Raw genomic sequence first — 60948 nt, 5'->3', positions numbered from 1 at the left:
GAGATATATTACTTAGATGCCATATTGCTGACATTGTGTCCATTTTCGTTTTAACTATATATATTCAAACTGTATATAATATTCCTTACTCAGTGTCAGACTGTTGTCGTAATTGACATAAGGAAGAATGTAAGATAAGTTATGCCATGTTTGTTTTAAGTTTAAAAGTTATAAAACGTCTTGTTAATAACATTTACAAATACCAAACATTTTATTAACTGATAGGTTGTTATCAAAATAACTTCAAAGCTATGATTTGTACAAGATTAAAAAAAGAATGATTATAATGTACATTGTACAAACCACGAACATTTTATGTGTTAAAACATGCAAATATGGTTAATTTGACTGTCATTAAAACCTCAATTTGTAATACGGCCGATGTATTTGTATTATATCAATTAACACATTCAAAGCTTTGAAAGCTTAGATAGGAATCAAGCAAATTATTCTAATCAGATTAGTTAATCTGATCTTTTAAAGTAATGAAACACGCAATATCCTTCATGAACCTAGAACCAGCTTAAGCAGAAGTTTATTGACGGAGTCTATTATCCAAGACCAGAAAATATGACATCATATTCGTTTAAATATATTGATAGTGCAGAAGTATTGATAAAAAGACAGGTATCAATTTAACGTGCAAAATAGCGTATTTTGAAAACGAGGCAGCCATGACATTGATACAAACATAATCATGCGAGCATCATTTTAGTTATCAAAATGATAACGATGGGCGTTTCATATCTACACTACTTGAAGTGTTTTATCAATTATACACTATCTGATCTAGGTGCAGAATAATTTAATTTCGTTTTCTATTACAAATTTACAATCACACATATGTCAGACCAGATTTATTACACATTTAGAAACAATCTAAATGAACACAATGCCATTTTATCGTATCAAATAATTATTCAATTCAGTTCTGTTACAATATATTTACCGTTAAGTCTATGTTAGTGGTATGAATAAAGCTACACTTTCCACTAGCTGCCATGAACATATTTAGAAAGATAAGGATAGAAGGACAAAGTTTTCAAATCAAGCTAGACAGTCATGCATTGCAAAACGTATGCCCAAGCCTGCAATCGTTTTGTTTGATTGCATTCTGATTTTAGGGTTTGGCCATACCCTGAAATCAGAATCTATTTTATAGATTTAATCAAATGTGTTGCAGCCTTAAACATCCTCCGACTAGATTACTTTTTCGAATCGACTGTACAGTTCCATTTCTTGATAGTAGGTTTCCGCTTAAGCCGGTGCTAGCGAGCATGATGGGTGTTGCACTTTCATTAACATTGCCGTTTATGTTTAATTTCATTTAATTAGAGCAGCAGTGTCCCGCGATGATGCTTCAACTGGATTGTAATTTTGACTTTCATGCACATATCAAGTTTATATTACACAACTACTTTAAATGCCAACCTTCTTTCCAACTATTTGGACACAAAATCTGTTACTACATTTTACCAGTTGGAAGCACATTCAGCAGTATTCATAATAAATACTGAAACTTACGTTTTAAAAGTATTGTTTCCAATGCAACGGTTTGTTGATGAATGAAGTTTGGAGTTGATGCGTCCTCGTTATATAATGATACGCATCTTAACGCCAAATAATAATTGTATCCAATGTTTGAGATATAAGATTTCATTCTTAAACTTAATCAAGTATAATACTCTATATCTTTAAAGCATGCACAAAACCTGTGTTGTTTTCTTTTTCAGCCCGCCGCTATGAAATATGACGGTATGAAGTAGTAATTGTGATGTTCAAGCAATGTGTTGAATAGGAACATCGAGCTGCTATCGGGGGGAATATCTTTGGTCATGTTAGGACATTAAATACAAAAAAGCTACATACTCTATTTAACAAATATGTTTTTTTTTTATTTTCTATTATATGCGATCATGCACTTTAGTATGGAGAGTATGACCGGTTAATGAAAAACGACAATTATAGCTAAATTTTATTTCGGTATATACAAAAGATTTATTACAATAAACAGGTTAAAATGATATGTTTTTGAACACCAAAATTCAGTCTCTTTTTAGTTTGTTTTTATTACTTTGTCGGTAATTGCATCCATCTGAGAAAGAAAACGTTCCATGCCTGATATCTTCTTTAAATTATAGACTGAAGGGAAATTGTGAAGATTTCTTTCATTTTCATTTCAAGTATCCGCGGACAATCCTTTTGACATTTTAATTTCTGAAAACCAAAGATAAAATTAACCTAGATATGATTAAATTCTTCATTTTAATTCATACTCGTGAATTTAAACATCAATGTTTAAGCCTATAGAACGTAAGGACCAATCTAGTCGTGATAACGTTATCTGCTACAACCAAACTGAAGTACTCGTGCTCTACTTTGTGTCAAACTAGTTTACACCGTAGCTAATTTTCTATCTCTGTTTTCATATTTATGACAATTTAAAAGAAAATTAAATGACAGATTCTTCCATAAAATATATGCAACTTATTTCATTCAATCCTTTAGGAAATATTGTTCGGGAACAGTGAAAAAGGATGACAAAGACGGATGTTAAAACAAGTGCTTTAGAACATTTAGCTGGTGGATTAAAAAGAAATGCTTTGCTGCTTCTTTTAACTTTGCTGAGTGTCATGACAGTAAGCTGTACCACTGGTAAGACAATCTTTGAGTTTTATCCATGTCCATTATTCCTAAAGTCTTGTGTTTAGACGACATTTAAAATTATGAGTCTATGTTAAAAGTGTGAGTGGGGTTTATTCAACATTTTACATGTCCCCTCGCTTGAGTTTTAGTCGTTGCCTCAACTAAGTCGAAGATGACTTATAAACTGTAACAGTAAAAATATAATTGGCAGTAAAGTTAGCACACTCCCATTTAGTAGGTTTTAATTGGATTTATTCCTATCGAAATACAGACGCAGTATACGTTATATAGCTAGTAGTGTCTCTCCAGAAATTATTTTATGTGTCCGGGAACCTAATCTGATTGAATAGGTTCCAAACATATACATATATGAATTTTTGAGATGCACATACAGGTCTATCAAAGAAAGTTATATAATATCAGTCGGTCAACCAACGTGAGTGTTGGAAAGAAGAAGGTCCTAGTTCTGCTGAAATTAGGCCTATTTTTCCTTAATACTTGAGAGATTTTTATTAGATAAATATCATCGAAGACAGCACAATAAGCGTCTGCAACCAGTCGCCAGTACTTTTACACTTCGCCCACCTGCAAAAGAGTTTACGTCACCTACAAAGTTAGTTAAAGAAAAGCAGTTGGGCTTATGATTCGTAACTGTTCTATATTTGCTTTTACAAGTTCAAATCAAGTGCGTAACGTCTTAGTAATGGCTTGTCACTTAAAAGTTCATTAACGAAGATGGTCAAATTCATATATATTTACATGGAGTATGTGAAAATGGGTATGTACAAAATTATTGTTATATTTACACTGAACTTAAACACTACATATTCGTTTTCTCGCTCTCGTGGAGTAATACTGCGCTCCATAAATTTGCACAAACTTAACGTTATGGAATTTGAGTATTCCTGTACGAAAATGGGAACTGTTTTACAGCGGTGAAACGTCTTTTAGTGATAAATGACTAGAAATACATTTAAAATAAAGTGTAAAACATGCAGTTCTCACAAATACAGCTGTAAAAATTTACAATTGAAAGTTACATCTGAAAAATATTCATGTCGCAAAATTACAGCTGCATATTTTTTGGAGGAAAACACGAGTACTGTCAGCTATCTATAATTACCTAAGGCGGGATATAACTAAAGTTCACAGAGACACTACATCTTCTACAATATTATAGAATTTAACCATTATGAGTAGGTGCAACTGTTTTAATTATGTAATACAATTGTAGAAGGATATGTATAAGTACATGCATTAACTATTTACACTGTACTTGAAGCTGATAAGTCAAAACGAAATAATTACAAGACTGTCGTGTATCTTCGTGAAATAGAAAGTATTATAAACAAGACCTTATGCATAGTTTCCATTTTGTATCCTACTCTTAAATTTTGCATATGCTATACTTATTTCATATTGTTTTTTTTTTCTTTTGTTATTGGTGTTGTTGTTTGTGCTTTATTTTTGTTGTTTTTAAGAACATTTATTTTGCATTTTTTGTAGTAACTGCTGGTCTTACTAGAAATAACAATTCATCCTAAAACTATCTTTACCCTGCTTTCGTCACCTGTAATATTTCTACAGCTGTAGCTTTGAGACATATGAATTGAAATATACAGTAGTAAAATCAATGATGTTATATGAAATCTACATGTCAAGATTTGAAATCATCATGGCTGTAAGTTTGAACAAAAAACAAGAACAGTTTTTACAGCTGTAATATTTCATACTGGTAGTTTCTGATAAAAGTCTAACTATAAATGGCAGGTCCCATACGTGTTTATCATAACATTCAATGATAGACTTTGTACAAGATAATTATTTTGCAACTTCATCATATATCTTTAGAGGGAAGACGCCTTTTTTCAATGAGTTCGAACCGTATCAACTTAACAATACTACAGATGTAGTCGAATAATTCATATATCAAACAAGAATTATCTATTGTTAACAAGATAACAGCTTGATAACAAGACATGGGAATGTTAACCACGAGTTAAAGAAATAGATTCAGGTATTTTAACACCGTAACATAGTAATTTTTCTCCTGCATATGAGCCAAATTCATTATTTGTAAGACAATTTGTTTTAGTGACACTCTTTACCGTCATTGTAAATATATACGTGCTAAGTAATCATTCTATGACATATATGATACGGCGATAAATGTGGACAAACCTTTTTAATGCATTTCATTAGTAAAGTTTAATTTTTAATTCAATGTCGGCTTGCATTTCAAATACGGTCAAATTCATGAAAGCTTATAAGCAGTGTACTAATGCTGAAATAGACACGAGGTAACCTTTAAAGGAAAAGTGTTCTAAAAGTTAATACACATGATAAAACTCACAAATCAAACCCACATATTTTTCGAAAATAACTCATCTAAGGTCAGGTTACATTGATACACGAACGATAACAGAGCAAATATGATTATCTGAGTCTTATGACAGCTAGTGTGCACCTATGTAAATAGAGCAACGCCTTTAGAACGTTAGATATGTCTTCTTGTGTTCTTTCAAATTTATTTTGATTTCTGTTTCGTACTGTCAACTCCGTTTATCATGGAAAAAGCAATAGTTTAAATAGTTAAGTATTATGAGGTTGCTATGAATTGAAAGGCCAGGTTTCTTGCTTGTTGTCAGCACGAAGTTAATTATGGTTAACTTATATTAATAAAAGATTTTTGAAAATATTGTTATTTAATTTTCAAAGAACTTTAATAAAAAATAACTAGTAACTCGGGTGCAAAAATTAGATATATTAAAATTTGAGACGTATGCAAAGATGAACATTAAGATATTGGACCTGTACTAAAAGATGAACATTAAGATATTGGACCTGTACTAACAATTAAGATTTTGCAGGTTTTTTTTTTCATTTTTACCACACTTATTAGTAGATTGAGCTACATTTACAATCGAAGAGATGCCGAATGAGTTAACGCGAATAGATTTTACGTAATTTCACGGAAATTGCTGAATGTCATTACGGGTATAATTCTTTAAACTATGAATAGGTCTAGTTGAGAAAGGAAATGTACAATTTGTTTATTTAGAGATGGTGCGTTTATAAAGCGTCGCTTTGAACCCTTACAAAAAACAAGGATATAAACAAGCCGGCAACTTTAAGTTAAGAGAGGACATTATACATATTTTTCTTTTTCACATAGTTTTTGTTTGTATCGTTCTTTCTTTTCGTTTCCTTTATCGTCTTTTTTTAGTTTTGTCCTCCTTTTTTTAGCTAGGAATCGTTGTGGTTTGTGCTTTGATGATATTAAAAAGATAAACTAAAACAAATTCAAGAGAAGAAATTATAAATATATTTTTCACATTGTATCTTTTCTTATTTTTTTTCTCTTTTTTATTCTCTTTTATGCCCCGGCATCTAACGATGCAGGAGGCATATAGTGATTGTCCTGTCCGTCCGTTCGTCTGTACCTTCGTTCGTCCTTACGAGGTTAACCAAATGGGACCGTTTCGTTTATCATCAATACCCTTAACTAGAATTATTTGATACTAATACAGATGTAACATGTGACCATTCCTCATCTAAAGACATCACCTTACCTCAGTTTGACCTTGACCTTGAACTTGATCTCATTTTGGACGTGTTTTGTATCGTCAAGGATGCCACCGGGGGCATCAAGCGTTTATTGAATGCAGCTCCTTGATTTTTTTTTGTTTTTGTTTTTGTTTTGTCTTTCTTTCTTTGGCTAGGAATCGAGGTGGCTTTAGTTTTGATGATTTTTAAAAGAGAGCTTAAACAACTTCGATGTACTGGTGAATACAAAACGGTCAGTGAACTTTAAAAATCTTTATAACGCGAATAGGTCTATGTATGTAGACTAATTTACAGTATTCTTTGAAGACAGTGGAAAGCTCTATTCAGTTACATATTATCGTTTCGTGACTTCGAATTTGCCGATATGCAAGCAAATCTAGCGACTTGTATAAAAACAAGGAAGAATATCCAACAGGGAAAGCCATGTTAAAAAACGCAGCCTCCCCAAAGACATACACGAACAACCCTCGCACACCACACACAAAAATTAGAAAACACAAATGGACAAAACAAACACATACAGGAACACAGTGGGGCACCGCCTTGGAACGGTCATTGGCAAAACTAACACTGGGGAGTTTAAACCAGTTTATGGTGCATTTAACTTCACTCTTACCCCCACCAAAGACAGTGTAAATAAAAGTAAAAGGTTGAACACGAAACATGCTGTGTGTCTCAAAACAGTTGAGTCATAACCTCTTTTCATAAAACGTTTTATTACTTTACTAAATACAATTCGAAATTTGCAATGACCCAAACTCTTACGAAGTTTGTAAACCACATCCCCATAAAAAGCGGGTTTTGATACAACTTCTTTCAGAAGTGATTTTAAATTGCTGTTGTATTTTAAAATCAAATCTCAATTACGATTATAGTAAAATTTGGAATAGTATTTACGTAATTTTTAATAACGGTAGTCTTGTTGAAGAAGCTTATTTGTAATAAATAAGTTACGTTCATTGAAATCTTCAACATGAATACACGCTCTTGCAAACCGAATTAACTGAGAAATATATACCCCATAAGATGTAGCCTGGGGTACATCTCCATCCAAATGATGAAAATTTACAATACTGAAATTAAAATCATCCCACTTGTGATAAATTTTGGTCTGTATGAAATTTTCGTAAATAGACAGATGTGAATCCAGAAATGAAGTAGTTTTATCCGAGTCGTTAGTTTTATTTAACTGCAGCTCCCTGGGATATATATTTTCCACTAACTGATAAAAAAACGGATTATCCATGTTATGTATATAATCCAGATAGCGTGATGTATTAAATGCAGTTATAATATCTGCCTGTGTATCTCGAGAAAGGTTCAACATAAAATCTCTTTCATAACAGTATAAAAACAAATCTGCAAGAAGGGGTGCACAATTTGTTCCCATGGGAATACCAATTACTTGTCTAAAAAACTGCATTCCCAAACCTGACGTGAATATTGTTTAAGCTACATTATCACCAAAATAATATCGAACAAGAATTATACCTAATCACACGGAAATTGCCGAATATACGTAATCACATGGAAATTACCGAGTGTATTTAATCACACGGGAATTACCTAGAATACGTAGTCACACGAAAATTACCGAGAATGCGTAATCACACGGAAATTACCGAGTATGCGTAATTACACGGAAATCACCGAGGATGCGTATTCACACGGAAATAACCTAGAGTACGTAATCACACAGAAATTACAGAGTTTACGTAATCACACGGAACTTGTCGAGTATACTTTATCACACGGAAATTACCGAGTATACATAATCATACAGAAATTGTTGAGTATACGTAATCACACGGGAAAACCTAGAATACGTAATCACATGGAAATCACTAAGGATGCGTAATCACACGGAAATTAACGAGTATATATAATCACATGGAAATTACCGAGTATACGTAATCACAAGGAAATTACCGAGGATGCGTATTCACACGGAAATTACCGAGGATACGTTATCACACGGAAATTACCGAACAAATGTTATCACATGGAAATTACCAAGGATACGCAATCACATGGAAATTACCCGAGGATACGCAATCACATGGAATTACCTAGGAAACGTAATCACACGGAAATTACATAGGAAACATAATCGCACGGAATTATCCAGAAAACATAATCGCCATTTCGAGCTAACAAATAATAGAGTTTATTTACCACTCAGTCGGGTACATTAATTAACAGGTATAGTTAACACCAAAATGTATTGTAAACAACAGATTGAAGTAGTTCTGCACGTTAGGGTCGATTTTTGTTTCTATACGAATATTTCACGCTAGTTTTGAGACATTATTTTGAATTGTTTTATTTTATAACGTTTCGTATGTTTTAATATTATATTTTGACTTTATAAATATATTAGCAGTGCCATTTTAATAAATTTACTCACAGGTTTTCATTAATTCTTAAAAAATATTTTTATTTCTGTAGGCTGAATCCAAGCTTTAGTCTATGTTTTCCGGATAAATGACGTTACGCCATAACTTCCGGTATTATCAAACGTGCAGAATACCTTAATGACAGTGCAGACAGTTCATTCTTTATTCTAACACGACCAGCAAATAACCTACATTCATGTACAGCAAAATCTATCTCGGGTTATTCTGCGATATACCACTCGCGTGCAATGACGTCATCCGATCCAGGTGCGTAGCACGGTCGTAAAAAGTAGTTACACTTTTGATACTATTATGTCGTGTTAGAATCGAAATAAAAAGTTCCCAAGTGTGATTTATCGTAAAATAACCCTTGTTTTTCGCTCTTATGCGAAATAATATATCACTCAGGCCTACGGCCTTCGTAATATATCCTTACGCATAAGAACTCAAAACTCGGGTTTTTCTACGATAAACCACTTTTGGGAACTTATTATTTCTTAATTATACTTAAGCGCTCTTACAATTTCTTATTGTGCAAATATGCACAAAAAATAAAATTCCTCTTACAACGCGATTATACTTTAGAGCCGATGAATATCGACCATCCTGGCTATGATAACGTTATCTGTTGAAATGACTTTAAAGTGGCCGTATTTTGTGATATTTTATTACAACTGTCACATACCGTAATTCATTTTGCAAAACAAATTAATTTTCACAATTAAAAGAAAGATTTGATCTTTGACGTTTCTATAGGATGTTAAACTTTGAGTTTTGTAGTTCTGATTGAAACGCTATTGAAAGTTCAGAATAAATCTCAGACTGATGGATAAAACAAATGAATTTCGCCGTACTGAAAATGGAATTACACGAATGGCGATATCGCTGATATTTGTATTGTTGATTTGTGAAGTGGAAGGAAGAGACAATGGTGAGAAAAAATCGTATTTTGTTAGGTTTGGTGACTGCCCTTGGCAAAGTTTTGTATTCTTATTAACATGTTTTGAGTTTACAATGAGCTTCAGTTACTACTTTCCGGACAAACTATTTTAGATCTTTTAACAATTATATAAAAGTATAACTATCAAAATAGAAATACTTAAGTTTTTTTTTATATTTATCACGTGTGCTGATAATTTCGAAAGATTTGAGAAGATCCGTCTCTTGTATGGTCAGGATTTTGCGGTGAATCAAGCAGACATTTTTCTGCAGAAGATGTCACCGTAACACTCGTTCCTCCCAGTGAATTATTTCAAAGACGTATAAAATACACAGACTCGTGACAGGAGATAATCTAGCGTAGCCTGGTATCACTGTGTTAACCGCCGTTATCTTTAAGTTATTGAAACGCTTTGCTGACTTGGATCACCTGTGATCAAACCAACAGACTCTTATTAAAGTTATATAACACTAGTGATGCGGCCAAATTTTCAACCACCCCGTGTAGAAAATACTAACAAAATTGAAAAAAGCAAAGAAACATTAATACTATAAACAAACGATCTGGTAGAAAGTTGTTTAAGACACAAATATTTACCCTTCTGCTTTTTGTTTCATACACCGGTAGAAACACGAGATGTTGGTGAGATTCGCTCAATATGCCTTTCAACTTGCCGATCAATTTATTTTATTTTATACCTCTTTTATTATCTATAAAACTGATAATGCAAACGGTTTTTCAGAATGTTCAAGATATTTAGGAATGGTACTGTCTTTGTTAGTTTTGTAATGTTTCGTAATTTTTGTAACTCACGCGATATTTTGCTTATATTATAGATAATAACATACTGCATATCAAAGAGGAAGTCATCGTTTTTTCGACTAATTTGTACGTCAATTTGTAACTCCGAAGTTATCGAATTATAAATTGTTCGATTAACTAATTATCTAACTTTATCTAGATAACAATATTTTATACGTGATATGAAGTTGGAATGCTACCAACAAGTAAATAAGACACAAATTATGAATTAACGAAAATGAAAGGAAGGATATAATTATTTGAGCTTCACTACATACTTGCGTTTTTGCTTAAGAAAAAGCAAAAACATTTATAATAAAAGTATTGAATATTTTAAATGAGTTGATTCAAGAAAAGTAACAAAAACGTTTCAGGTCAATTTAAGGCGACGCCATAGGCATAAAACAGCCCCTTAACCATATATTTGAAGTAATTTTCCTCCCAAACAAATGTATGTTTATACGTTAAACGTAAGGGTTCTTTGAATGAACTTTTGTTTAATAATAACCTTTTGTTTAATGCTCTCGTTCATTCTTCTATTTTATGACGTTTCCAAAAGTGCTTATGTTTAATAATCGAATCGAAGCCAAATTCATTTTCTGGGAAAATATCATAACTGTGTTTTTTTGAAAAATAAATAGGTAACAGGTAAATCATCTTTTTAGGGAAGGTCAGATCTGAAGTAAACATCAGACTGAAAAATTGAAATTAGTATTATCCACAGTTGAAAAGATTTAATTCATAATATTTAGGCGCAATGATTATTAAAACTAGTGGCTTTAAACTACTTCCTTTAAAATCTTTTTGTCGATATTGATGTTTAAGGTCATATAAGCATTCGTAGCCTATGGTAAGATTTAACGGTCGGGATTGATACCCGTTTTCTGTCCGCTCGTGCGTTCAAATATGGTTTGTTTACACTTTGATTTTTAAAGTTGAAAATTTGTATATTGTCACTGTAAAAAAAAAGTTATATACAAGAAATTGCAAAAATATAAAGTTATGCATGCGTGCATACAATTTGAAATTAGATATGTAAACATGTATTATGTTGCATTTAATATATTTCCTTTTATGAACTTGCAGATAAAATTCATCTAAAGGATTTAACCTTTGAGTCGAGGACATGAAATAATATTTCTGTTATCAACTAATTTTCTGCTCTAGACATTCTTATTGAAAGCTCTGCACTCGACATATAGTTACAGTTTTTTTAAATTGTTGGCAGATAACTCTTTTTCGATAACGGTGACCTATGATTTTTATTGCATTTTTTTGTTTCTTAGATGATTGTCCTTCAATATCCAAAGTTTAAAGAAATTCTGTTATTGGGAAAATTTTCGCCCATCTCATATACAGGGAATTCTAGCGTACGCCTTTAAAAATTAATTAATGATATACAAATTATTCAATAAATTTGAATTTTTCATAGTCCCTAGATATATGATAATAGAAAGGATCAAGTACAGTTGAAATGGGTAATTACGTTTGTTGAATTGCTCATATTTTTATACATTCATATTACCCTTGACATGTAAAGTGACACAAAAATACTGTTTTACAGACAAGAGCATTTGGGCAAAATAACAATATTTGATATCAGCCATTTCATTCTCGAGGATAAGGTAACTATACATTGTTTTTCAAAACGGAATACATATGTTTTTAATGGGAGGTCAAAGTTTGCATACATTTGATTACTGGTCGTAATACTGTCCACTATCATAAATTACAATTAACGGATGCGCACCTCATGTGACAAGGCAAAGTCCATCTGAAACGACAGCATTCCAGATCAATATACTTATATAAAAACGCAGTTATATGTGACGGTAACACGGAACTAGTGCAAGAGAAAAATGGGTACAGAATAAAAATTAATGAAACTCATACATTCATCTGAAGGCACGCCCTTGTAAATAATACAATTTATGTCAACCTTATACATAGATAATATATACAGCAATCACAGAGATGGTCAGTGACAATACATAATTAAAATTAGCAGATATTAATGTACTGTATTCAATGATACACAAATGCTCGGCATGCAAAACAAGACATCAGATACAATCAGATGAGTGAAACATAAAGTACAACTGTGACAGAACTAAATACCAAACTGCGATGGTGTCTCAAAACTAGTTATGGAAATTTAGTAATGTTATAAGCTGTAATGCATTTAAGTTATAATATTACATAAATGTGTATAATTATGATGTATTCATGAAATAAACAGGCTTTAAACATGTTTTTTGTTTTTAAGTAAAAACGTTTGACGTGCCTGCACCAAGGCTTTCCTCACTTACCGATGGAAAATCGAAGGACTTATATATAAACTTTAGTGTATGCTGCCCTTCAGGGGGTGGGGATAAAGATATACAAAACAACTTTTCTTATTTAAACAATGTCTCATTAGAAAGATATTAGTCATGTTTGTGAAAAAGACGAAATATATTTTAACTGAAGCATGAGGACAGCATATCTTTTTGTCATTTATTTGTATCTATAGATGTATTATGCCTTTTCAAGTAGCTATAAAAACAAAACTAGATAGGGCGAACCCTCACCTGGTGTTTTATATTATAAAGCAATTTCAAAAGTAAATCTAAATATTCATAATAGCATTTGCATTGTTAATGATAATGGAAGCCATAGCGCCTTTTGCTATCTTTAACAAAAATATACGCTCTTGCAAAATATATGTCCAATAGGATGCTACTCGGTGTAAATTCCAATCTAGTTATTTGAATTCTATAACACTTCAATTTAAATCACCTCCGTTGTCATAGAGTGTTAGAAAACATCATAAAAATGGATGATTGAAGCTGTAAGTTTTATCAAAATAGAAAAAGTGGAAAACCAAATGTTGCCCAACACGACATAAACGAAACTGTTTCAGGCTCGGTTTGATTGAGCCTGTTCATGAATATCAGTGCAATTGAAGCTACCGTCAACACTTTCTAGCCCCGGGTTGAACAGAACTTAATCTTTACACATGTTACAAGTACCAAAACTATTTAGACTGAAGCTTACGGAAATATCTAGTATCGACCATTTGAATAAAACACTGATGATTCTTAATTAGAAAGTCATTTTGATCGCGTAATATTTTAACAAATACAACGGAAACGGCTAAACAAAAAGTCTCTTTCATAGCAATGACAGGACAAAGCTAAATTTGAGACAAGTGGTGTACAGTAGGTTATAGATATTTGTATTTGAAATTCAAACCCTTTTCGTTGTTACTGAGATATGACTTTGCGAATATAAACATGGAAAGTACATTTTATTCATAACCAGATGCTGAAAGACAGACTGCTTGCCGAAATTTTACAGCTGATAAAGAAATTCAGAATCTCATAGCGTCTGGTCGAAGAGGAGCAGAACCATGTCCTTGCATTGAACAGAAAATCATACTTGATAATACTTTTGAGAAAACTGAAAACTGTTACAGACAGTGGTTTTTTCAGGAAGGCGCAAAACAAATGTGTTGCTACAGGTAACATAATTCACTTTATATTTTTATTATGACAACTAAATACATTGTTATATAATAAACATAATAAATATAAGTTGAAAATAATGTTTTGACATATACATGCATTCATATGTGTATGAATATACTAACGTTTTCTGTCAGTTCATTCAGTCGAACAAGCTATCTTTATTATCTTTATCCTAAATTGATAACAACAAGTTTCTTTTTGACGTATCTGTTGTGGTTCCGTTATAATTTCAATACGAACAGTTGAACAATGTATGTTCATAAAGTAAGTGAAAAAGTATTTGAAAATCTAAAACGCCAGAACCTCAAAAATCGCCAAAACACTAAGCATTCTATTTAAACAGACAGCTTAATTGTCATCCCTGAAAAATCATCATAGCTTAGTTTCTATCAAATTTTGTGTGTACAACAGAATGTGCGTAACAGATTATGTTTTAAGTATCAAAAGTTTAGTATGAGCTTTACGATAATTACTATTGTTTTGAAAATACCTAAACGGCGGACACTCACAGTTCAATTAGTTTTATAAAATTAAACATTCCTTGTTTCAAAGCTTTTCATATACATCATGTTGATAATTTTAAGCCATCAACATTCATCACTTAATTATCACTTAATGATCTCTTTATTCAAACTCATTTATTCATTACCATCATCAACAGCAAACAAAAACATTATCATCATCAACATCATCTTCAGTCTATTCTTTTATTGTCATCATTATTCGTCATCGCTATTTCTTATTTATCATTTATCATCGTCATTTCATTATCATCATCATCATCATCATCATCATCATCATAATCATCATCATCATTAATTCATTCATTTATCCATTCATTCAACGTCATCATATCATTGCCATTTATCATTAGAAAAACATTTTCATTCGGAATATAGAATGTTTTGATAAAAACAGAAGATGTGAAATAATAAAACTATTATTTAGTTACGGATGGAGCTTCTCCATAACAAAGGGTTCATAATATTCCTCCAAAAGACAAGATATGAGTCAAAAAAATTATAAAGATCCTTTTGAAGCTATCAATACAAGCAAGCAAAATGATAGCACACTCGTTTTATTATGTATATGAGCGATTATGAAAGGTGCAACACCAACGACCCCCAAACACAGGCGGAAACGGATTTCAATCACACAGACAATACATTGAATCCTTGAGACTAGAAAATATAACATCACTGAATCCACATACTATACAGTCTCAACAAATACTTTGGTAGACATGTATTTCCAATCGTCTTAATTGTCAGAAAATCAAGTCTTCTTTCCATGTTTAGCGAAACTGGTAACCTGATAACTGGAGGTTCAGCTGCTGGGTATCTTCTACTTGAGACAAAAGAAGAAGTCATTGAAAAAGCTTATATAGACTGTTGCGGAAACGATTCAACTATATATGAACAGTCATGTCAATCATTTCATGAAATCAATCCACCTGACAATTGCAGCGCATATCTTCCACCATCAACAGGTTTGAATTATATCATTTTTTATTTAATTTAGTCTATACTCATTTGTTTTAACTCGATTGTGATAAGGCTAATTCAAGCTTCCTGGAAAAGCAAGTACTGGTGTCATATGAGAAGTCAGGTTCGTGACCCACTACCCGTGGATTGAGCGGTCTACACCTTATCCACTAGATCACCGCTCTCCTTTTTATTTATTTCTTAACTGCAAATAGAAAAAGTGCAAATTAGTAGTATTATTTGGTATCTGTGGCAATACGTTCAGAGTAAAATTTGGAAAACTGACTTTTCTTGCTATAGGGCAATAACGAATCTGTATAAGTCTTGACGCTAGGCCGAATTCTTACAAGGGCGCCTAGGTAAAAATCCTGATGATCTCAGAGTCATATAGATAGAAACATTGATGTAAATCAATTTCATGTTTATCATTTTTTATTGAAATAAATAAATAAATAACTAACAAAAAGTATTCTTTATAATGGCAGTAATACGTATAACGCAACGGTCGAAATATTGTGCTGAAAATAAATTCTTTGAACATCTGGCGAACTAGATTTCATGTATATGATAGTTCTGCTCGTTTCATTAACCGGAAGTGACGATGTAACGTCATTTATCCGAAAAACTTATAACTATGCCTTGTAGCATAATAAGTAAATACCAGTGTAAGGACTGATGATTAATTATTTAGCGAATTGTGCAAAATCAGCCAACAGATTTATGTATTATTTGACCACATGATTTAGAAATAATGTACATCTACAGGTGTAACGAGTTTCATTAAAATGTACATCGTGGAACTTTTCCTTTACACGAAATTTAAAAAAAATGTGAGTATCCATTAGAGAGCCTATTGTTACATTGACTTGGGGACCAATATTTTCAAACCGGTATTACAAAAAAGTTAAGCTTATGATCTTATATCTTTATTGGCTATCTTTCCTTCGGGTACATGGAATAAAAATGTTTTATAAAATCTACATCGTAAATCAATATTTCTTTGAAGCGTGCAGAACTACCTGAAGAGCTAAAGGCGTGTTGTCAATCGACGCTAGAAATGACACAAAAAAGCAAACAAATGAATTGTTTGGAGTAAATTGTTAAAGGAATTTGTACTAATCTGTATTAATTTAAATAAAATCTGTAAAAAGATCCTTTGGAAGCAAAGAAGAATAATAACAGACTCGGTTTGATTGAGTCTGTTCATGAGAGGTAATGAAATGTGCAACACCTCTCACGCCCCCGGCACAAGCTTAAGCGGAACTCCTTTACACATATGTTCAATGGACTCCATGATCCAAGCGGAACTCTATTACACATATGTTAAATGGACTTCATGATCCCAAAGGACCAGAAAATATAACAACACTGAATCCAAGTACGGGGAGACTTTTAAAGCCGTGCTAAATTTATATAGCAACTGAATCCATGGTTTACAAACTGTCTGCCATTAAATCATTTTCAGTTACATCTTCGGGTGATCCTAGGATTAAAACAATAGATGGAAATAGCTATGATTTCAATGGACACGGGGAATACGTATTTCTCACTGACAACACGTAAGTAATGCAATGTGACATCAACATAGCATTATATATTCTATATTTCTTCTTCTTTTCTTTTGTATTGTTATATGTAAAGATATCTAAAGAACAGTTATTAAATATCACATTTTGCCACAAATAAGAAAAAATATACGTATTGGCGGATGAACTGTTCTAATTTGGTGTCGAAGCGTGAAACATGGACCATATTAACAACAACAAAATATGAAATGTATGAAATGGACTTTGTATAGAATAAATAGTTTTGTTTTGATATTTTATTAAGCAACGCCACAAGTGACACATTGATTATTTATAGATTGTTATCGATAAATCAACACGAGTTTTGCAGCAGACATATTTCCCGACTTTTGGAACGCAATGTTATTTCGCAATAGAACGAAAAATTTAACTCTTATTGCTTTTATATAATGATACACATTTGCTCTTTAGTGTAAGCAATATCAAATGTATTACCGTTCATGAACTTTTTAACGCGACGATACAAAACAAAATGACGCATTAGAAATGAAGTCTAGCAGTCAATATTGTAAATTATTACATACTCATTTGTAAACTCCGTTAAGTTACACTGAAACCTGAAACGTGAATATTTTTCCATATTGACGTTCAAATTTCATATCGGGTGCGTGACGTCATTTGTGACGTTAGTTTCATGCATTCAGTCGCGTTAAAATGTTCTTTAACGACAGTGTTTCAATTTTACCTAGGCTGAAGAACAAATTATATCATTTATATAATAATTATAAGTGTAGTGTGTGTATGTAATTAAAAGATTATAAGATTTGCACCGAGAAATATGCACTCGTTCTTTTGCGGAATGATATTGCGCTCCTAAGGTCGCACAATATTTCCGCTGCAGAACTAGTACATATTTCTCGATACAGATCCAATGACCTATAAATATTGGCGTCGTGTGTCCTATTGTAACTAGATGCAAATTGTAAAAACGTTTGCCATAAGGCACCAATTTAAATTTCGTTTCGTTTCCTCATTTATTTACCGTTCTTGATCTTTCACATTACCTACAAATGATTAAGTTTTGGTAAATATGTAAAATTTGAAAAGTATTCATTAAGTATTTAAAAGGAGATCTGGGGGAAAGAATAAAAATGTTATACAGAAATTATGTTATTATTTCAGTACCTTTGAGATACAAGCTAGGACGGGGTACGTCGTAAAAGGAAACAAGGAATCAACGATGTTTACAGCTTTTGCGTTTTCTGTAAGTCAGTCATCTTGTTCACTACTCTTTTTCAACACTTTTTAAAGGTGGATAATCAGATTTTGGATTTGTTCGAAACTTTAGCATCTAATCATTTACACTCATTTATGTTCACTTAACACTTAATACAAATTAGATTTTCACTGGAGGTATTTTTAAAATTTCATTTTCCTATCCAGGTTGCCCAACCAAGATAGAGTTATTTTATCATAAGTATAAATTTGATAAACATACTTTACCTAAGGAAATGTATAAATATTAGACATATTGTAATATATTTGTAAAATATTTGCATTAAAAATTATGTATTTAGATGGAATTCATTAGAAACGCAAGTTTAAAAAATTATTATTACCTCCCTTTGCCTATCTTGGTTGCGCAACCAAGAGAGATTGGAAATAAATGAATTCAGAAGCTACACACATCTTTTAAACTTGCATTTTGGTTCATATTGTTCAATAGTTGATATGTCTATCAAATGCAAATGTAAAACTAGACATTGTACCGAAATAAAAAGAAATACCCAGCTTTTTATATACTTTCATATTAAAGGGGAGCAATTACAAAATTTTATAAAAATAAGAAAATATACATTTCAAATAGGAATCTAACTCTATGTAATCGGTCTTTTTGTTCCTTAAATAATTCTCTACCAGAATATACAAAAAGTAAAAAATGTCATTAAATGTTGTTTAAATGTGATTGACCACCTTTAAGACATCCTTGAAACTTAACGTCAAATTTAAACTATCAGAGAGGCACTGAAGTGTTTTATCTGAAGAACAAAAGACATATGTATGTTTATGTTATAATTTTCACTTTTTGATAAAAATAAATAATTGTCAAAAAGAGAATAACAGGGTACTGTCTTTAAAATATATGTTATCAGGTCGAGGCTGATATGGTCTGAATGGGGTGAGGCTAACCTAAGCCTTCCGTCCATATCTACTTAGCTTGATATCATTGATATCAAAAGACAGTAGTCTGCCATTCTGTTTTTCATGCAACTCAGACGCATGTAACAGCCAAATAAACAGTATATCCTACTGCAAAGACATCATGGGTGGTTGTGGCCAGAACTTTAAATGCACAAATGAGCAAATATGGAAATGAATGTGTAATGTATTGACTCACTATTTGTCAGCTTGGACTAGCCACTAGCTGATTAGCTCCGCCTAACTTCACATTGTATTATGATACAGTGTAGTGTCAAATTAGTATAGATTTATAAACGGAACCACGCAGTCATATTTTTTAACCCTCGCCGTCCCACCACATCGAATATATTACAGAATATCAATTAAATATTCACTATATTGCGTAATTGCATTACATAACCATCTGGCATTGTCGCCCGTCCATATGTAAATGACACTATACTTTCTAATGCTGTGTTACTTCCAACAGGACATCAATGCTAACTATAAAGCACGTATACCTGTTCCATGGTATATAACATACATTTTTTATATTAAGTTTTAATCTAGCACGACTTTTTTTCTTTTTGGAGGGGTGGGGGTAGTGGGGAGGGGTTTGAAGCATTTTATTCGAATGCTTATTTTACAAGTAAAACGAAATAGCCGCCTTTAAGAAACATGTCGTTTTATTTTTCTCTCATTCAAATAGAAATCAGTAAAGGTTTAGTTTAATACCATTTGATGGTCGTCTTGGTTACTTATTGCCTCCTGGTTGGACAAGGGCCTCAGCAAATTCTAATATTCGTTTTTAATATCTTACTTGACTGGTACTAGTACTTTTCTTGCTGTGTTTTCAACCATTATTTACCATGAGTTGTAACAGAATACATCAAATCACATCCATTGTTTTATGTCTTATACTATATTAAATATTTCTTATAAAATCATTATAACATTTGTTTCGAGATGATGTTAAACCTTGAAAATCATTAACAGGATAAACAGAATGGAGAACAAATAGAACTACACTATGATAAAGATGCAAATGACATACTCTTCTACCGAAACGGCACATATAATGAGATTTGTAATGCATCATCTCTAGAAGGACATGGAAGACCATATCCATGTGAAAACCCTGAAAAATATAGCTGTTCAGTTCTTGCAGGCGGTGGAAAAATTATGGTCCAAACACGTGGTTTTGGTGACTATGTCCAACAGGTGAGTAACGGAAAATATAATGCGACATGTAATGCATCATCTCACGTGAATGCATATCCCTGTTAAACGCCTAAACCATTTAGTTGTTTAGTTCTGTCATAGAAAAATCATAGTCCAAAAATGTGGTTTTGGTGACTATGCAAGACAATTAAGTGCATGCTGGTAAGGAGAGTATTTTATGATAGATATACTGATCACAAATGTTTTTGCAACAAATATATATGAAAAAAGTTAAGTATGCGCGTAACACGGTAAGGCAGTTAGAAGTTTTTTTACAATCTCATAACTGTTTGTATTTGTTAGCTCACCTGAGCACAAAGTGCTCGGGATGAGCTGTTGTGATCGCTCACCGTCTTGTCCATACTCTCCTTTAAACACAATCTCCTCTGAAACCGTTTGATGGACGTTGATGAAACTTGGCCTGGATGTTCGTTGTGTAGTCCCCTTCAAAGTTGTTTAAAGAATTGAATTCCTCACAGAACTCTGGTTGCCATGGAAACCAAAAAGAAAAAAATAAAAAATCTTCTTGTCCAAAACCGCAAGGCGTAGACCCTCAATATTTGGCATGTGACATCGCTTAATGATCCTCTATGAGGATTTTTCAAATTATGCCACTGGGGTGAAAAGTGCCCCGCCCCGGGGATCCCAAGTTTCACATGATAGACTTATATATTAAGAAATAAATCCTCTTGTCTGAAACCACAAGATCTAGGCCTTTGGGATTTTGTATCTAGCATTGTCTTGTGGTACTCTACCAAGAGTGTTCAATTTATGCCCATGGGGTGAAAAGAGGCCTCATGCCGGGGGTCACAAGTTTTACATAGACTTATATAAGAAATATTTGTCTGAAACCACAAGATCTAGGCCTTTGGTATTTGGTATGTAGCATTGCCTTGTGGTCGTCTACCAAGATTGTTCAAATTATGCCCTGCCCATAGGGCGAAATAGGGGTCCCAAATTTTACATAGACTCAATATATAAAAGCTTTAAAGATATTCTTGTCTGAAACCACAAGACCTAGGCCTTTGGGAATTGGTATGTAGCATTGCCTGGTGGTCCTCTACCAAGATTGTTCAACTTATTACCCTGGGATGAAAAGAGGCCCATCCCCGGGGTCCCAAATTTTACATAGATTTACACACGAAAAAGCTTAAAAAATCTTCTTGTCTATAACTGCAAGACGTAGGCCTTTGCTATCTAGTATGTAGCATTACCTATTGTTCATTTTATGCCCCTGCGGGGAAAAGAGACTCTGCCTTGGGGTCCCAAATTTTACGTAGACTTATGTAGATTTTTTTTTCATGTCTGAAAGTTCAAGGCCTAGGCCTTTATTATTTTGTATGTAGCATGGCCTAGTGAATCAAAAAAGATTTCAAATTATGCCCCTTGTGTGAAAAGAGGCCCTGCCCCAAGGGTCATTAGTTATATGAATTATATAGGTGGAACTAAAAGCGTCTCTTCAGCTGAAACAAAGACGGCTATAGCGACAAGCATTTCTGCCTTTGCGGCAAGTCAAGATCAGCCTGAATAATAAATATACCAGTCTACTTAAAAAATTTAGCAGGGTAAAGGGAAAATAACTTAAAACAAACCTACGTATGCCAGCAAGTGTATCAACCATCTGCTTACTTAAAATGAATAACGCTTTATGTGCAAGTGAACAGATCATACCTTGAAATATACATCCTTATACTAATATGATTTTCAGCCATTACCCAGTTTGATGAGCAAGAAGAGAGCTTGACCACAGCTGGGTATCTCAGCGTCTCCTGGACAGATGAAATGCTAACCTGGACGCCTAGTGCTCACAATGACATTAAACGCATCATAATTGTAAGTATCTTTCATATTTCCATCCGTAGTTCTCCTCGAAAGAGCACCTGCTAGCCTGAAAGCCTTACGATTACAAAGACGTTAATCGCACCGTTTTTGCAAATATTTAACTTTGTATTAAAATAAACGGAATATTCAAATAACAAGTATTCAAATAAGTGAAATCGACTGTACTATAGGTTCTCGGTGCGTGCAAGGATTCTTGGGGTGTAAAATGATGTAAATTGTAAACGTTTTGTCTAAATCTGTTGTCATACTCTTTACAGACACTTCATTAATTTAGACACCCTTGTTATTTTGGTTGGTTGTAAATTAAGTGCATATTCTATCATCAGGTAAATCTCGCTCTCTCTATTCAATTTTTTTATCTTTCATCTATAACAGCCATGACGATTGATAAAATCTTAATTGTCAGTGTTATAATGTATTAAGGATTCGTTTTATTTCTCATGTCTCCATGCAAAACTGGTATAATTGCCCTCTTAGAGAAAAATACATTAATTACATTTCTTATGTTTGCGGGTTTTTAATCATTGAAATACATAGAGGAAACATCTTGATTAATGATTACTTTCTATTGAAAATGACTGGTTGAGCACATATACTGTAATAACACTAGTAAACTTGATACTGTGCTGTAAAATAAAATCATATTATCAGTACGTATTTTGCCAGTCCTTAATAGATTGGTATCAAAAGATGATAGGTAAGGGTAGATCTAAAGTCACACCAACACTTTTTCAAAACGTATTCAAGACTTATATCCCAGTCACACATACGGAGCCGATAGCTACGTCTGGCCACGGATAGAAACGTAGTCATCCGTATCGATCCGTACCTGAGCCGTACGGATTGAAACGGACTACTACTTTAAGGTACGGCTCAGGTAAGGACCGAAACGGATTACTACGTTTCTATCTGTGGCTAGACGTAGCTTTCCGCGCCGTATGTGTGATAGGGGTATTACCTCAAGCTTGCAGGTTTCTCCAACTTTACAAAATGCACAAATGTTTGAGTGATCAGTACCCATTTGAGCGTGACTTTAGACTGTAGTTAAACGTACTAAAATGTAGTTATCCGTACTGAAACGTACATTACCGTATTTATACTTAGCTGAACGTAGTTGTCCCAGGCTGCACGTACTTAAGCGTAGTTCAGTGTAGTTCACCGCATACCCGTCCACGCGCTTGTCAAGTTACCAGGCGTAGTAAAACGTAGTTAAACGTAGTACTTATTCGCGTCCTGTATTTTTTGTTCCCCGTTTCTCACTATTTTCCCGCACTAAGACGTACTGCTCCTTACTTATCCGTGTCATCTAATCCACAGAACAATCCCATCAGCACCGTACCACAACATACGGACAAATCCGTGTGTGACTGTAGATTTAGGTCTTTGAATAAAATTAAACGTTTCTGTGGTTTTGTTTTAATTTTTAAATATTGATTTCTTTATTAAGTTCACAGAATATTACCCAGCGGATGGACTTGTTTTTTAAGATTTAAAAGAATGTTTTTTGGAATTTAAAATTGTGATATTTGTGTACTTTTTTCGCATTATAGACAAAACTTTCCAGTAAAAATATATTGTAATGTACTAAACCAAACATATAGATATTCCATAATGTGTTCTTTTCTTTAAGCAATTACATTTTCAAACACTTTAGATTATGATTTTTGGTCAATTTTATCCCCGCAAAGATTTTTCAAACTCTGAAAATCAAACCGGACAAAGCACCGGGGAAATATACGTATAAATAAATAAAGGTATGTAGTCACCGGCTGGACATTGCCGTTTCATAAAAGGCACCATAAAAACCTATCCGCATTCACCATATACAATGTATCTACTGTATCTTGAACATGGCCCGCCGCGACCACCAAACCATGTTTCCAAACACATAGGATCGATTAGTCGGACTTAAATGAATTATAGCATTTGTCCAATTCCTTAAAAATGCTATATGCATTATTAACCAAAATTAATCACTTCTAAAAGGATATATTTAATTCGTTCGATGTTGCCAGATGTTTGATATATTTTTCCAACATAGCACTTAAAGTTATCTATGAAGTATCAACTGAAACAAAAAGCATTCAAATATCAAATTCGCTGGATCTCTTTTTTTCTAAATATATCTAGACGGTGACCCCAACTTTTTGCTTTCTATTTAAAGCATATTTGTAAGACATTAAACCAGCAAAATATTTTTTTTCAATCCTCACAACAGATTTTTTTTTTTTGAAAATTTAAATATGTATTTCCATTGAAAAATGTGGTTGGGGAAATTATGTCAACATGTAAAAATAAAAAAAGATCTATTAGAGAGATATATCCTTCATATAATAATGATATCATCATGTATTCATAGTTACCTGTACTATCCTGTGCTTTCCTTCTCACAGGGTATGAAAAAAGTCTTAATCGTAAAACGATATTGAATGTTCATTCTTTGAATACCGTAACAAATTCTGATCTGATTTTCAGCCTCAAGACGATATATGGAAGCCAGATATTTCGCTCCGTAATTCGTTTAACTCATTCAAAGGTCTTGGTTCTTCTTATTTTAACGCTTGGGTACAAGATAGCGGAGTAGTCCAATGGGAACCATTTCAGGTAATATACATGTATATATAGTTTGCTACAATAAATAAAAGGTATTGCAGCATGCACAGGCTTATAAGTTTATGGGAAAAAATGATCATTATAAGAATAATCAAGAACATAAGAACATGCATTTGGTGTTTGCAAATATAATTTTGAAGTATAAGCATGTGTTAGCTTTTTTTCAGTGACGTTAATGTAAAAGAAGTAAATTTGCCTTATTTTGCTTCTAACATGTTTCCATTGACATGTATTTGTTAAAGTTATATTAAGGATTAATTCTAAATGAAAGTATCATTTCAACAAGACATTAATAAAAGAAACTGACTGTCTAATCCTGGAAGATTGTACATGTATAAAAGATCTGCTGTTTGTGTACGCATACCTCAAAAGGTGTTTGACTTAGGTCATACCATATTCATTAATCTTCCTGCTTTGATGACCGGAATAATTTTGACAACTTTCAAGATTTATCGGGATTGATCAAGCGGAGATTATTTTTCAGGTGTTAAAGTCAACTTGTTCGGTAGATATCACCTATTTCCCTTATGATTCACAGTCTTGTACGATGAAATTTATTGCATGGAGCTACACAGAGACAGAGATAAACTTCCTTCAGGAAAGTTCAGGAATTGAGAAAACCGACTACTCGGAGAGTTCAACTTGGAACCTCGTAAGTTCATCGGCGAAGGTTGACAACTCTCAAACACCAACGATAGTTTATACCCTAAAATTACATAGAAAACCTCTCTTTTATGTGTTGAACATGATAATTCCGGTCATATTTCTTTCAGTTTTGAATATATTTACGTTCGCACTTCCGGTTAAATCCGGAGAGAGAGCATCTTTTTCCGTAACGCTGTTTTTATCTATATCGGTTTTTCTAACAATCATAGCTTCTGAGTTTCCTACGAATTCTGACGCTCTTTCCTACCTTGCCTTGTATCTTATTCTAATGACTAGCGTCAGCACTATTTTTGTTCTTGTGTCCGTCTTACAATTACGACTTGTAAACAGAGAAGAAGGGAAGGAAATTGTTGGTAGGTTTTACAAAATGCTCCACCGTGCCGTGCAAGTGTTGAGTTGTAAGAAGTATAATGGGTGCACTGGAAAGGTCCAAGACAGCAAACGTGTCGACGCCGAAGATTCCGCGGAACCACAGGGATCGGAAGAATTAGAAGAGGAGGTAACGTGGCCAGGTGTTGTTGATGCAATAGATTTTCTATGTTTCTGGCTCGGAAGCTTTGTAATTTTCATTGTAACAATGACAATCATGCTTCTGTTGACGAATAATCCGCAGAGGTAGTATCTGTCCTGTTGTGAAACAATAACCAAAGATATTGTAATACAACTAAGCTTTGTGCATCCAACTGTTTACATAACTATCTTTGACAGGTTCCTAAATACACAAAAAGTAAATACGAGCGTGCACTCATGTGATATTTAATAACACGGGACATTCAATTTTTGTACATGTTAAATAACTAATCGCGGCCGTAAAGATTATTTTTATTCAGAGGTTTATTTTAAGAATCAAAGATGCGTATAGGTTTCTGGGCAATGCACATTTGAGATAAAACCTTATCACGTTTAAATGTTAAGAAAAGCTTTACATTGGCTTAAAATCTAGCACTCAAGTTTGTGTATCATCTAGTCCTTGTTAATTAGTGTTGTCTAAATGACACGTCAAAGGGGCCTCCGTGGCCGAGTGGTTAAGGTCGCTGACTTCCAATCCCTTGCCCCCTCATCGATGTTGCTTCGAGCCTCAATCGGGGCGCTGAATTCTTCATGTGAGGAAGCCATCCAGCTGGCTTAGGGAAGGTTGGTGGTTCTACCCGGGTGTCCGCTCTCGATGAAATAATGCACTGAGGGGTACCTTCAGTCTTCCTCCACCATTAAAAGCTGGAAAGTCTCCATATGACCTATCATGTATCGGTGCGACGTTAAATAAAAAATAAAAAATAAATGACACCTCGAATAATGAGCCCAAAAATATTTTGATTTGCATTGCACCATAATTAAAATAATGTGATATATAAACTTTTGCGTGGTTGGTCCATACAGATAACCTCACTTTTTGGAGTTTCGAGAATGAAATTATTTTCACCAGTTTGTTTTCTTAGTTCAACAAAAATCCCATAACTCTATATATAACTTCGTAAATTCAAAGTTAACCAATCAAATTCAAATTTAACCAATCAACGGAACGAAATAATACGTCAGTTTTTGTTCAATGCGAAGAAGTATAAGAAAGAGAAACACTAGACGACGTGTTTTCTAATTTTGGGTAAACATTTAGATTATTGAAAGTCATTTTGGTTTGTGCTGGTAGTGTGCACTTTTGCGCTTTTGGAACGTGGCATTCCTTGTTTGATATTTATGATTTTCTTTTTTATCGTGAAAAATAAAATGTATAATTTTTGTTTCGTCTTGTGGTTATAGTTTCGGGTTTCCTATATTTCTTTCTGATTTTTACACTTTTGATTGGAAAACTTTTTAAAGTTGCTAGCTATCACTTTTATTTTCGCCCGATAGAAATGCCACGTAGAGTGTTCATAAAGTTATCGTATATAAATATCTCTTTTGTAAAACAGAAAGAACAAAAATATTTAAGCCACGCCATGAAAAACTCAACATTGTGGCTTTGCAACCAGCATGGGTCCACGCAGTCTGATCAGGATCCATGATGTTCGCTTTCAAAGCCTATTGCAGTTAGAGAAATCGTTAGCGAACAGCATATATCCTGACCAGACTGCACGGATGCGCAAGCTGGTCTGGATCCATGTTGGTCGCAAAGCCACTATGTTGGTTTTCCCATGGCACGGCTCATTTATAATCAAATTATACGCTTCTTAATGGTAGTTTTACGTCGGATGTGTGTAAGAACGTTGTGATTTGCTGAAATTATCTCGCTTTATTAAACTGTGCATTACTCTCCAAGTATAATTACATTTCATTAAACAAAAATGCACAAAAACAAAACTTCGTCGTTTTGATTTCATACCTCATAAATTTAATTCGATGTAAATGAGATGTGGAACCAAATTTTGTTGTCCTGTTTGGCGCCATATAACCTATGCTGTGTTGGTGCGCCGTAAAACCCAAATAAATAAGTAAACTATCCGGTGTACCGTATATTTTTGCTCATAGAACGCGTTCGCTTATAAGACGCACCCATACATTGGACATGGAATCTGGGGTTTCTTTTTCTTTGAATGTTCTTATAGCATACGCTAATAAGATGTTCCCCACTTTAACTGTAAATATGAAACAGTCGACATTGTGCATGCCACAAACATTAAACAAGTTGTGTTTAACGGAAATTTCTAAATCCCAAGCGACCTTGTTTTTTTTGTGGCCGACAAAAGCGACAATGTAATACCTGCAACAATTGATTTACTCTAATTCCAGGGATCTTTTGGTAATTTTTCACTTATTCAAAGCGGCCACACATTTTAGGGGAAACCTTTTCTTTCTCTAAGTTGATTAAATCTTGGTGCTGTGAAAGTGACCACTGATAAAATCTTATTGACGTATCAAATTTGCTAAACATTATAGTAATATGCAGAAAGGATTTTCCAGTTCAAACGTTTCTGAGATTATGAACATTACCGTTTATCTTGATTTTAGACCAATATTTAGCTCTTACTTTACTCAATGTATCGTATGAGCCACGCCATGAGAAAACCAACATAATGCTTTTGCGACCAGCATGGTTCCTGACCAGACTGCGTCCGCGCAGTCTAGTCAGGATCCATGCTGTTCGCTTTCAAACCCTATTTCAATTAGGTAAACCGTTAGGAACAAGATGGATCTTGACAAGACTGCGCGGACGCTGGTCGCAAATGCAGGCTGGTCTGGAGCCATGCTGGTTGCATAACACTTTACTGGTTTTATCATGGCACGACTCATATATAATCTCCTACACATTCTATGCTAAACCTGATGAAAACGAAAAGGTTGAAAAAGGTCATCCCCGCTTATCGACGAGTTGTGTTAAAAATAGCAAAATTGAGAACATCAATTAACTATAATTAATTGCATGTTTTTGTATTTCTATCGTCTATATTCATGTCAACGGAACATTGATAACCGCAATGTCATGTATATTCTGGTCTACTTAGTTACCGGCATGCCATATAATTCATAAAAGTTTTCATTATCAACACTTGACTTATCACTCTCATGTCTTCTAAAGCTTTGCATATTTTATGAGCATACAACTGAACTCTTCAAGCATACGTGTTTTGTGATGTTATTTGCAACCATCATAATAACAGTGTCGATGTAACTCATTGCAGACTTGGAGCGGTCTTCTGCGCATACCCGAAAGTGATTATCAGTTGTCACGCACGGCAAAAATATGCATATTTTTGCATGTCCACATGCATTTAGTGTACAATATGCATAAAATACTGACTAAAGGTTAGGGTTAGTATCACCATGGTTACAAAATATATACTTAAGATATTTTCGTTCAGATTTAGTTAATCCGGTATGTACCGGAGCCTGTAATTTATACCGGCGCTCCAAGTCTGCACTGAGTTACATTCATAACAGTGTTTATGACAAAAAGTGGTGTTTATCGCAATATTTACAACAATTGCTTACAATCAGAATTCCCTCATACGCTTGGCTAGACACAGGTGCTGAAAATACCAGCCATCCTACACATCAGCGCTAAGGAAATGCACTTTATATTTTAACATTGTTTATGTTGAATTCTTTCATGTATAATACTCAGGTCTTTTTATTTAGCGGAACATTAGTTACCGGAATGGCATATGATGCATATCATTCATAAAAAGCATTCATTATCAACACTTGACTTGTCACTCTCGTGTCTTTAATGGCTTTGCATATTTTATGAGAATACAATCATGGCTTACGTGTGTTGTGATATTATTTGCGACCTTCATAGTAACAGTGTAAGATACGGTAAATGGCACTAAAGTGGTATTTATCACAGTGTCATTAACTAACAACAAATGCTTATTGTTGGTTATTTTTTATACATATTCTGTACAATAATGTTACAAATGTGCTCCATATCTGACAAAATATTTATTTTTGTGTAAATTCTTATATTACAGTGCCTTAGTACGGCCTGTATATTCTAATTACTATACTTCATTGAACTGCAAAATAATATTGTACACAAATTTGAAAACTGTATAAATAATTTCTATCTTCGGTGATGAATGTTAATTGATTGTAACAGTTAATCTTAAAGACTTTAATTTTCTACATTCTGTTCTGCCTAGAAATGTTATAACACTCTACAGGACATCATATTTTTTTATTCCGAATGACATATCTCGTCCAAATACTGTACATTGTCCAAATACTGTACATTATATATAAAACGAATTGAAATTGAAAATTGAAAATAGAACTTTCTATTTTAGTTTTTTAGGTTAATAAGTTAGATCATGCGAAACAAATGCTTTGTTTTTTGTATGTATGTGTGTGTATTTCTTTTGTTGTTGTTGTTATTGTTGTTTTTAAATAAACGGGCCATATCTTATGGTTCCAAAGAGAAAAACAAAACAATAACAAATGCTTACAAATAGAATTTCCCCAAAGCGTGGCCGAACACAGGTGCTGAAATATCTGTCATCCTTCACATCAGTGTTAAAGTATTAACACCGAATTTTAACATGCACGTTATTTTCACATAATACATGCAAATCTGCACCGCTCCCGCAACATATCTATCACACATACATAGTTGCAATGTAAACGAAAAATATCATGTTAAATTCTGAGGAATAAGACAATTAAATGTAAATGCATTTTAAAAAAATATCTTGCATTTGAATAAGGTAGCCTGTCCGTGCAAATGTCTGCAAGTATGTACCTTCGTCTTCGTGTACTTACCTAGTAAATTGTTCCTGCCAGGTAAGCAGATACTCTAGAACTCTATTGGCATGCTTCTCCACGGTACTACAGATGACATCATCTGTTGGTCTGTTCCGATTGGTCTAAATATATCGCCCCTGTGAATATATCTCCCTACCATATCACGCCACAAAGCGTAGTGTGATATGTGAAGCAGGCCATGAGTGTTGCAATATGAAGCGCAGATTATCTTCGTACGTGGTTTGAATAAAATTAAATATGGATATGAATATTTGATTTATCGTCTTTATATATTCGTAAGGTGTCACATTTTACTGATTCATAAGCAGCAAAAGTTGAAACAAACTTTCACTTTAAGTCGGCGATGTTAATCCGCTCACTGCGGTACTATAACGATCATAACTTAAATTTCATTGCATCGTAATCAAATACCAGCTCGAATCCTCGCCCTTTCTTTTCTATCAAATGAAATGCATTTGAGTCGCAGAAAAGAGGTCTACATCTGGCTGAAAATTTCAGAAAATGTTTCAGACGGGTGGTTTAATACGATTATAATTTCATACGAAAGTAAAGCGATGCATCTGATCAAAAATTAATTTGTCCTACGCGTTTTACCAATGTGGGGGTGTTGCCATTTACTTTGGGCAATATTTCTGACTATTGACTGGCCAGCGATCCGTACATTTGTAAGTGTTTTATCGCATGAAATTCGAAATAAATTTTCATTATTTTGTTTCGTCAGATACGACTTAAATACAGGACAGTATACTGTTGAACTTTAGACTAGTCAATGTATCGGTGGATTAAAAAAAAAGAAGATAATTATGTTATAAAATGTATCCTTACACGAGATTGAAAAGGGTCCCCTTCATATATGAGACCAAGAGTCAAAAAATATTTGATCCATTTAACGTGATTTATCGCAAATTGTTTTCCATCCTCTCTAATATTGCATTGCTTTGAGAGTAAACTCGAATAAAAACTACAAGTTTAACTACAAAAGAAAGAGTCATGATTACAACTGATACACAGTACGTTTATTTTCTCAGGATAATTTGTTCTACAGTTTCAACATTTTTTCACCAATATTGCAGCCTATACAGAGATATTGCACGAAGCTATTAGAGTTAACAGTGTACTTGGTATGAGACTCTCATTACGATCATTTGTATATCACAAACAGTGCGTAACATTCGCACATGGGATATCATGCGATCTTAAATTATTAGTTAGGTACGAGCAGCATTTTGCTCTCGTATGAATATGCATAATTTATAATCACTTTAATAGTCAGAACAGAACAGAACAGAACAGAACATACCTTTATTAACTCGAAACTTGTAAAACCGTTATGCGTATAAGAGATACATATAATTTATTCAATTCAACATGACATGGAAATATATTCAGTAAACCGGTAGATGGGATAATATTCGCTTTACTCAGAGAACTAGCTCGTTATGTAATAATATGGATGTAGCGGGTGAATTTCACTATTTTTCAAAGTACACACATTTCTAAGAAGACATAAAAGGTACTTGAACATGTACAATATTTAAACTAGGCCAAATGTTCTTAAATATAAAGTTATTTTTAACAACAAATTATACATACCAATAACCAAAACTTTGTAAATTTCTAATAATCTTATTGACACATGTTGAACTAAGATATTAAAAGTATGAAGTGTCTGTTTACATAAAATAGTATTATGTATGTATATATAATTAATCAGGTACTGTATTTATGTCACTCTTAAATTCTATTAGGTCGGTTTTGTCCCTCCTTGTCAATTTGCTCTACTTTTTATTGTTTAAGTAATTAGCTGCTTTGCCTCTAGCATGAGTAATCAATTTTACACATGCTTGTCTTATAAACAATTTACTAGACACTAGTGCCAATCCTTTTTCTCCCTCACCGAATTTACTATTCCTATCCTTAATCTAGTAGGTGTTTTATTGTGTATTCCCTTTTCATAATGCCCAGGAAACAATAAACTCACCTCTTAGAATTACGAATATGTACGAATAATCCTATGAACAATACAAAACATGTATAGCCTTGAATCACACGATATCTCTGGCACTCATGTCACTGAAGAACAAATTTTGATACAGAAACTCAAAGTCAAAACTTTAAGTTTAATTCTATACAACTTTAAGAAGTATAGCTTTTTCTCGAAATTAGAATTCGGTCAAAGTATAGGTTGTTTCAAAGATTATCATTAGTTTCGGGATAATTACAGAAACATTCTCCATCCACTTCATCTTCCTGTTACTTGTACTATTACCGTTTATTTACATTATATATTGTAATTTAATCACATGATTTTTCTGGTATGCAAAACTACAACTATGATAATACTGTACATATTGTTATTACATGCATTTTGTACATTCATGCTTTTGGCATTCATGTCATGTTGAAATGAATAAATTATGCATACTCGAACACCTGTTACAAATTTCGAATTAATAAATAATTGTGTATGTTCTGTTCTGTTCTGTTCGAAATAATCAAATGACTGAATGAACAAAACCAAAATGAAGTGGATTATTTACTTGTCCGGAAACTTGTTTGTTCAACTTACTGGTTCTTAGACAAATTTCATATAATTCTTCTCACTACGACGGTGTTGTCCCTTAGAGATGGCGGTGGTGTGCGGTTTATATTGAAATGCACTATTTTGTATATGAATAGGTTATCATGGCGTCATTAAACCCAAATATACTGTTTGACACTCTGATGCATTTTCAGTAGCTATTAATTCAAACAGATTGATTTATTTTGCAGAACCCATTTCTTTGAAACCCTTGAATAGCAGTTACATTCGAAAAAACGGCAGTAACCTTTGTTCATTCTGTTTGCCTTATCATCATATTGACAGGAAGTGAGATGTAGGTGTAATCAATAGCTTACCAAAAAATAAGCCAAACATGAAAATCAGAATCCAGCTGATAATGAACACATTATAAGAGCTTTCGTTTTAAAACTGTTATATATATATAAAGAAACTTAGGTGTATTTTGCAATTTTTGTTTTCCAATTTGTGTTGTTAAATGTATATCACTCGATTTGCAATATATATCACCTAGTTTTCGTACATGTCTACAACCAGACTGATACATATTTTTCTAAGTGTTTGTTTAATCATTTACATAATTGATACAGATTTTTTGTGAATGCACGTAATTTCGTGAATTTTCATAAATATAGAAAGTAAACAATATTTGCTTAATCATCTGCTGAAAAGTCACGAACATCAAATGCAAATTGTTAAGTATGTGTTGTACTTTGCAATTTTTGTTTTCCAATTTGTATTGTTAAATGTATATCACTCGATTTGCAATATATATCACCTAGTTTTCGTACATGTCTACAACCAGACTGATACATATTTTTCTAAGTGTTTGTTTAATCATTTACATAATTGATACAGATTTTTTGTGAATGCACGTAATTTCGTGAATTTTCATAAATATAGAAAGTAAACAATATTTGCTTAATCATCCGCTGAAAAGTCACGAACATCAAATGCAAATTGTTAAGTATGTGTTGTACTTTAAAAAGTAGTCCGATCCTCTTTCATCATCAACGCTGCCCATTTATTGCAAAAGGTACCCGTATCCATTCTGAAACAAAAATGGAAAGAATAATCACAATATAATCAACCAGTTCTACATGCAGCTCCAATGCAGGTCCCTCTTCCAGTTACTTTTCGCTGTAATAATATATTTGTACATTCGATTGTTAGGTTTTTGTCTTCCTATATAATTATATTTTGGTTGCATTCTATGCTCCCAAAGGATCTTCAGATTTGAATTTTAATTTTACAACCTGTTTACGAATAAAATAGGCAACATCCAGAATTTTAGCTATATCTTACCTTGCACTACTTGCCTGGACTGTAATGTTTGAATGGAGCCATTACTATTGGACTGGTGTCCTTGTTATTTTTTTTGTACAGTAAAATCATTTAATTTCGTGGGCATGAAATTTCGTGGTTTTGGATAAAACAGCAATTTCGTGGGAATATGAATTCGTGGATTTCAACTTTTGAACATAGAATGAATGGGAGTTTTACTTTTTCGTTGAGATTAAATTTCGCAGATTGACTCAGCTATGAAATCCACGAAAATAAGTTCCCACAAATATTAATGATTTAACATTAATTACGAACACGACAGAAGCCACCATTTTATAGTAAGCAATAAGAGTTTCAAAAAGTTGAACGGAAAAAAATGCATTTCACTTGTAACCAGTTCTGTTATTTGTATACATGAGTTAAAATGTAAACAATAGAACGTCAATTTCTATAAACTGATCAAAATTCGTATATGATTCAAGCACAAACCCTATTTAAAGTGCATATAATGCTATGTTTAGAAAGTACATTTATTTACTGCAAGACTCATTTTTAACAAATCAAAGGGTTACAAAATTGTATATTAAGTTTCTTACCAAAGATTAGGTATGTAACAATGTCATTATTGCATGACTTGCTGGCAATTAAAGTGATTTATCCATGGTCCGAAGGATATAGGGCAATGACTATTGTTTATATATAATTTATTTTAGGTCGACTGTAAAGCAAATTCTACAACTTTTATCAATCTTTCTGCACACTTCATTCCTGATGGAATCCATCGCCACGCGGGTACGAGAGAAGAGGCCAATTTCCCTTTTAATGCTGAGCGTCAAGCAAGGGAGCTACTGGTACCATTTTTCACGTCTTTGGTATGACGCGGCCGGGGATAGAACCCATGACCTCCCGCACTCTTAGCGGACGCTCTACCACAAGGCTATCGAGGCGGTTAATTAATTAATTTGACTATTGACCGGCATCTGTTATTTCATGATATTGGAAATATATTTTCTTAAGTTTTTTCTCATAGTTTTCATCTAGAACACAGCAAAAATTACTGTTGAACTAAAGATCAGTCAATAGGAGAAACTATGGACTAGCGATTTATATGAGGCCAAGTAACAAATTGAACTATTACCTCTGGCACTGGAGGGCCACAGTTAGGAGGGATGTATATAAGCCTTGGATCATAAGGAAAATATAGGTTTAGCGCACAAAGGTGGGCTTGCATTCGTGTTGGCTGGCCAGCTGTTACGTTGTAATATCCTGAAATATTCCACATTAAACTGTTGTTTAATCCATCTGTAATAATTGCTAATAAACCTGAAATTATACTGGCAAAATCAATGAAATAAAATCGAAGTTTTCTCTATTTCAAAGCAGTGAAATAATCAGTTTTTCTCGCTGGTACGCAACTACAGTCGATTGCGAAAGAATATGAATTATAAATAGTCAAAAACTCCTTGCAAAGTGTACTTCATTAAAAATGTAGATATATATATATATATTAAAACTAAACGAAAGTATACACTTTATCGTAATAAAACTTTCATCGAACTATTTGACAACTTTTCAACTCAGATATTGTAACGTCACGACACTGAGAGGCCATGACGCAATACAGGTGACGTTGCGCGTGTTAAACGGATAGCATTTATTTAAAACAATTAGAAATTATCTAATGAATAGACACTTTTTATACCATATGTTAGATTGAAATATATGTCACATATGAACAACATAATTTATATTTTCATTGGCTACAATTTATAAATCTTACAGGAATATATTGACGCGCCTAAAGCACAAACCAACATCATACAGACAACATCGTTAACATTATATTGATCACCCCTATAGCACAAATCCAATTACATACAGATTCTTTACAATTTATTGACGCGCTATACACAAGCAATCATACAGGATCGTTACACATTCTTAGCTGTTTACTGAGATAACATAGACTCATCTGCGGTAAAGGTAACTCCACACGCGGCGCTGTCTTTTGCGGTATATATCTTATCTGTGTCTAAGTTTTTAAATTGCACCTGAAAGGTAAACACTAGCAATGTTAAATTTACACTATGCCATGTGTTTAGAACAATGTCTTGTATCAAATCGTCACAGAGAAATATACGTTGCCGGGTCGACACAGCGTACCGTAACCACAGATGCAAGGTAATTGATTCGATGAGATGATTACAATTTGCATCCAGGAGTTAAAACAGTAAAGATGATTAATAATGGAAACTGTTTGGAGTGATAATTGTCACTTTAAATTAAGTAAAGTATAAAGTAATGTTTCTTACAGTTCTGTACATTCTGAGCAACTCCACCTGATAAACCCTGGTATCGCATTCAACAGTACCATTGTCCTTGGCCTTAAATGCTATAGCTACAAAAAATGTATAAATTTACGATGTTTGATAATGCCTGAAATAAGCGAACATTTTAAATACATCCGACGCCCATCTTTCGATAAAATGTTCTTTCTTTGAATTTAATTCATACAAGGGTGGACGGATAGCTCAGTGGTTTCCACACTGGCCTTCCAATCCTGAGGTCGGGAATTCGATCCCCGGCAGGTACTCGGGAATTTTCAGAAACGCTTTTCAGTGTTTCCCACCCAACTAGAGGTGTACTAGTCAGGAACCCAGGCAATCTTTGCGTGTATCAGTGCTATACATTGGGCACGTTAAAGAACCAGGCTGTCTATTCGCAACGAGCTAGGCTAAATTAGCCGGACAAGCCTTATCTGATTTCTGATCGCTCTGTCGTGGGGGCTTTGTCTCACTCTGTCCCTCTGGTCAGATCGCTCTGTGTCTGTACTAGTAGAGTATGAATTATGCGCCCTGCATGTGTGGCTGCATTTGAACTATGTAAAGCGCCATTGAACGTGAAATTGATCATGAAAAGGGCGCTATATAAATATGGTATAATAATGATAACAATAATTTAAAGACTATCCATATAAAAAATATTCAACTTCGCGAAATAGTAATAAAGTAACCAATGCTATGTTCATAATTAAATGACATGCACTAACAGTGATGTGTTGCAAAAAAGAAAACGTCAATGCTTTACTAGTAGTACACATTATTTTGTGTTTAGTTACAAAAACAACACCGCGTAGTGTGTAATGTATAGTACTGTTAAAACACATAATGTAATACATTCTATGTTTAAATAACCTGTGTGTAGTAGTTATTCACACTTTCAAATTAGTGTGAAACCCAATATGCGATATATTACAGACAAAATGTTAAAACTTTAGAACTGTTCATGCTCATTGAAATACTAGAAAGAAACTAATATAAAACGGAAAACCAAATCAAGGTAAAAATAAATATTTAATTCCTTGCAATGTTTTCAAGAACAAATATATAAAAAATATATAAAAATACATTCGTACCAAAATCAGCCTTGCAGAACAAGTCCTTTTCACTTTGAGGAATACACGAGCATGCTGTGACGGAACTTATAACGCCGGCTAGAACAAGCAATGCTAAACCCACTGATTTGGACATCTGTAAACAAACAAGGGGAGCAAGTTATAAATTCCTTGATAGTTTAATGACCGTGATGAAAGAATGTGACATGTTTGTAAGGTACGCTTTAGGAGAGTTCCCATTTTGGAATCAGAATAAAGTGCATACGCAGGGCTTTTCTAACGTTTAAAGTGTACATTTAACATTGTATAACAAAGATAAACTTGGGGACGGTTACCATGGTTTCAAAGAAGATGTTTTGCTGTTGAATGAAATGAGACAGTAGGTTGTTTTCTACCAGTTTCAGGAAATATAATGCAATCACTTCAATAAAATGTTGTAAGCTGACATTTTTCTAACAAAAAAAAAAACTGATTGTAATAATTTTATCGCACTAAAAAGAGAGGTGTTGTTGATGATAAAGGAATATTTTATTTTCGCTTCCCATCGCAAATAGATATCCTTTTTCTTGGAAAATATCTTAAGCGGATACTGATATTATTTTATAATTAAAAACATATCCGGGCTCATATAATAGGTCGCCCAACATGAGATAAACAAAATTGCCGCGATCTCGGTTTGAGTGAGACTGTACATGAACGGTAGATAAAATGCAAGCTACCGTCTATGACCTCTAGCCTTAGGCTGAGCCAAACGCAACATGCATATGTTCACAGAACCAAAATGTAAGCAAAAAAAAAAACACACGCAGGCGTATTCATACGGCGATGTATATGGAACCTTTAAAAGACAAATTACCGTATGATATTTCTCGTAAGGAAACTACCTTACAATCTCACATTTTGACAACACTAAAACTGTCCTAAAATTGTCATCTGCTTAACAGACGCACGCTTTGGTTGTTGTTATCTTTTTGCTTGAAATAGGTTATATGCTTCTACAGATAATTTACTCAACATCCTAACACGACCAGCGAATAACCTACATACATATAGAGCAAAATCTATCTCGGGTTATTCTGCAAAAAAACAATCGCGTGTAATGACGTCATCTGATCCAGGTGCTTAGCATGATCTTAGAAAGTAGTTACCATTTTTTTCTAATACTGTTGATATTAGTATGTCGTGGTAGAATAGAAATAACAAGTTCCCAAGTGTGATTCATCGTAGAATATCCCTAGGTTTACGTTCTTATGTGAAACAATATATCACTCAGGCCTACGGCCTTATTGATATATTTTTATGCTTTAGAACCATAAACACGGGAAATTCTACGATAAACCACACTTGGACATTTATTATTTCTTAACTATCACATGAATACTTTTTTCTGGTTTTCATGTTTCACATTCCGAATTCCTGACGCATGGCGACTTCCTTGAATCTAAAGGCGGGGTAGCACGACAAGGTATCGTTCCAAAAATAACCTTAAGTAGGTGTGAGTACCTGGAATCCTTAAATGTAAACCCGAGCTGTGTCCCAAACAAAAAGAAAAAGAAATTCAAAGCAAGTCATAGAAATGTAAAAAAAATCCTAACAAATAGATATACGAGGCACTCACAATTAACATGATTAAAATTAAACATTAAACGCCCTGTAAAACTAAGAAATGCCAGTTTGGTCTGTGCTTTGTCCAAACTCCAGCTCACAACGTGTTTTGACTTCATAAAGTTTTCATCCAGTAAATATCATTTATAAGTAGAAAAATAACAAAATCAAGTAAAATGACGTCAGAAACATGGTGTTACATTTTACCGCACTATTACTATTTTGACAAACAAATAAATACATGGATGTTCGTTCCTACCAATAGCAATTTAATAAAATGAAACAATGTCGCCTTGACCAATACAGCCTTCTGGTTAACATACTTCCTTAATACATACTTGTTCCATCTCCCGATTAAGATAGAATGGTACCGGAAAAGTCATTATTTTCCATATTTCATATCGGGTGCTTGACGGTATTTAACCTTCATCTTGCTGGCGGCAAGTGACTCTGCCTTTGCGATCTGTGCAGATCAAGATCAGCTTGCACATCAGATCACATCTGCACTTTTCGCTATTCAATCACTAAGTTTTTAGTGATCACTCCTTTGAATAGTAAATGGTACTGCCAAAACTGAATGATGGACCAGTAAATAATTTAGCATGCCGCCAAGGTAATGGCTAATGTGTCGTTGAAATAGTTTTGCTGGAGAACTCGTGCAAAGCTAATAACCTAAATATACACAGACATATGAACACATATGATGTCTCTTAAATGATATCTTTTAACTTGTAATAGTACAAATGTTGAGTTCAGCTAAAATATATTTAATCTACCGTCCATGAATTGGTCAATTCGAGACTGCAACATTGTCATTTTTGTCGTGCTTTTTTTTTCTACAATTGTATAATATTATGTTTCCGTCTAACTGATATTTTTTGTTTGCCAAACATGAATGAAGTTCAATTATGATAATTTTGATTGTCAGTTTAAATAATCTAAATGACATTTAATCAAATGAAAACTTTTCCTGTAAATAAAATATCACAAGTCTTCGTCTAACAGAATAAAGATGTGGTAAGTCGAAACTGAAAAATTATATTGATATTTTTATGTAAAATTAGATTTAAACATGATCTATTTTACTGTAATATTTGTTAAGATATCACACTGAATCTAATAGACTAAAACAAACACGTGATGCCTACTAGCTTAAATCATTTTAATGAAAACTGTGCACTTACCATCTTCTGTCAAAGTTGTTCGTTACCACGATTCAATGCGAAACATAAAATTCAAGTCTCTACGCTGGAAATGATCAGCTGTGTGCAGGATGCTCATGAGATGGAGTAATAAGTAGGGTTCTTTAATTAGATGCAAATTTTATGCCTTTCTGTCAGCTATATGATTTATACACACAACGCTGTCATTAAATGTCCGAAAAGCAAACATTTCAAATTAAACTTAAACACATTTCTTAGACTATAAAATTTAGTGTCTAATATATCACGGTCCTCCCTAGCTAAGGCACGTTCATTTCTCATTAGAATGTATTGATCGTGCACTTGTAGCAATTAATGTTTATAAAGATATTATAATGCACACGTCTATTTGCTAAACAAATGGCAAATTTGATTGTTTTACGAAACTGTACTTTAAAACTGCTATTTTATATCAGGCTATTTTGCATTATGTACGACTTACGATATTTCCCGTTTTACTTAAATACGAATTTCTTACACTCAATGCTGTAAAAGATGGATTATTTTGACTTGCTCGTTGTCGGCCGGCCGGTCTTTGGGTTCATTGTGTCGGTCAGTAGGTCAAAGGTCAAGGTCATAGTGACTCTTGTGTCATTATTTCCGTAAGCTGTCTACGTGGCTATAGGAACAATAGAGAGAACAAAAGAGAAGCACTACAGATATCCATATGTAGGAATGCCCGTCTGTCCGTCCGTCATGATTCGTGACCGAAGCATAACTTATTAAGCATTCAAGGTGACTTCAAACTTGGGGTGTAGGTACGTGGTGAATAGACGATGTCCATGAACTAGGGTGGAAAGTCTTAAGTTATTCATATATGTTTTTTTTCATTTACACCCACCCCAATCTACATTACACCCACGCCCCTGACTCGGAGCCCACCCTCCATTCCACCACACACTCCAAAGAAGATTGTTTTTATTTAGATTTTTGCCCTTTAGACCTTTACTATTCTGTCACCAACCCCTCCTCCTTGAATACCAATACTAGTTGTATATGGTCTTATTTTGATCCGAGCGAGGTTCGAATCATCTATTTTACTTGGCCTTCCGCTGCTTAAAATCTATACACTCGGTGATAAATTCATTGTTATTAATTATGTTCTTTAAAATGTGATTGGAACTATTAACAACGTCGTGATAGAAACTCCTTACAGAGGTTATTGTATCTGGAATTATACATGCTGTTATTTTGTTCTGTACAACATATAATACCTCCTTTTTAAAACGAGCATTATTATTTTCATAACAATTGTGTAGCTAACAACTATTATTTTGACTAAACATGAAAAAAAATGCCTTTCAAAATTCCAGAATGCTTCTAAATAGATAGATACAAGTATATTTTTTTTATTACCCGCAATATGTAAGAGACAGAATTATATCAAACTTCGAGACAAGAAATGGATTTATGAAACACTCATGCACACAACTACCTCCACCTCAATGATACCGACGCAGTATTAGATTGAGGGTATTGGTTAATGTCCTTGGCTCTGGCCATGACCTAGGAGGTAGAGTCCCGATTTTTTCGGACATCATACTTACCAGGTGAGAAAAATTTCATTGAAACACAGTCTATCGAGACTGCCATTAGATATCAAGTCAAATTCTGAACAATTTCTCGATTGCCTAATAAGGAAACACTCGGCGATAATTTCTGACACATGTCAAATTATACGACCATTTCTTACCTGTTGTGCATAAATGAAATATCCGGTAATCAGAAACGTTCATATTTATACCTACATTAATATTTTATCAATTCATTTTCTTGAATAATTTAGACATTTTGACATTATAATAACATCACATGTTTAAGCTGGCAAGAGTATAAACTATGAAAAAAATCAAACATCTATTAAACAAAGGTTCAAGGCGAGTTAGGTAAGGTAAAATGACAGTCCTTCTAGATATTGATATAGAATATGTCGTTTATGAAATGATGTACAGTAGTGGCAGGTGCAGTTGAAGTGTTTTTTTAAAACACAGCACTGTTTAACATTTCTAACAGATTTATTTCCTACGAAGAACAATGCACAGTTTCTTATAAATATTAAGTAAAATTTCAAAGATGCAATAAATTTTCAATTACTTATTCAAAACAAGCACAACACTGTTTAACAGTTCATAAAAATATATTTTCTACGAAGAACAATGCACCGTTTCATAATATTATAAATGTTCAGTTGAATTTCACAGATGATATAAATTTTCAGTTAACTTAAATTTAAAACAGTTCCGCTCTCTTAACAGTGATTAGAGTTTCAGCTCCTTAGAGCTGTCAGTCAAACTTGGGACCATGTCCTTATCCCGTCACCTGGGCTGTCCCCTGTTTTCTGATCACAGTGAATGTTGAGTTTATATAGGATAACACAGGAAACGTCCAAGACACATTATTCAACTTCTGTCGACTTAGTAACTAAACTTAAATCTCAAGCTACTGAAGATTTTACCATCTTGAAATGTACGGTTTTTTTGTGTTTTTTTTTTTTTATAATTCTTAAAATTTAAATCCCTTACAGAAATTTCAAAAATTAGCCATTATACTACAACGTTGTATCCCAGACACATATTTTATATTGAATAAAATCATGACTTGGAGTCAGATGCGAGCAGCTCTTTAACGTTAAACATTGATTTTATTCAAGACAAAATCACTGCTTGAGATACAGCATTTGACGACATGCATCGAAATTATTATCACGTACATGTATAATAACACATAATTATTGTCTTTTTATCATACGCTCCTTTTGGAAAAACAGACGTATTATGTAATGACACGTGCGTCTGTTCCTCATATATATTTTTCGGAGCACATTTCAATAACAATTCGCAGTATTGACATTAAATTTGGCATACAGGTAGATAATGAACCTCATAATAGAGGTCAGTAGGTCAAAGGTCACTAATAGAGTTTGAAGGTCAAATTTGAACCTAATATTTCTATACGGGGCATAACTTAATTACTATTCAAGGTGTTGAGTTTAATATTTAATCCCAACTCCCCCTAAAAAGTCTCTTTCATCTTCATATGCCAAAGTGTTCCGTTCCACCACCACTGACGCAGAACCACTCCACCATCCACTGCCGCATTACAACCCCTTTTCTCCTCCCAAACTCACATAAAAATTCTTTAAATTTTATTTGCTCTATCTTTGATCTAGAACTTCGATTGTATACTGTCCCATTTTTCAAAACTTGTGTGTATTAAGAAATGGGTGAAATAGTTTTAAAATTGTCACCATTTAATGGCAGCAGCAGTAATTACTCAATCGGTTATGCTTGCCAAAAGTTGTAGAATAAAGTTTATCACATTTCTTTTGTGATCAAATGGTTGTTGGACTGCACTCTTTGTCTTATATTTTAAAGATTTCATGTGTCATTTTCTTTTCTCTAAAAAGATTTCCAGTTTGTGTAGATAACTGATAAGAAATGAGCCGCGCCATGAGAAAATCAACGTAGTGGCTTTGCGACCAGCATGGATCCAGACCAGCCTGCGCATCCGCGCAGTCTGGTCAGGATCCATGCTGTTCGCTTTCAATGCCTATTGCAATTAGAGAACCTGTTAGCGAACAGCGTGGGTCCTGACCAGACTGCACGGATGCGCAGACTGGTCTGGATCCATGCTGGTCGCAAAGCCACTATGTTGGTTTTCTCATGGCACTGCTCAAATATCTTTGAAAATATTTTCCTAATATTGGATATTGGTTGAAAAAAATATTACCTAATCATTAAATTCGCTTATTAATAATTAAATGTATTGATCCTAGACGGCACCATGACTTTTACGATACAAGACGAATATAATTAAAGGAAGTCTAAAACGGCGTTTAAGTGTCCTATAGATGGAAATAAATGTGTTGAAAAATTTCACCGAGAAGTGGCCAACCTCAACATGTATCTTATGTCTTAGCATCCAATAATTTAATCCATGTTCTAATACGACTTGATTCACTGACAATTCATTAACTGAATCTCAACGAACAGCCAACAGTGCAGACCATGATCAGTTTGCTTGGATGCGCAGAATTTTTTGACGCAAGCAGGCTAAAGGTTAATGGATCTTTGTACTGTTCTGTACTGTTATACATAGTGTCTAAACAAAACATTTTTTTCTGCAGAGGCAATGATGTCTGAACAGATAATTAAACTGTTTTTGTGCAAAAGCAGTGGGTGATTATTCTGCAGAAATTTTCAGCATTGCGTAAGCAATGTTGTTGATACTGACATTTAAATGTCTATATGTGCGAGCGAAATAAATTGCGTATTTACTGACATGTAAAGTGCATATGTGTAGAGGCAAGTTAAAACTCAAAACTGGGAAAATTTATTGCATATTGTCTCTTAAAAGACGTGGTCTCCTGTAGTACTTTGCCTGATATTGTTATTTTTTTGTATGCATTAATTCAATGGCATTGTGATCCAATATCAGTCACGCATTGTTTTGCCATAAAATATCAATTACTGAAAAATACAAGTCATTTTCATAGTTCATAAATAATGATTGTAAATTGCTAGTTACTAAGGTCAAAGATTGCACATGTATATGTTGTACTCCTTTGCCTGCTCAGTGCTTTGTCACCTACGTTTGGTGTAATGTTTAAGAGCTTGTACATATCATAGAGTGACTGTCACATAAAAAATAAAATATTTAATTATTCATTACATGAGAAAATTGTTATTAAGTTTCATAGCCTTTCTTGATGTTGTACCCTTGTGTATTTTAATTGACATATCTCTATCGTTTGAGATGATAGGTTATTCTTTTGTTTTATAACCTTTCAGTTTCCGTGGGCTGTAAATTTAACAAGCTTCAAAATGGCAGGTGCTTGATAGAAACTATATATGCTAGAGAAATTAAAGTTTGTTTATGTTAAGATATACTGACATAACAATTTAGATCATATGGCGACTTTTTCATTCTTTTTTTTCTGGTAGTGGAGGAACACTGAGTATGCACGTGCATTGTTTCGGACACTGGAAAACACCTTAGTAGAACCACCAACCTTCCGCATGCCGGCTGGATGGTTTACTCAGACAAACAATTCTACACCTGAAACGAGGTCATCGACATTAACCAATCGCACACGGAGGCCCCAACATAAAATGGAAGTGTATATTACATTTGACAAGAAGTCGAAAGCAGATTTGCCTTAAACATTAATTTCTATTTTCATATTTCCCTTTTGTTTAATTTGATGACGTTCGTTGGGTAAAACAGTATAATGACCGGTGGTGTTGCATACGGAACTGCAAATCATTTTTACATTTTCTCAACAACACACGTTTATACTTATGATAAAATGTGTAAATAATTCAGTTTAATATCACATATTATACATCTATTGGACTTTTATCTATATGCAGTGAGTGGATTTAGCAGCCGGCCAAAATGCAATATGTACTTAGCTCCATCATTCTTGCCTTACTGTCCGTAACTCCGCATATGGACCTCATGATCAACAAGAAGAAGATAAGAAAGTTAACGTCTATGTGTATCAAAGTAGCACAGAAATTAAGGACCATGCCGACAGGATAACTTCGTTTGTGTTAGAAAAACAAAAACAACAGGGAAAATATTTTTTTCTGGCGGGATGCAAAGAGCGCTTAGTGTCTTTAAATTCCCGCAACAGGATCATATACTCCTATTTGAAATGAAATGTTGTGACAAGCGATATATTTTTTTTTTCAAAATACTTTTAGTTCCATAAGAACGCAGAGGGTTTGATTTCAAATAAACCAATACGCAGTCACAATTAAAAATATGAAACCTACAAAGTACTATGTAAATAAAATATAAATATATTTTCCTCCTATACTAGGATATAATGCCGTGGAGAGCATTCTGCCGTGACATGGCTATATTTACGTTAACATAGCATTGGCCATCGCCAAATCATACGATGCATGTAATTATTGAAAGCGGTACATCAGTCAGCACTTGCGCGTATTGTATTTCACACTGATTCTTACGATGAATATTAAATACTTAATATTTTCTCTGGCTGAAATGTTTTGTGATATTATTTGTGAATACCAAGATAATAGTGTCAGACTCGGTAAATGACACGAAGGCGCTCCAAAACACATTGTTCACAACAAACTCGTACAATAAGAAGATACGTCCTCTGCAGACCAGACACAGCCGTTGAAAATTTCACTCATCTTTGGCATTAGTGGTAAAAAAATACATGTTCTAATTTCAGTTTGTTTAGTGTTTCGTTGATGGTTGGTTTACGTTGTAATGTAGTTATGATTAAGGAACGTGTCATTCCCTTTGTATATTCATCCTTGTTCTACTTTTCCATTCAATCTCCTCCCCACCCCTTTCTACCCTTACCACTCCCCTCCCTCTATCTATATTTGGCAAAAGTTATATGTATTTGTTATATGTTTGAAGCAATCCGTCTGTAATAGTTTTCCGATACAGCTTCTTCTTTTTGTGGTCCTAATTTGCAAATGCGTAGCTCTGAGGATGTGTTTTAAGTGCCCCGTGCTTCCGAGAATTCTACCCTTATCTATTTTCTTCCATAACATTATCAAATGAATTGAAATATACAAAAGGCAATACGTTACAATACGATTCGTAAATATTGAGTGACGACTAGAAGATCAGAATCCCAACTCACACTACCGCACAATACACTCCTGAATCACTGTCATAAATTTTTGTTGAACCACGTTCCGTTTCGTAAATCCACGAAGTCTTTATTGAAGGACTTATGACTGAAAAGTATAAGAAAAATGCCAATTAGATATCAGTTTGGACTGAAAACTAAATGCATTCGCAGTTTACAGTAATTAATACCAATAAACGAGTATAGATGTACCAAATGTTTCAAAAATATGAGACGAAACCTTTAAGTTAATAAGTAGGGGAAAATTGCAATACTACATTTGGCAGAAAACAGTACATTTGATTCATCCTCAGTAGACTATTTTCCCGCCAGTATTGTTCAATAGTGAAGCGCAGTCAGGGAGGGCGAGTTTGGTATTATATAAAAATGTTCTCTAAGATAATCTGATAAAACTGTTGAAATCAGTTGCCCTCTACCTGTGATGCATGTTGTGAAGTATGCGGTTTAGCACAGAACCAAGGATTACTGGTTAGGTTAACTGCCCTCCGTTACATAACTACTGCTCCAAACGTGTCTGAAGCCAAAACACAATTGCCTTTTTTTATTTAATGTTGTGGTATCAGTCAGCTTGGAAAATCGAAATAAATTAGTACTGGAATGCATGTTAAATCATCACAATTCATCACTGCGCTACTGCTTAAAATGACGTCATAAGAGTATTTATCCATTAAAGTATAAACTCGTACATGTACATAGCAATAAAGTTTCGATTATGTGTACAGCAAACTCATATTCCTGCAACATTGTAAAGAATTTCTATTGTCCTAGTTAATAAAATATGTTACTTAGGCAGAATGTGTTATCATATCCGTTTTAAGGTATAGATCATGCTTTGACATATAACTCAATATATTATTTTGATTATTTTTAGCCATTACCCAATTCGATGAGCAAGAAGAGAGCTTAACCACAGCTGGGTATCTCAGCGTCTCCTGGATAGATGAAATGCTAACCTGGACGGCTAGTGATTACAACGACATTTATCGTATAATAATTGTAAGTATCTTTCATATTTCCATTCGTAGTATCTCCTAGAAAAAATGAAATGCTGGCCTAGACAGCTGGCACCTACAATGGTATTAATGACATTATTATTATTGTCAGTATTTCAACAACGTCTATACGTAATATGAAACACTTAGTTAAACAAACATGTTAATTGCATTGTTATTGCGTTCATATTGTCTGTTCATTAAGGGGCACCACGTGGGATAACATTGATATTCACTGTTAGCATTTTGTCTATTTGTTTAACAAATCTAAATGAACACGCAGCTTGCTAATGCTTGTAATTACGTGAATTTCGCAAGTTATCGTATGAGTATATTTCTTCAAAGAAAGAATCTTACATAATGTATGAGACAAAGAGCTGCCGTACGTGTAATAGTTTGAACTGACGTCGCACCTTCAACACCTTTGTACCATCAAAGATAATCTAATTAGATCAGCACCAAGGGATTATCATTCAAGTGGCTAATAGCTGTGCGTAATCGTTCAAAAGACTCACACATCACAAATAATGTGTCTCCCATTAGTTTTAAAAGCATTTGAAAAACATACAGAAGTCGACGTTGTTAACTACAAAGTTCATTTCACTTATCAAAGCAGCAAAAATACGATCAACACCCATTAATTTAAACACATGTTTCCAACAAGAATCAAGATTATAGCGGTAAGATAATATAAATTGTGTTAAAACATTTTTCGAGTTTTGTAAAAAGAAAAACAATGGAATGAGAATTATTTGATGAAAAATCCTATTTCAAAGCGTATCATTCACTTGATAATTGAATTCTAAATAAATTTATCATATTGTTTATATTACTATTGATTACTGTAAAGAATAACTATTGATTACTGTAAAGAATAATTTACTCACCAAGAAGCGCGAAACATCCGAGGAACATTGCAAGTTTCGTTAAAAAATAGTGGGTGAGGGGAGGGTTTACAAGTTTCGTAAATTTCACACGAGTAGATTTGAAAAAGGATTATAAGGAGGGTAACGTCACGACGATCTCTCATTATTGGAGACCATTGTGCCGAAGCGTTGAAAAACGGCGCTAATTAAAATGGTAATTTAACATTTAATTTAATATATGATTTAATGTAAAGTTAGCGCCATGCCATGATTAAAAGTTTCAGATTAATAAATTACTAAATACTAAATTTTAGCACATGGAATCGAACCACTATTTTTTTTTTATAAAATTGATAAATTCAAATATCCAAATATTGTCTTGCATGGTATCGAGACTTGATAAAATATATAATATTTCAACAAATTCTTATCTTTACCATGATTCCAAATGCATTAGATATTCACTTAACTCCATTCCTAGGGCACTAAGGCGGACAAGAATCTAAATGAGCCTATAGATAAACCCATACCTACTTAAGCGGTTTATTTAGCATTTCTTATTTATTATTTATGGTTTTGAAGTCTGAAGTTAGTAAACATGTACTGAAGTTACTGATTCATTTGACAAAGCAAAGCAAACAAATACTTTTGAAACAGAATTATTTGTACACTTGCGACTTCATAATTTTTTATGATGGCATCCGTAGAAAGATATTCAATAGTTTTCCAATACGCCATACATAATTTTATTGTGTTTTCTTCAGCTTTATTTGAAATTGACAATATGTAGTTTTCTCGAACACTCACAAGCTATTAATATTTTGTTTCAATTTTTCCAGATGTTTGCATGTCAATATTGCTTTTGTAACATTCTGAATAAAACTCTGTCCATAAGATAAAGTCAAATATTGACTTTTTGAGAATTGTTGTCAATAATTAAATCTACTAAAAATTATCATGAAGAAGAAAAAAAACCTAAATCAACATCAACTTTTTATTATGACATTTAAAAGTAATCGTGATATATTTTGAAAATTTCAAAAGTTTCTATTTCCATCATTGGAATCCATGCGGAGTGTGTTAAACACTGTTGTGCACTCGTGCTCCTCTGGATGGGTTGGGTAACTGGCAAATAGGCAGACCTAAGTCAGGGGACTAAGTCCTCGAAATACATTACTAAAGTGTTTGTTTTTATTGGAATTACAATATGTGGACACAACTAGGGTCTGGCCGCTACTCTATTAATCTAAGGCTGGTAGCGCCCTATAAAAGGCTTGTACCGGCCAAGTTGAAATAGTTCTAAGTTTAATAAAGTACAGTCAACCTTCCTTTCGGCTTCAAATAACTTTTATTTAAGGGAAGCGTCTACAATAAATATAAATTAAAGACTGAAAAAAATAGATCTATAATTATAAAATATGACAAAGAAGCTAAATACAGCTAACAAATAGTAGAGCTAAGTTTTAGAAAAAAACGTATGTCTCGCGTGCCTAATCATCTGGATAGTAGTATACAAGTCAGCCGTGCACCAACACATCTACTGCTATATCAGGCTTTCAGTGCTTTGATTATCAATAACAAGTTTCAAGGGCCATTCTTCCGAAGGGACTGGGCATATATGGCTAGTTATCAAACTTGGCTGAGGACTTTTTTAGCAATCACATTTTTTTTACCTTTGATGAAGATCACATGAGAAATGTTCGACTTAGAGTGCGGACAAGATTTGTGACAGACAGTCAGAATCCGCCCGCTTAACTCTGTAGGAAGAGCGTCGGTCTACGGATCGCGGGGTCGCGAGTTCGATCCCCGGGCGAACTGCATGTTTTCCGTGACGATCTGTTAAAAGACATTGTGTCTGACATCGTTCGTCTTCCACCTCTGATAATTCCTGTGGGGAGAACATGTTTGTACTGGTACAGAATCAAGGAGCACTGGTTAGGCTAACTGCCCGCCGTTACATGACTGAAATACTGTTGAAAAACGGCGTTAAACCCAAAACAAACAAACTAAACCAACAGACAGACTGACAAGCACGCACTCACGCACGCACACGCGCTCACAGAGATAGGCCTCCCACAACACTGTGTGGTGGGAGACATTGAATCTGTATAAAAGAATAATAAGAAGTACCTTGAAATTTCAAAATATGAATTTTTTATAGACGTTTATGAGAATTCTAATAAGCAGAGACGGAGCCAAAGTGATGATTCTTGCGTTATAATTAATATACGGGATGCAAATGAGGATGTGATACAAAATCTAAATAAGGGCAAAGTCAGACATACCAGGACAGGTCCGTAACTGACATACTTCGGCCGACCATAAAGTCATTCTGAACCCGATAATTTCCTTATAGTTATGTTTATAAGGCGGAGCATAACCTCTAAACAAAACAGCCTAAGTCGGACAAAATGTAACATAAAATAATATAGAACGCCGCAAATCATCACTACATGCCAATTAATAAATACCAGATACTTGACAATCAGTAGGCTATGTCATTCCAGTTACTGTCCATTTTCGTTTGCCAATTTAGCTCCAGGGCGTTTCTAATTAAAGAAGCATTCGGAAAAGATACATTTCCAACTTATTAATTAAGCAAATTTGCTGGACATATATTCAGTCCGACAAGTAATTCAGATAGGGCAAACACAAATGTTCGCTTTGATTTTAAGTGATACCAGAACAATTAAGATAAAAGTTTGTGTGGACAAATCAATCCTTGTGCGCATTTACAGCGTAGTACGTGAGTGTAAACGCAGACTTTCAATACCACAGTACTAAGGAGGCCTGTTATTGCTGACAGAAACTTCGTTTCATCCTTACACAATAACTCAGTAAGATGTTGTCTGCATTTTATTTATTGTCTCCAAATGTTTGGTACAGTGCAGTTTAACACAGATGTATAAAACAGTCTGATTCCATATTGATACCTAACACAATATATAGATCTAATATGCCTGTCTGTGTTTAAGACAGGAATTTCCCAACCCCGAGGTACAGTGTGGGGCTAGAAACACAGCATAGGAGACAGTTCTTATTCATACAATCCAGAGGGTTTGAAAAATACTTAACAGAGGCGGACATGAACGATTATTTCTTTGGAATAGTTTGAAAACAATACAAATTGTAAAATCATTCATGTAGCTTCTGACGTCATCAAAACGGCGTTATGGTCACGGAGCGGGCGTGTAGTATTTCTTTTCCAATGGGTAACGGCAAGACGATCATCTATGGAGATATATTTGTCTTTATAAAGCTCATGGTTCATTATAATAACCTATGTTACAGTAATGGTAGGTGCATGATACATATACAGAGTTTGGAGAGACATATATAGATATCTTATAATACCTGCACAAGTCGTGTTTTGCCTGCCCCCAGTTATTGTACAAGTTGTTCTGTCTTTCCTAGTTTTGAACCATGCATTGCATATGACAGAAGCTTTATATATGTAGTACGTACCAGAATGGCCATAGTGTTGTCAATGGACGGTTGGTCTCTACAAGAAGATGCAAACGCCAAAATGAATTAATTAACATTTAACTGTTTCCTTTATCAGTGCATTTATTTCAACAACAGTTTGTTTTAGTTTCTACAGTTACAATTTATTTTATCATACATATACGTTATCATGGTTATGCTAAATAGTTGGGAAATGAACTTAACACTAATAAAACCTGATGCATTCCATTACTCGGCGTCAGGGCATTTTGCTGTTCTTTGTCTCCCATTGTGTAACTTTCATGACATCTGAACCTTATGCCCCCACCACCCGCATGTTTTATTTCCTTATTTTTCGTTTTTTGTTCTAGTTAGTTTTTACTTTTTACTGGAATTAATATTGATTTATTAAACAATAGTAAAAAAAGAGCATTTGATAAATTGATTTCTTGCTGTTGAAAGTGATTTTTCCTCTGAAAGAGAAGAGGACAGAGTAAAGTATGTTTGAAAATACTGATTAGTTCTCTATTTTGCCTTTACTCTTAAGCAGGGTTGTGCCTTATTATTAAAATAATTAATTACAATTATTTGGCAATCTTATCAATTAAGTAACAATTAAATACTTGGTCTGTGAGAGACAATTAATTAAATAATTAATTAATTAATTAATTAATTAATTAATTACAATTATTCAGGACTAGTAATTAATTCCAAATACTTTTCATCATATCGTGCCTTAAAATTTCCACTGTTAACTTTCGGCAAAATAAAACGTTTCAATGCAGCCAAGTTCATCGTGTACCAAATCAAAGAAAAAGACTAAAATGTGTTTCCTACAAGTTAGCTTCAGTACTATATGAGGTGACACTACAGTATTCTCTCAGAAATCACTCTTTAGTATACAGAATTATTTTATATTGGTAAACAGTACTAGGCAAAAACAAAAACTTGTTTCCTTGTTAATTTTTTCAATAGATTGAAAAAGGCAAAAGTGAATTATCATCACTGATCAGATACTGTTACATTATTTAATCAATACATTGTACAATATTTTCTAAAGAAAAATAATAGGCAAAAACAAAAACTTGTTTCCTTGTTAATGTTTTCAATAGATTGAAAAAGGCAAAAGTGAATTATCATCACTGATCAGATACTGTTACATTATTTAATCAATACATTGTACAATATTTTCTAAAGAAAAATAATGCAAATGACAGCTTTTGTATAACAACCGCAATTATTAAAATAAGTTATTACAGACCAGAAATGCACCTTAAAGCTGTAAGTGATGAAAGAATAAATGTTGACACATTGTTATTTGGAGAACAATAGGTATAACCTATGACTACTTTACAGTGTGAAATTTCACTTGAGAACTAAAACTCAAGTCACGATAATTTAGAATAATTAGATTTAACTGACAATTTGACTCAATAATTAATTAATTACAATTACTTTAATTGACTTTTGCATCATTTATTTATTACTTTCAATTATTTCAAATTTGTTAATTAATTATAATTATAGTTAATTAAATTATAAGAAGACACAAGCTAAAAATTAAGCCTGCTCTTAAGATTACATATTGCGGAAGAAATGTAGGTAAGTTTTACTTCTGTCCCAAGGTTTTTTTTATATGAAGAAGGCAAAATTCACAACAGTCCTACAAGAGCTTAATTTTTCAATGTTGGAGGTAGAATTCTGTCTCATTAAATCCTTTTACTTGAGGCACCCAAGAAAAAAAATGATATTCACAGTTTATTTTGTGTTTTATATGTGTTAGCCAATAATTTAAAGCTTCTTTTATCAAAACTGATGGAAAAATGAATTTTCTGCAAAGCTTTTGGACAGTGGTCTTCACTTTGAAATTTGTCTCTAATTAAGCTTAAGGAAATATCATAAATTACACAACATTTGTAAAAAAACAAATGGAAAGGTAAAAGTTGTTTAAATTTTGCATACGAGCCTCTCGCTGGATACAGTATATTGCTGTAATATTGTTTTGAACATTTAATTATTCACCATTAGGCGGGTCATACCTTAACGTGAATTTAAGTCTCTGTAATTTTATGTTTATCTAAAGGATAATAAAGGAGCGGCTAAAAACGTATCTTTGAATTTTTTAATTTTTCAAAATTAATCACCCGAGAGATATGAGAGAGCAAACGCAAGCGCGTTTTCCCACATACATATCAAATATCTTTAATCATTATCTTTTTAACATATGGATTTAGTGAGTTTCATTAGATCTGTCAGATTTGCCTTTCTGCAATCGCTTGAAAACTGCAGTAAAGACATTAACTATTAAACAATAAGAGCACACGCATTTAATAAATTGATACCTTAATTTTTAATATAATAATGCATAACATCCTCCATGCTTCGCTGGATGCAATAACTATTATGAGACGATCAATATGGAATAAACTTTCTTCTTCCGAAAGCCAGTTTTTCAAAGAGTGATACAATATACTTGCAACATATCTAGGCCACTGTTGGTTCAGGGATCCCTAAGGTTTAAGCATTTTAAGACACATTTACATGTAGGCACATTCTATATGCATCGTTTGCTTTTTAAGGTCCTTCAAAAATGCCATTTTTGGTGTGTTTAGTTTTTCAGTTTCCTAAATTATCAGTAGTCACAGTCTTGATGTACATAAATAACAGCGGCTGCGCCACATAGTCGTGTACATTTAGCCTATATATTTAATAACTAGCAGATGTTTAAATGTGATTTCTGCTACTCCAATGCAAAAACAAAATAAACAACACAATAATACAAGAAGCAATAAAATACCAATTGGTTCAACATATCAATGGAAGAGAACCTCACTAGCTAGTATCACTATTTATGTAGATATTCTTTGGGCGTTAGAGTTAGTTCTTTGGAGGCCGTTTATTGTATTCCGGTCGGCTTCGATATAAGTTTCAGGCGTGTGGGTAAATTAATGTTAATTCTGGGGTATCAGTGTTAGTTCTGGGGACGTCAGTGTTAGTTCTTTGGGCGACAGTGCTAAGTTCTGAAGGCACAAGGGTCAGCTCTGGTGTAAGTGACTGGTGTAGTTCTGTTAGAGTTTAGGATGCTAAATCAATGGTTCTTTGGTTCAAATTTAAGCAAATGTTGTTCTTAAAACGCATTATGGGTGCGCCATAATTGTGCCCTACAAGAGTAAAAAGGCATTTGCATCACAGTGGCACTATTCCAATTATGACAGAAGTTCGTCTATATCTCTTTGTCACATTTAGGTTGAAGATTTATTTATTTCTTTATTTGGGTTTTACGGCGCACCAACACAGTATAGGTTGTATGGCACCAAACAAGACTACAAAGTTTGGTTCCACATCTCATTTACATAGAAATAAAAACATGAGGTATGAAATCAAAATTTGCATACCAGCTAGAATCGCAGAGTTACTGCAAAACCAGGTGTTAAGACCCTATTAGACGCCTCTTACGATCATGCAAGGGTAAGGCAGTGGTTCCAATTCTTTTCATACAAAGATCGTCCCAGAACCACATGGGACTTAGGCTGAAGACACATACATTTAGTTGTATATGTCAAAGCCACTTGCTTGGTTCATGACTTGCAAGAAACGCAGTTGTCTCAATTCTGATGACACTCAAAAGACGGACTTAGATAGTCAAGATGCAACAGACCTGATTAAAAATTCATAAGATATACTTATCAGGATCAGTCTGCTTTCAGGTTTGACTTTCTTCGTCCATCATTTATTTATCATAGAGTTTTCAATGTTTGAAATGTTAACATAATACCAGTAAAGCTGTAGATGTGTAATATTTAAGAAACGCATGCAATAAGTGTAAAAATAGTTTTAACCCCCTCCCCCCTCAACTTTACCAAGTTACATCTTGCAGCAAACGTATATAACATTGTTTTCATAAAAAGAATCTTTATGTTCATATTTCAATAGAAATGAGAATGAGAAATGCCTACGAAATCTTCTTCTTATTATTCACAAACATTTAGTCGATTGTATCAAGTAATGATCTTAAACTAAATTCTTAAAACTTAAAATCTTTACAATACCATTTCTGGAGTCTAGCCCTAGGCCAGTTTTAACTTAATAGGATATTAGTCAATCTGAATAGGAAAATGACCGAGGTCCTTTCACATCCTTTGATTTTTAAAGTTAAACATATAAGTCACCTGGCTCGTATTCAGGGTAACAATTTTCTTCGTAATTGGTATATAAACAATTAATTACAGAAGGAATAAAAGAACAGTAGGCTATAAAAATCAAACTTCCCAATTCATTTGAAAATGTTCACTTAATCATCTATATCTGAGCCTAATGTGTCTTCACAGACTTCGGTTGGGTTTTCGCAGCTATCCCATCTAGTATCGGGGTCTGTTGTATAACACCATAGTTCATTCCATCCAAGAGCTCTGCAGTAATTTGCAGCGGCAGCGACTGAAGTATCAGGGAATATTTCCGGTGAGTTGTAGCTATGTGTATGTGGCCATTGAGTATCCCACCTCTGACATATTGTCCCGTTACTTGTCGTGGAGAGTGTGCCTACGTAATTCTCTATCGTTACACATCCAATAGCTGTAGTCATTTCGGCTAAAATGACAAACATGTCAGAATACAATACAGTTCAACTGATATCAAACTAAAAGAATGATTTATCCACGAAACTGCTTTGTTGTCGAAAACATCATTGTTTTGCGTTCAGATGATAAGGAGGTACATCACGAGGACGCTTCCTAAGTGATATAAAGATATGCATTGTCAAGATAATGATCCACAGCAAAACAGCCTTGTTGCATATTTTTTCGATAATAGCACATTATAAATCATTTTAGAAATCAACCAATATTTTGCCTTTCTTGTGTGAGTTTCTTTTCCAAAGTAAACTGGGTTTTAAGTTCCCAACAGGACATAGTTGCCCTGCCCACTTTTTCCCGCATGTCAGTTCGTCAATGCGTCAGCTGCACTAATTGGAATACACCAATAAAAACTATGTTTTAATTAGCTAGAATGGCAAAAACGTGTGGTTTTCATGGCATCTAACAGACCAAACGATGAAAGAGTGGGATCCTGTGGTATCTTAAAGGGTTCAACATATTTTTGTTTGATGAAACTTCTCGCATAGATGGCAATACGGATAGTCTTTTTATTGCCTTAACATTAACAGGTCGAATATTCACGTCTGTACCTCCAACTAGTGCTAGATTATTTCTCTTGCATAGCTTATTTTTACCAATTACATTTCAAATAATACAAAACAAATAACGCTTTTTAAAGCTCTTTTTCTTACGGAAGCGTATTTCAAGTCACGTCCGTAACCGGAAGTGGCGTTATAATGTCTGATGTCACGGCGTTATATTAATAATGACACAAAAATGAAGTTTTACATCAGATTATCATTATTTGTAGCGTACCATTAAGTTGTTTTTGTTGTAAAATATGTTATTTTGCATCGAGAAATAGGCTGTTAAAGAAGCAACCATCTATTATTTTCGTCAAATTTTACATAAACAGTATATAATCAATGCACAAATCGCTGTCATTAAGAGAACGAGAGTCAATTGGCATGCGGGTTGCCAGATGGGTTTTGCCGGCATGGGAAAATTCACCGTAAACGCCAGTCCTGCGTAAAAAAGAGGTTTCCAACACCCGTGAAATCACTAGAATTCTCAGTCCGGTGTACAAGTAATATCTTTTTGGCGCATAATAAACTTTAAAATTTATACCGGAGAGATGCCTTATATATTCAACATTCTAAATGTTGCAAATTTCCGTATTAAGATATGGACCAAAGGCTGCATCCGTGTTTTAATATCGATATTTATTCATATATAATGCATAAGCGGAAGAGTGTCTGTTTAAGAAGAATAATGAGGCGTGGCAAATCCCACGATAATTCAACAACAAAGCAAGGACTGGGGCGGCTTATTGAAAATTCAGATCTGTATCTGTTGTAAAATGTCAACTAATTTAGAGAAGACAGGAAGGTGAAATTGTAGAAACAAAACTATAGAGCTATCTGCAAAATAATATTGGAGGGGTTTCAACGGAGACTTTTGGCCCAAAGGGACATGATCCTCTTTTACGCAATCACTGTACATGTAGGTGGACGATGAATGATTAAATTAAATTTTCATAAACAATGTCAAATTGTCAAAACTAACATATGCCTCTCCGGGAGATCGAACTCGTGAATCTTAATCCCCATTTTTCTTCATTTGCCCTATTGAGCTGCAGTACAGTTGATATTATATTCCACATTACTCAGACAGGCACGGATATTGATTAAAAGGGAAAAAAGGTTAAACAAGCGACACTAAAAGGTAAATTCGGTGAACTACGTATTCAGCGTAAACTATGCGAAGTCGGCGTTCTCCGGTTTTTACATGCGTGTTGTGGTGCAGCACATCCGAAGAATGCCGAATAGCGTAAGACAAATGCGTAATCACACGGAAATTGCCGAATGTACTAACGGGGCAGTTTACAAAATATAATTAACTGACACCATTGACACAACATGGATATACAAGTGTATTAAAATATCTTGTCTACAAATGTATTTACCTTGAACGCAATTTGTTACATTCCACCGACCATCTGCATTGCATACAGCTCTTTGATTTCCATTCTGTGTGATGTAACCGGCATTGCATTTGTATTGTATCCAGCTACCTATCTTGTTTACATTACCAAGAACCTTTCCGTTGTCCGGAACAGTTACTTGCGAACAGTCTACAACACAAAAATGCACTTATTTACAAAATCACAAAAATTACAGCAACAACTCCATTTCATTTAATTTCAGCAAAGAGCTATAAACATAAATCGATCGGCAACTTGAAAGGCATATAGAGCAAATCTCGCCAACATCCCGTGAAAACTGAATGAGATCTCGTTTACCGGAAGTAACGCTTTCTCCGCGCGCCATTTTGTATTCGAAAGCAATAATTCATCGGTAAATTAAATATCATTGTATGACCACGCTTCTTTTGATGGCAAGAAACGTGTACTTTGTGTCTTAAGACTATTTCACATTAAACTTATGTTGTTTTAGACGCTAACATGTATTTTAAATGTAGTTTTAAAGGCACAAATTGTAACTCCATGCTCGCCGATGTTTGTTTTTACTAAGATAACGCCGATTCACGCTCTGACACGAGATCACGTGAGATTACAGCCAGTTGGCATTCTGTGTATTTTAGACTTCTTTGATTTCAGTAACATCTGAAAACGTGACGGCTTTGAAAACAATATAACATGTGTGTACTTTTATAGCACATTTGCGCTGATTTATAATATAGCAAAGTATCTCGTCCCTTGCCGAATCACGTGAATTTTTGGTATACTATACACTAGAAAAATATCGCAATTTAGGTAATTTTTGTTAATTCATGGAATTTAATAAAAGAAAAGCGTAAATGGCAGGAAAACGAGAAGCGTCTGCCACGCATTCTCAATTCTTTCTTCAGACACGTTCGCCCAAATCCTAGGGTGTACGTTACCTGCACATTTGGACCATGGAAAAAGTATTTAGGCGCAGTGTTTGAGAAAAGTTTTGACTGTCTGACATTCTTTGGTTTCGAAGAAATCACTCGTTATTCTGCCTCCGATGTCTTTTATATTCTCAAAATCAGTCTTATAATAAGGAAATTATAAGTAAAAATGTTACTTGAATCGTGCCATTTCTCCTTTTGTACGATGCCGAAATGTCACGTTGGTTGGCTACGCTGTATTTGAGAGGTACTTTCAGATTTTTTAACGATTCATTCTCAAACAACATTTATTATATGTCCTAAAAATAACCTAAATTTCATTGGCTGAAACCGTTCATCATCTTCCAAAATATATTTCAAGATTAATGGTTAGTCGGTTTTCCTCATTAAACATGACTTTCTATCGCTTCGGATATCACATCATATCCATTACCTCAAGAGTTAAGAATTGTATAATATTTTACAAAACAAGCGTTTATATTAATGCCATTGATGCTTGAAACATTTAAAAATGCAAAGGCATTTTAATATAATTAGTAAGTCGGATTATCACCGGATGCATTTAAGAAGAACAACTAGGACTAGTGATATTGTCAGAAGATCTTTAGTTTGGTTTATATCTTAAACCGAGCTTTCAGTAATTTTATTTATTTATTTTGTTGGATTTAAACTCGCACCGACACATGATAGGTCATATGGCAACTTCCCAGCTTGAATGGTGGAGGAAGACCCCAGGTGCCCCTTCGTGCATTATTTCATCACGAGCAGGCACCTGGGTAGAACCACCGACCTTTCGTAAGCCAGCTGGATGGCTTCTTCACATGAAGAATTCAACGCCCCGGGTGAGGCTCGGACCCACATCGATGACGTGCAAGTGATTTGA

At 33.8% G+C, this 60948-nt stretch overlaps 1 protein-coding gene and 2 long non-coding RNA genes across 3 annotated transcripts; 1 reads left to right on the top strand and 2 right to left on the bottom strand.

Annotated features, from left to right (window-relative positions):
• Positions 1–2334: 2334 nt before the first annotated feature.
• Positions 2335–26692, top strand: LOC123542614 (neuronal acetylcholine receptor subunit alpha-2-like). The gene is made up of 9 exons (XM_053532077.1): positions 2335–2655; positions 13654–13852; positions 15158–15348; positions 16809–16902; positions 18052–18133; positions 20047–20137; positions 21980–22104; positions 24589–24717; positions 25211–26692. Exons 1-9 carry the CDS (start codon positions 2538–2540, stop codon positions 26009–26011), a joined length of 1830 nt encoding a protein of 609 aa, XP_053388052.1. The 5' UTR covers positions 2335–2537; the 3' UTR covers positions 26012–26692.
• Positions 26693–31582: 4890 nt separating this feature from the next.
• LOC128550941 (uncharacterized) lies at positions 31583–35706 on the bottom strand. Its single transcript, XR_008368575.1, has 2 exons — positions 35571–35706; positions 31583–34199 (listed from the first exon to the last, which is right to left on the bottom strand). It is a non-coding gene; the product is annotated as an uncharacterized LOC128550941 (long non-coding RNA).
• A 676-nt stretch (positions 35707–36382) lies between these two features.
• On the bottom strand, positions 36383–40760 carry LOC123542334 (uncharacterized). The gene is made up of 4 exons (XR_008368574.1): positions 40616–40760; positions 37848–37962; positions 36745–36830; positions 36383–36483 (listed from the first exon to the last, which is right to left on the bottom strand). It is a non-coding gene; the product is annotated as an uncharacterized LOC123542334 (long non-coding RNA).
• Positions 40761–60948: the final 20188 nt, after the last annotated feature.

The sequence above is a fragment of the Mercenaria mercenaria genome, chromosome 19 (genome assembly GCF_021730395.1).
Source record: "Mercenaria mercenaria strain notata chromosome 19, MADL_Memer_1, whole genome shotgun sequence".
In the NCBI taxonomy this organism is placed as follows: domain Eukaryota; kingdom Metazoa; phylum Mollusca; class Bivalvia; order Venerida; family Veneridae; genus Mercenaria; species Mercenaria mercenaria.
The sequence above is the reverse complement of the archived record's forward strand: the minus strand, read 5'-3'. Positions and strand labels throughout refer to the sequence as shown.

Bases quoted from the DNA above. Each gene is read 5' to 3' on its own strand.
- LOC123542614 (XM_053532077.1), top strand. From the start codon at position 2,538: ATGACAAAGACGGATGTTAAAACAAGTGCTTTAGAACATTTAGCTGGT. The intron at 16,903-18,051 runs GTAAGTAATGCA...TTATTATTTCAG, and splicing joins GTATTTCTCACTGACAACAC to TACCTTTGAGATACAAGCTA. The intron at 20,138-21,979 runs GTAATGCATCAT...TATGATTTTCAG, and splicing joins CGGCACATATAATGAGATTT to CCATTACCCAGTTTGATGAG.